Source organism: Varroa jacobsoni, unplaced genomic scaffold, assembly GCF_002532875.2.
Source record: "Varroa jacobsoni isolate VJ856 unplaced genomic scaffold, vjacob_1.0 scaffold_1454, whole genome shotgun sequence".
NCBI classification, from domain to species: Eukaryota; Metazoa; Arthropoda; class Arachnida; order Mesostigmata; family Varroidae; genus Varroa; species Varroa jacobsoni.
This window is the reverse complement of record NW_019214356.1, coordinates 67026-133827: the sequence shown is the minus strand read 5'-3', so window position 1 is coordinate 133827 and position 66802 is coordinate 67026. Positions and strand designations below refer to the sequence as shown.

At 41.7% G+C, this 66802-nt stretch overlaps 1 protein-coding gene and 2 long non-coding RNA genes across 3 annotated transcripts; 2 read left to right on the top strand and 1 right to left on the bottom strand.

Annotated features, from left to right (window-relative positions):
- Positions 1 to 1019: 1019 nt before the first annotated feature.
- On the bottom strand, positions 1020 to 4473 carry LOC147752153 (uncharacterized). Its single transcript, XR_015314887.1, has 2 exons — positions 3742 to 4473; positions 1020 to 2837 (listed from the first exon to the last, which is right to left on the bottom strand). It is a non-coding gene; the product is annotated as an uncharacterized LOC147752153 (long non-coding RNA).
- Positions 4474 to 12517: 8044 nt separating this feature from the next.
- LOC111270188 (cytochrome P450 4c3) lies at positions 12518 to 63995 on the top strand. The gene is made up of 8 exons (XM_022850256.2): positions 12518 to 15752; positions 55454 to 55843; positions 56127 to 56323; positions 57801 to 58017; positions 58344 to 58495; positions 58717 to 58783; positions 61388 to 61567; positions 61885 to 63995. Exons 1-8 carry the CDS (start codon positions 15272 to 15274, stop codon positions 62166 to 62168), a joined length of 1968 nt encoding a protein of 655 aa, XP_022705991.1. The 5' UTR covers positions 12518 to 15271; the 3' UTR covers positions 62169 to 63995.
- Positions 36038 to 39155, top strand: LOC111270189 (uncharacterized). The gene is made up of 2 exons (XR_002686196.2): positions 36038 to 37424; positions 37904 to 39155. It is a non-coding gene; the product is annotated as an uncharacterized LOC111270189 (long non-coding RNA).
- Positions 63996 to 66802: the final 2807 nt, after the last annotated feature.

Genomic DNA, 66802 nt, shown 5'->3' with positions numbered 1-66802 from the left:
GGTGCCTCATATCTAATATATATAATAACATACACGCAATGTTGAAGACGTTATTCTAGGTAAATGGTTTAATAAAATCCACTTGTTCTTTTTAGAAGTTATTTAGATTTCCTTTTTTAAGGTACTTTAACTGACGCTATATGTATATCCGCGATAAATGTTCATTCTTATGCGAAGATCTAAAATGTTTGCGTGGTATAAGCTAATTGCCCTCTGAAGAAGATTCGCATAAATCGGTACGCAAATGCTGCATAAAATATTACCTAATTCGAAATGATCCCTTGGTTGTGAAAATATAGGAGGATGCTTGTCAAAGATATGAAGTCAAGAGTATTTTTCGTGGGACTTCTCTCTAAAACAATCCTGAGGAAAATAGAAAAAATTGTCTCCGGTTGAAACAACGAGGCTACGGTTTTTGCGCTACTACGGAAAAGTGACGTACAACAGCGATAAAAGTTGTTTTGATTGTCAGACAGCTCAACAACCTGGAATAAAGCATAAGAAGAATAACTTATATTAGCTATACTTTATTCAATAATTACAATATTTTTTATTTATTAAGCAATAAATATTAAGTTTACAAATAATAATAATAACAACAACCACAATAACTTTAGACAGGAAAAAATCTCAATGAAATTTTGATAACGATGAATACATATGTCCGTAAGAAACGTCCCTGTTGGCAAGTACTACGAAATACTACTAAAATAAATAACATAAATTCTATGCCAATTTCAACTCTGCGTGTACGTATTATAAACTGTTCACATCATTGTATCAGTTACACGATTGTATAAAATCTAAATAATATACCATTATATCGTAGTGGGCGCTCAACTCCGCTGAGTCAAAAGCTAGAAATAAACAATTAGCGTTATTATAAGGTTAAGGCGTCAGTCCATAGCGTCATATCAGACAGTAATTCGCCTACTGGCTGGATGGCCTACTGGAAAGGCTGGATGTTTACCTAGCCCCCAGGCAAAGACCATAAGAAGTGTGAAGGCCACTACGGCCTTTTATGGCTTGAAGGTAATATTTATTAAACAGAAGAGTTGATCCATATTTTAATCATCTGATCGATTGGACAGTCATAAAGTTCTTGGCGAAGATAGCTTAAAGAGCTGATAATTGAATTATGGGCTTTTCTCGGTGCTGGAGTGTGATGTGCTTATTTATATAAAGATGAATACTCTCCTCGTACTTTGATCCCATAAAGCAGTTGCCTCTTCTAGTGCTTAGAGCAGACATTCTAAGAAATGCTTTACCTTTCCAACAGCCACAAGATGCCAGCTTTTTTGATTGTTTACGACAATTTTCTTGTTTCAACTCGCGTTCGTGAACCTACGACGATCTGCTGAGATCGTGTAGTTGTATTTGGATCCAGTCTAGGTAAGTGACAATCTCCTTAGACGAGTACGAGAATCGGCCTTCATTGCCGAAGTTCCAGCTTGTTTGTTGTCTAGGTACTTTTTCACAGCTTAACTTAAGGAGCATTAAAGGTCTGCTGCCTAAAAATGAAGTATGCATTCAGCAATCGCAGACATGGCCAGGTCTGCAACAGCTGCTTGCTTTGTCCGCCGTTAGGTAAAACAAATGTTTCAGTGTCTCTTAAGATACTCTGTTCTCACTCCTGTCGTAGTGACTTTCAGTCTTTCTAATATGAACTTTTCTCATTTTTAAATAACGTATTTTTCTCAAAACACGCTATAGTCACGATTATCGGTAACCTTTAAATGTGTTCTTTTTACAGAATATAGAGTTTCAGATCTTCCATTGTTACCATCATGCTTTTAGCCTCTACTTTCGTGATAGCAAAGCGCCGTAAAATTATAAGGTGCAATACATTTCCTGGGGAGGGAAATCTGTACACTCGCATATAAACCGAAAAAGTCTTGCGGGTTTCGACCCTGTTTCCAGGTGCTGTATCTACGTACGCCAAAAGCCTGGCTCATTTTCCAAACAGCATTAGTAAAACGGTTCTTAGAACGGAAAACGGGCTTGCTAAGGTATTTAATATCGACACATACGTTTCAACGTCACTATCTATTTACAGATGTGTATTTCATCAGAAACAAGTGAGCACTGTCAGAAGTACCAAGATACCTTATTTTCCAATTAACTGCTGTACAATAAATTACGACAAGCAGGTGCGAGTGCCTTCGACTTCAGGTATCTAGTAAACCTAGAATATTACATTTACCATATTCTAAAATAAGAACGTTTTGAAGAAAAGATAAGCGTTTCGAATTGCTTTAGACTACCTTCAATGCGCGATTTCTATACCTTGGTTACAATCACTTAGAAGTTAGCATTGTTGTCCATAATTTAGTATACGGCTAAATCGAACGTCGCAAATCAAGCCTTTCAAAGCCGACACTTCTTGTTGCACCTAAACGCCTGTTGACGGTCAGCCCACATCGAAGACAATCAGATCAGTTGCAGGTAGTAAAGACTCAGATTTGACTGTGAATCCACTGTCTGAGCCGCGAAGACGCCTCAGTCAAGTTTGATCTGGTTATATAGATATTTTTCGTTAATCTTAATTTACAGAATTCTTTCTTTTCAGGCCGGAAGCGTGAGTACATTAGTGACAAGGTCGGTATGGGAGCCAGTACAAGCATATTCGTCAATGCTCAGGTAGGTCATTCATGATAAGAGCCCTCGCGGAGAGTCACAGCGCCGATACCTTCTGACTTCAACCAACTCTAAACAGACTAGAAAAGCACGAAGAACTCGCGTGATGCTTGTTGGATATTCCTTCAGTTCAATTGCCGTATCGTATCAGGGATATTGTATTGTACCCATGACTTGCTCTCGCAATCATTTTGTTCCTCCTGTAACATTCGTTTGTATTTTAGTCTAGTATCGTCAAAATTAGATATCTTGCATTTCGTTGTTTACTGCAGTGGAGTCCGTGTCGCCATTGATCGATCGACTCTCTTAACTTGGTACAGAGCCAAATCAGGCGGAGTAAGTCACATATGCGCGGCAAAACTCGACCTGACTTTTTGCTAGTATTGTCTAAATCCTACAATTTTCACTTCTTTATGAAAACGTGCATTACATTTTTCTACAAAATTATTTTTTTTTCTGGATAGTGAAATCTTTTCGTGAATCATCGTTAGTACCTGACTGGATTAGAGAAGATCATTGATAGACTCTGTTCGCCTGGTATGGGAGCACGAATATCAGCAAGGCGATGGCTAGAGAAGCGTTACTGTTTCTAGTTATCCTGCTTGACCAGCTGCCAATTAGGCTTGGAAGCTCATAAAAAATTAGCTGAAGGATTACATACAACAGCCAACAATTCGAGATATATTATATATGCATATAAGATCTTCCCAAAGTCTTCTTGTCCATAGAACGACGCATGGAGTAATCATATGAATTTAACGATGAGAAGTCCACCACAAAATGATATGGGTTCGCTCGAATATCTGATTTTTTTTTCATCCTTAATTGGATAATGAATGCAGTTACTATTAGGATAAATTATCTCGTATATATGTATGTACTTTATTCATAGCTTTTTATTACTTAGGCGTGGGTATTTATTTATCGTCCATTTCTTTGTTTAGCGAGCTCGCTTATATTTATTTACCTAGATAGATAAATGTGACATCATTTAACGTTCACAGTCCAATGCATCTACAATAGCTAAATATATAGTTCATTATGGTACACACTTAGTGTTTTGAATCAGGATCGGCCGGTATTTCTCGTAAAACTTCACTTTACCTCAGAATATTACTTCAGAGCTTCAAATGAAGCATCGTGAGTGTACCAATCTAGCTATCACCATGGCAAATTTCAAACGTTCTATCTGGCAGCATCACTGTTTTGCGTAATCAAAAAGCAGCTATCAAAAGCAGCAATTCTTGTTAACGCGGGATCACGGGTGCGTCAGTCACTGGATTCGTACGATATCACGCGTCGTTATTCAGTCCAGTTTGCGGATTAACTCTCCTTCGAAATATCCTCGAACAGGTAAAAAAAGTACCAAATCACTTTGCTGGTGTCTACCATAACATCGGTGATAAACCTAAACGCTACCAATAATAGGAGGTACCACATCAGCTCAAGAAAGTTCCGATCATATCCGATAGTATCCGAAGCAAATGAACTGAATCTTTGTGGACCCTATAACTACGGTGACGGCTTTCATAAACCAGTGTAGTTAGTTCCTAAACGCCTCGACCTTAACATAGAGCGAAACCGGAAGCGATGACATGTAACTGGCCATAAACAATCCAAGTTCAAAAACAAGTTCAACTACAGTTTTCGTAGAAAAAAAGTCACACTAGAAATAGGTGCAAGAATAGCAAGGGCCTATGTTAAACCGAAGCAAAAGATGCAGAAATAGGTGCCACCACAACGGCGACAATCACGGAAATCATTTGCGTAACGGCAACGATCGCAGGAGCAATTGGCATGGCGGTCTGAACTAAACCAAATGCCAGTTGGTGGTAACGTTTGACAGGTACTGACACTCTTAGTACGACATACCTAACAATACTTTATTCGGCCATGCTTAAAAAATCATCAATACCTAATTAATTTTCCTTAATAGAGAAATGATCACAGAACCGATTAGATAAAAATAGCAGGCTAGATCGAGCTCTGCCTTAGACCATACACCTTCTATGCAAAATCTAGAACTTCTAGAATCGACAAGAAACATGTGTCTTAAGCACAGCAGGCCTTAACAGACACCAATCTATTCATCTTCAACATATATTTTTCTCTGTAAAAAGGCGGGAGGATTAGTCATCTGAATATACTGAAGCAGTTCCAACATTCCCAAATGACGGCCTCTGGCCTGAAAGGTGATTTGTTAAGAGGAACATTAATAAATCGATGAGTAGGATTCTTAATATTTATCCCCTTGCTAGCGTAGATTTGTATGTAACCAATGTTATTAGTTTTATTTCTGTACCTACATGAGCCTCCTTTTATCATAATCAACAGTTCGCTTTATGTAATACTTATGCCGGCTTTTTCTTAATACAAAAACGGTAAGTTTAGGCTATTCTATCGTATTTAGAACGGGCTAAAGCCTGCTGTTCTTCAAAACTAACATGAAAGTTTTCCTAGCAAGAGCTTTTTCGAGCTTAAATAACAAAATAATTTTTTGAGATGATTATCCTTCTATTCTGTTTAACAGATTGCCAATGGTGAATGGTATTTTTGTCAAGAGTCTTTCCACTCAAGAGTGTTCCAGGACGAGACATCACTTGGGACAAGGTATCCGCTTGAGACTGTCTCGAGCTCTCCGACTTTACGTAGTTCATGTTTAAGGCTGGCTTGAAATCGACGAAAACCGCGTATACCGGACTGCACGGCACCGCCAGCGCTCTATTAATGTTGACCATCAGAATCCTGTGTGTCGTCTCCGTGTAACTTTCTTTTCATAAGCGATATTATTCTGTTGCTTTTTAAACAGCTGACCAGTAATGAGCAAATTGGAGAAGAGTTTATAACGAACGCTTTTCTTCGCTGTTTCTTGCCATGATAACGGGACCTTTACATTTCTATCTCCTCTAACGATAACTAACAAAGTAACATCTCTACACTGGGCTGGAAGTATAGAAGCAGTGATTAAATAGTGCCAGAACGACAGCGCATTTAAGCTGCCCACCGTTGCAACTTGTCTCTGGACCGGTAGCCTTTTCGCTACTTAGGCTTCCGAAATCCAACATTGGCTCCAGTACCGTGTAATCTTGTTGCAGGACATCGCGCTGTACTACGAGCCCTTGTTCCCACGCTGCAGCGAAAAAGCGCATCGCGCGTGGTATCGTATGTTTGACGTAAGCAGCTCTGCAAAGTGATTTACTAGAGCTGAGGGGCTGATCGGGTGGGTCAATGAGTTATGTTAGCCATCTGTATAGTCGGCGTTCTACATCGGCGATCCCACGGGTCTCCCGCCATACAAGATGTTTGTGCCTTCGTGACGCCTGTGTTTTGCGACGGATCGTTTTAAAAATGGAGGACAAAGCGTAGAACTCCGGCTATACTTCGGCCAAGTGCGCGAAGCCCACTTGCACTACAAGGTTGCAGGTACAGTTGAAGAGTAAGAACCTAGGTCATCGTATTGAGTTCTTTGTAACGGAAATTTTCAAGACCAGCCTTAGGAACTGGGAGCGAAGAGACTCGAATATTGACGGGGATCTCTTTGCTGTAAATACTAATGATTAACAGTGATGAACTAATGACTAACAGTGATGAGCAAGAAAGGAACTAACTGGTTAAACGGATCTGTCGCCACTCGCCTTGCCTCCTACGTGTTCCACCATAGATGCCACCGGAAACTTGGTTTCCACAAGCCTAACGAAACAGATACGAAGAAAGTTGATATAAGTAACCTAAAACGAACACCATCCTTGAGATATCCAGCAAATCTTTAAAAAATCTTAAATGAATTCCATAAGCCCACCGAGATTCATATGGTTTACCTGACGCAAAGTGGTTAAAATGATCCTACATATGCTTCCTAATATTAGCATATTATGTTATTGAACTGATTGATTACTACCAACAAAGATGAATTTGATTGACTGAATACGAGCGTGACGGCTAGACAGACGGCGAGTTGGTAGAGGCTGTACTGATTCTCCATAGCATATCAGCTTCTAGCATTTGTGAATTTAAACGCGATATATGCGGCGATCTTCTACAAAATCCGAGTGAATAGAAAAGCAATTGGAAAGTTGGATTGTTTGATACGAAGCAGAGATCTGCCCTATTTCCTCATAACCATTTAGATTCATTGCAAAAAGAACTTATTAAATTTATCAAAGTTTGATTGTACTGATTACGGTTGTGTCTACAATAGCCTTTGCTCCATATGGAAGAAACGAGCTGGAATCGAAGCGATTGTGTCTCACCATCCATTATGTTTTTTTAATTTTTTTTTAGAAGAGTGGGCATCCTGATCATTAGACTTCAAAAAATTTGAATAACTTACATTTAAGTTGGATCTAGAAAAGTGCATTCATTATTTCATACCAGTTAGAACAAATATAATTATAATGAATAGAAATATGATTAAATCCTCCACACGATAAATCCACGATACATATTTTTTTTTCTTGTTCCCATTGTGCACTTTACCACTATAATTTTATATAAGAGTCGCTCTCCAATATCGTTGAATAGCTAGTAAAAATCAAATTTAACGGACTTTGCATCATACTCTGATATTTTTCTTATGGATATTTTATAAGTATTATAAAACCACAAAGCCAGCCAGCTTTATTTTCATCTAACACCAGAATTGCGAATTATTCAACGACGTATTCTCTCTGTCTATTGTAACGTTTGTCTTAGCGACACCTGAAGCAGAAGTATGTAACTATAAACTTATATTTTTGCAACGTTTAGCTAACTTAGCATACCATTCCACGGACCAAATCGAGCTCCTTTTGAAAATTTCCTGCCAAAAAGCGATCCAATGTTGACTGCATGGCTCGACCAAAATGGCTGGTTAAAGCTTATCACAATAACAACACTGGTCCAGCTCACCGTTACTGATTGACCGTCTCTCTGTTTCGTGCGACCATAATTATTATGCGAAACTACTGCGTTTTTATTACTCCAATTTCTACTATAAGCTCAGGGAATATTTCCTAATTCTACTCGAATTAAACATAGACAAAGCATGATTTCACTTTCAACGAAACCGAACATTGAATATATGTATTTACTTGCTATATAGAAATCAGGCGATCTGCCATCAATGCTCTCCATGCTTGACGCTCGGTCACACTACCGTGGTCGCGAAGTAGGACTGACAAGGAAGACAAGCCGGTAGTGACAAGATTAGCGGTCAGAACATCTTCCTTGGAAGAACTGAAAAAGGCGGTAAGAACACGTCAAGTTTAGAGCTTCCCTAAATCAATAAAGGTAGGGCAATTCATTGAGCGTCACGATTTTTTCCTCACTTGACTGAGTGAGGCATCCGCTAGGTTACGCGAACACCGTTGCTGTCCGTGATCAATAAGCGGCGGCAGTTGGCCTAGAAGACTGAGAATGAAGCTCGAACCAAAAAGAATACGGAATTTAAGGTTTCGGACATTTTTATCGAACGTCAGCGCTCTTCTTTGTTTCTTTCTTTCTTTCTTTTTGATAGGGCATTCAATACCTTCAATTGAATGGAATGCTAATTTTTATCGCCATGAGCCTCTCTTTCATATTACAATCATACCCCAGAAATAATAGGGCATAACATTCACAAAAACAGGGCCTTAGCAGTTCGTCGTCGAGTGCACACAGGCTCAGTTTCAGACTTTAGCTAAAGATGTAATGATGCTTGCCATGGCGCCATCCCCATGTTTTCCCCATATTTTATCAGCGTGACTATTTACATGAATGATACGACTGTTATTACGACTGCGAATGTTACGACATCTATTGTACGTTTGGGGAAGTTATTGGTTATTTGTTGCAGTTTTCTTTATATATGGGTAATATTGCCCTGAACTTCACACTGGCATTACTTGTAGCAGGTGTATCTTTTCTATGAGATGCGATAATCGAGTAGGAAATGACGCGTAATTACAATAATAGAACTTCGACGTTAGTGGAAGTTTATTTATATAGGTTTTGAAAAAAAGAAAAAAAAAAGTTAATCGAAAAGAACAAAAAACCGTTTGTGTATTGTTGAATTCATCGTAAGCTATCTTGCTGAAAAACGTATACCAACAAGCAGAGCTTTCTACTATCGTTATTGATCAAAGTAGTATAAACGGAAAGTTCTCGTCAGATATCTATTCGAGCTGAACAACAATAACAGTATTCTAATAACTGATATAGACTGTTGCTAAATATATCTGTGTACTACCTTATCGATAGCTTCAACATCGTCATATGTGTGGACGCCTTTCGGTCGTCCTGTTCGTTGGCGAATTGTTCCGATAAAGAGAAGCAGGCCAGTCCTAACTTAAATATAGGAAGATGCATCTCGCCTATTCAATTGTGCAAAGCATCCATTAACATAACAGTACGTCGGCTATATATACGTTTGATTACGTAAAGCGTAAGTTCAACACTACGAGAGGCTAACTGCCTATCCCTGACGTAATGATCCGCTTCACTTGTATCGATTTAATATTTTTCATTCATACCCTATGCACTAATTGCTCGATTTAATTAAAACTAAAAAAATCAATATCCTCTTGCTAAGTATAAAAAACATGTACATGCAATACAAGATTTTGCAGCAGCTAAAGTACACGGGTCACAGCACCACGTATATATACATAATAATTTTTGCTACGGACCAATAGTCGGCACGAATAATTCTTGTATAGAAAATACGTGATGCTCACTCCTGCCTATTCTCTCTTGTTAAAGATTATAAATGAGACTTTTTCACAAACAAATAACGATAGCTAAAAATAAAAACTGTACCTTTATTTATATGTATATTTTTGACGGTTTTCTTCGTGCCTGTGTGATTCTGGATGGACGCATAAAAAAGGCGTTGTATTTGCGGTTCGAACTTTCAAGATGTGTCATCGTGCCGCTATATAGGTGGCAGCTTTTTGTCACTGGCAAAAGCTGCTGATGGGGCTAAACTGTGTTCGCTTCGGGTTTTAGCGACGAAAACCAATATATACATCATCTCAAAATTCAACGTTGACACTGTAGTAGACCCTGATACGGCATTCCACATTAAAAAGCCGCTTGTGTGTTCTCCATCAAGGGGCAGTATTTGCGTAAACAATGTTTATATGAATTAGATCTGCGTGTGTAGTACTTTTGTACGTATCAAGGTCGAAGCCCAATGGCTGGACCAGCAACTACTTTATTAACCAATGTCCCTCCATGGGGGCCGTTTGTTTGATCGCAGCCCAAGGTCTGATCGATCATAACCACAGTAATTTCAATGCTTGAGCAAATCATGCATATCATATTGCTATTCTGCGGCGTGCCCATTGCTAGAAATATTTCAAGGTACTATTAATAACAAATCGACCAATGGTAAACGATGTTTCAAACACTCTGTCATCCCCACTTCATCAGGAAAAAGAGATAATGCCAAATGCTGCTCATTAATGATTGAGCGGTAAAGGATTTTTCCATTTCGCAACAAAAACGCACTTCTACATTTTCGTCTTTCAACGTTTGCGTTCAATCAAGAGGGGGGTGGTGGTGCTGGCGGGGGTTTGTGGAGAAGCTATCGGGCAATCAGAACAGCCAGCGTTTAACGTTGTCATCGCGCTGGACTAGACCTAACCTAGGAGATTCGAACCTCCGCGTTAGTTGAATGATCGCTGTCCTGACGTAGCGAGCAGCCCGACAGAGCAAAAGTCGCACCTTGCCAGGGGCTGTGGCCCGCCGTCATTGTCGCCGCAATCGTCTGGCATTGGCTTCGGTATCACACCGTTAGCCAGGACGCCCTAAACTGTCGAGGGTCGAGGGAAGCCACCAGGGCATATGTACATCGTATAGCGTCGCTGACGCGATAATGAGGCACGAGTCAGAGCATTGCTACCATCGTCTGGGCCATTCCGGCTGCGCATCACATTGAGCAGCAGAATCAGTTGCTACGTTTGCAGAAGCACCAACAGGCTTAGTGTACAGCATGCGAAACGGATAAGCGGCAGCATTAAACCGCAATGGGACCTGTGGCTTCGCCGCGGTAGTGTGACTTAGTAATGATAACCTTTTCGTTGATTGGTGTGGCGTGGGTGATGGTGAACGTATGACTCAGTACTATCCAACCGACATGGCGTAGTACAACAAGCTCTTGCCATTGTCCTCCTTTGGCTAGCGAAGATTACCCCGAGATGAACATAAAACCAAATTGATTTTTGCAACAACGAAAAAACGAGGAGAAAATGGCGACGGCTGCCGTCGCAGTGATAACATTGATTATGAGCCATGATTCTATGGAAACTGCCGCACGACGCGTATTACATCTAACAAAAGCACCGAAAAGCGAATGAAAGGTGCCACGTGAAACATATCCTGTATAGCTGATTACCTCTGCACGCGTCATTGGACCAGTGTAAAGGGCAGGTGGGAAACAAACCGTCCCCGAGGGGTCGAATACACGAGAGTTTTTCTTAATCAGGTTTTATACGGCAACTAACAACATAGAGAGAAGTTGCTTACCTAACTTCAACCTGCTGTCGCAGCTGTCCATCGCAGATGAACCGGAGTTTCACATTATCGGGCAGAACTGACATGGGACGTCCGCCTCCACCTGCCACATTGTTATTAATAGCTATGCTGCGGTTGCCCGTGCTCGAACTGATGTTACTCAATTTTCATTGATGATGAACAAGCTTCGCATCGTAGCCATCTAATCCGAACACCTAAATCCTAATCGTGGTCGCTGTCGTAGGCGATGATGGCTGCAGGAACGGTACCACGAATAGTTGAAATCTACCAGCTTCGCTTGTGTTACATTGAACAGCATCAAGAAGAAGGCGGCCTTGCGGATTTAGTTCAACAGCAGCATCAGATGTAACAGCAATCGCTGTCTTCACTGTCGCAGACGTCAGTTAACGACTGACAGATGTCAGCGCTCGTCCGTGATGTGTCGACGATGAGAATTATAGCCTTGCTACGAGGAGACAACAGCAGCAGCTGTTGCTGCTACAGCTGGAGCTGTCAAGCTGCTGCTAGCCACTGACTGCTAAAATTCTCAAAGCCTTAGCATTATATCTCATCAATGAATACAGATTGCCTGTGCCTAACCACGACATGCTGCGGGTTCTACGGAAAAGGCTACGCCCGTCCGTTGGCCCGCCTGTTAGTTCGTGAGTTATTTATATGTTAGTCTAGTAAAAAGGACCATTTTCATATTTTTCAGGTTCTTGGTCGCTGCACTTGGGATTGCCGTTGCTATAGTCAGCATCACGGGACATCCAAGCTCAGTCGATCCATGTCGCGACATGGGTTATTGGTCTTTTGGAAATTTATGGGTTTTTGTATCAGGGGTTCTAGCCCTCGTGTATTCAATATAAATATAACACCTACTTTTTATTTTATCTTCTATCTGCAAGGAATAACTGGCAATAAACTTATTAAAGTGGGAACTAATAAACATCACCAGATAGGGAGATAAGAATCGAGCAATTAATTCCGAGATAACCCCGTACGGTTTGTCGATAACCCTGGCATACTTTTTGCGCGTGCAGAAAATGTACTTACAGAACAATGCAATTCAGTCTATATGAACAAGACCCTAACTGAGCTGAACGCGTGATTAGCTACTTGTCAATGAGATCGTGACTGTAAAAAGCTAAGTGCTTTTGAAGATTACGTTGTCTGGCTTGTTCTTCCTCTAAGCCTTCGTCTATGCGATAGCTAGCACGATTCAAGGACAAAAAACATGATTTAATCAAACTTCCTCTGTGTAGTTGTACTTGGGTTAAATCTCATGTTATAACTGCCCTTCGGTGGTGTCATCTGTAGTGCTTGAAAACTATTTACGAAAATAGGAGTCAAAAAATGGAACCTGTTTTTTTTTATAACATTAAAATACCGAGAGCGGTAACGAGGACGAGACAGCAAAAGCTTTACCCATTGAACATTAAACTTCAATAACATTATTGAGGTGCTCGCTTTGTATGTTTGTCTATTTTGTTATTGTATCCCTCTATACTAGATATGCTTATCAAATACTATCAAACGCATTCTCCGTTTCCATTATTATTATTCTCTCGGGTATTTCCATATTACAACAGCTTCGAAAGATTAATTTCAAAATAAGTTTATTCGATTACCTTACTCTTGGAAGTTTAAATCCGCAGAAGTATCTAGAAACCGACCACAGATATTATATATGCGAATGATTTCCCCTAACCAACGTATAATTGTTCATCTGGAGACCTTTTCTATAGCCAATTATTTCTTCACGAGTCGATAAATCATTTCAATAGCTATAACGTCCAATTGGATCGGGGCGCATGGACCAATTGTGCTTAGCGCTTTGTGTTCGCTCACAGTTTTTCTCCATTGTCTTCGTACTAGTTCATCATCTTTCTCATCCACTCCGTTTTGGCGATCTTGTCTGCCTCGCATCCTTCTTCACTCTGCTGTTTGTCTTGCAGAAGCTGATTTTTCGAAGGTGAAATCGGCGTTCATCGTTGCCACCGCTTCCGTCGCTCCTGCTAATGATGATCATCAGATCGGAGTGAATGCCATCCGGTCCAGTTCAGTGTCAGATGAACAGATCTACGAAGAGACACAACGTCATACGGCAACAGTGTTGAAGCAGTCGAAGACAAAACAGTTTGCATTATTACGGTATGATGGTGGTAACTATGCTGGGCACCGGTGCAGACTCGAGGCGGCGTATTGCCCCGGCCTAATCGAAATCTGCTTCCAAATTTTGATGGCCACACAGCGACGGTTGTTGACTGCTGCTTCAGCTGCAGCCGTTGCCCTTTGCAGCAGTGGGACCACCGTGGCGGTAGCAGCAAGCGAAGAACGGCTGTGTGTCATTGTCCCTCCTATGATGTGTGCATGTGCTCATGCCTGCCGTTGTCGTTGTCGTGTGTGTTTATGTGTCCGGCTGTGTGTTCTCACTCGCTCAGTCGTAAGTGACACGTCAGCTCCAATGTGAGCCGGGCGAATGGCATCAGGGGCAAAAAAGAAGAAGAAGAAATTGAGAACGCCGCCGCTGCCAAGAAGGCAAGGCAAAGCGAAAGGAGGCAAAAGCAACGCACCAGCGTTGGTGGTGGCCGCGGCGGCAGGGGCGAAGGGGCAACGTAACGGGACCTACACGCGCAGCAGCAGGGGCCCCCGGGGCCGTTGTCGGAGCTGAAACCAACAGCGGATGGTGGCAGTTGCCGAGCGAAGCTGAGGGCCCCCGAAGCAACCGTGAGGGTGAACGGTTAGCGCGCAGCGCTCTCGCCAGGGCAGGCGCGCCACGTTCACTTCCGCCCGGGCGTCCGCCGCAGCCGCTGCTCTGACGTCGCCGCCGCCGCCGCCCGTAAGCCCCGACGTCCCGCGCTGGCGAACAGCACAGCGCCCGGCAGAGGAACAACAAGCGAACGAACGAAAAACTGAACGACTAGCGAACCAATCAACGACTCAAGCTACTACGTCCATTATCAACACGGTCACTATTAGCGAACGCTCCAATCCATCTAAAAGGCAACGAACTACTGCTGGTGCTGCTGTGAAATTGCAGTCCCCGGGCCACTATCTTGCGTTTGTCATAGGCTAACAATACACTGTTGGCCATTCAGTTAGACGTCTGGACCACTGGAAGAATACACCAAAAAAAAGATTTTCTAGTGCCAGGTTTTTGAGAAGCGTCTTCTACCATATTTAATCTGCAAGCGGTTGTTGCTGTTCGTGTTGCTTGTGTGATGTGCCGAGGATACTGAAACCGTCGGATTGTTTGCCGGGCAGGCAAACACCTGCAGAGATACGGTCATCGGAGGTGTGGCAATGTTCTCTGAGCGTGAAGTAGTTGAAGTGCATGTTTTGGTCGATCAGACATCAGAAAAAAAGGAATAGTGGTGCCAATCTGGAGTGAGGAAAATAGTAAAAAAAAAAAAAGGAAAAGCAAAGACGCAAAGAGTATACTAGTCAATGCTGGTCTCGCGCGCCTCAGACCTGAGGCCGTCGCTTAGAACCTTTCCTTTTCCCTAAGGTCCGTTATTTCTCTACGTTACCCCTCGTATCCCATAAATATCGTGGTAACCTCTGGATGTTTCTCATTTTTACGGATGTAAGTAACAACGAATAGATATTTCGGCGGTTGCGAGGCAGAACATCAGTAACAGGGGTGCACGGCCAACGTTTCCAGCACCATTTGAATACGTTACATACAGTGAGATGATCAACGATTTCACAAAGGGCTACCCAGTCTGTTCTCCTACTGTAGTTCGACCTGCAACATTTGTGCCGTTACCGACTAGTGTAATCTGTGCATAATAACTCAAATGTTTACCAAGTGCCATATACATCGTGATTAGCTTAGGCTTGACGGAATTGAGCAGTGCAGCGCAAGCCAAGCCCGGCAATTGGATATCTCTTGGTTTTCCTGGTGTTGGATCAACGCTATCATCATCATCGTCTGTCGAATCGCGCACTCAATCGCTCATTCCGATCAGCTGGAGCGGTACCCAGCCCTCCACTTGAAGTGCCACTCTTTCTTCCGTGTTACCAGCTAGTTTAGCCACCTGCCAGTTGTCTAGCTACTCATTATCATTTCTACAATCATTGATTTAAACGTCTCTTTGCTCAAAGGGGTGTATCAGTGAAGCTCGCATATGACCGCTCGGTACAGCCAGCAACGGCTATGACTCTGGCCGGGGGCTTTTTGACCTCCCTGGCGTCAATGCCTGTACGCCTGCTGCCGCTCCCGTTGGTATCCCGAACGTACCCCGACCCCCTGGGTAGCGGCCCGGGCCTGGGAGGGTCCCGGTACAACAGGGCGACCATGAGAAATGGGCCCCTGCAATCGGGCCTTGTCGGTCTCGGGGTTCTGGCGTTCGCGGTTGGCCAGACTTCGGCACAACTGGCAGTCGACACGGTACCCGAGCTTGGCCTTTCAAGCCGATTCTCCGGTGGCTGGTGGCTAAGTGGTTCACGGACTTTGTGGCTTCTTACGCTCGTGTTATCGTGCATCATACCCCTCGCATTAGCCTTAATGCGTCGGAGACGGATAGCAGAGCTAATTATGAAAATACCTGGACCGCACGTCACGCATCCAGTGCTCGGAAACCTCGACGTGCTCTTCGAGCTGAACAAGTATCGCCATCTGTTATCGCCTCACATCTGTAAGTTATCATTAAGACGAACTTCTTCTCATAGATCGTTTCAACTTGCATGCTGCTGTTGCAGTGTGTTGTTTTACACACTGGTGCCACTTTCTCAAGAGTCAAAGACGTACAACTTGGTATATACAGACTGCACAGCTTTTTTAGGTTCTCAAACATGAGTGCTGTGATAGCAAACCTCAATAGATAATATGCTATGATAATGCTAGATTCTGCTTTATTCAGTCCGTTACAATAGTACCATTCTTCAAAATGATTATACAGACAGCGGTAATAATATCCCATGCTAATGCAGATGGTAGGTGGCGCTTGTCTCGTTTGCCCCGGCAGCAAACCATCGTCCACACTAGGCGCTGTAGTGCCTGGGGCTATCGAACAAGCAGTTCGTTGTCTGCGGTTAACGGCGTTTGGTGCAAAAGAACTGGCTGAATAGCTTATTTATCGCTAGAAACCGCCAATATAAAGCTCACGTAATGTCAATGTATCGGCGTTCATCGTAGTGCCACTCTGCCTTATGAACGTAAACGATCCTGGTCTAAGGACATCCACCAGCTCCAATGTCATCAATATCCCGTAACTGCTGGGTTCACTTGAAACAAGCTGGGTAAAAAAATCGAGTGGGGTGTGTAAGCTGTCGCGTTAAACTAATTTCAGACTCATCCTCTACTTACTCTTCTTTAGTTCATGGTCTGCCCCAAACAAATAAGGCTAACGTTCTACCTGTTGGAAACGGTGACTCCACAATGGTCCGTCACTTCGCTGAACTATTAAATTCGATCTGTGGACGGTATTGTTCGATGCGGGGTAATTAAAAAGTACAGTTTTCAACACTATTTCGAATGACGTTCCGTGTCTTGCTGCAAACAGATTAATCTCAAAGTGATCGTCTTCTATTATTAGATTAGAAGTTTCTTTTCCAAGAAATATAGTAATTCTTTGTCGAAATGCATTATAACCTTGCTTAACTTCAAGCTTGAGAGGATTATAATTTTCAATACATTCAAGGTCAAAGCAGACGTTCAAAAGAGTGATCCTTATTTTGTTCATAGGTTTACGGTAACTGTATATATATACATACGTTTGTATATATCTGCGCGGTTAAGTGACTAGCGTGTAATGAAACATTTCGTACTTAGTTATCGGGCGGCAGTAGGGTGCAAACGCAACTAGCGCCACTGGATAGGCATTTTTCCGTGACCACCAAGGTAACTGTGCTGTCTGTTGCCGTTGCTTCTATTGCTGCCCACTACTATTCTAATGGCGCTGTTCGTTGATGCCGCTCATGACGGTGGCATCGATGGTAGCGCCGTCACTGTGCACTGGCTCGTAACAACGTGAAGCTCTTTGTCTAGAGATATATTTATACATATAAATGTTCCAGACAATAACATCATGTTTCCCCTTATTCCCTAGCACTGCAGCGTCCTATCGTCGTCGCTATTAGAACTTCTTCTTCTTCTTTAGTTCCACCATTTCATTTCATTCCACTGAACGACGACGAACGAGAAAAACAACACTCGCAATAGCACTTGTAGCCGCAGTAGTAGAAGCAGTATATTCAGTCGTTATTGTGCTACTGGTATATATATAGGCTGTAGTAGTAGTGTACTTCCGCTTATGGTCCTACTGATAGCTGGTACCACCGCTGCCGCTGACGATGGCGCTGCCGTCTTTCCAGTAGCCGTTGGAGCTATTGCAGACAATTAGCTGTTCAGTTCAGTCACGAGTCAACGATTGGGTAGTCTATGACGTCGTCGCCGTTGTCACCGTAGCAGTAGTAACAGCAGTCAGAAGCAATATACGCGGATACACGATGGTTGCCGGCAACCGCAGTCACAGCAACCTCAGCTGCCATGGCGGCGGCCGCCGCCGCGACGACAACAGCAGGAAACGATGATGCTGGTGATTTTGCTGCGACGGTTGGCGTTGACGCTGTGTGTAATTGTGGGTGCAGGGTTATTCCTATGGCCATTGTCACCCCCTGCCCGTCATGCGCGCGGCCTGATAACAACAACAACTGCAGCTTCTTGTTATTGTTATTTTGCTGCTTCTGCCATTTCAGCTTTTATTAGTAGAATCGTCATGACCATGTTTGTCACTAATACCGCTAGTACCATCTGTTGCTGGCCGAATTATTGCGCTAGTATCTGTCAGCAGCTCGGAGTTACTTCAACGATGACGTCGTCATCTTGCGACCACTTTGTAACATCAATCAAAAAAATTTAGCCGCTTTGATAAATCATGATAAAAACCATATTAACGGTTATAGTAACAATGTGATGACAACACTGGGCTGAAATGAGGTAAATAAAAAAAAAGAAAGAAAGACAAAGTTCTCCGAGGGGAATTCCTGAACGGATAAAAATCGATTCATTCCGATTACTCTGTTTCGCATAGCTGACATAATATGTAATCTCCCGTCTCCAATCATTTCTTAGCGGTGATAACAGTGTCCGCTCGTACGACTAGGTCGCATGAAAATATAGGATCCTAAAGTTTACTCTAGGCCCCGGTTTTTTCGAACAGTGTTTAACAACGTTCGACGTTCGATGCGTAAAATGGAAGGAATGCGACGTACGTATACGTAATAGTTAGGTTCCGTGCATGCAAAGCTGAGATAGATATCTCAGCCTGCAATGTGGTTCAGTTAAAATGAAAGGACCAAAGATAGGTCGTCCTACCAACAGTTATCCTTTGTCGTCTGTTTACTTGACCAATGAGAGAATCACAATCTTCCAGTGTGAAGTTATAGTATATATAATGATGATGATAATAATAGATCAAGGACGACTGGTCGCCACCTATAAAGTTTATCGGCCGTGTTTTTCTCCAGACTGGGTCAGTAAATTCGTTGCCTGATATGGTTAGGTCAAAATCGGTTAGCTGCGCCACATTGCGGCATCATATAATCGAGATTCAATACAATTCAATGAGACTACCGATTGTAGAAGGTTTCCCTGATAGTACAGTGGCTGATGTTAACTATTTAAGTTTACTACAAAAGAATCTGTTTTACTACGCGTTCGGGAATTCGTTTTAGGGAAGGTTTTTAATTGCTTAACAGAATGGAAAACCTGCACAGTACGGTCGTGAAGTATTCGGATATATCCTGTATTCCTCTTGCACACAGATAAGTCGAACTAATGGGCTCCATGGAATGCCCGCCAGTTCCCCTGAGTTGACACCAATGGATTTTTTCTTCATCTCAAAAATGAAATAGTCAGAAAAGCGAAAAGAAAAAAAAAAAAGACATTTTTTTTTGAAGTTTATGAATCTTTTCTCCGTTATGAGTCTACCGTTATGAGCAATATATTGACTCGAATGGCAATTTTGAGTATCCGCGGCGGAAGGGAAAACCTTGTAGATTTTAGCCATATTCTTTTTCAATTTAAATATTAATTATATGTAAACAAAGATCGAAGTTATAGTCGTTCAAAACAGGAACATCATATATTATAGAATATTAGTACAACCACACATGTTTAACAGTCGTAGATACTAAGAGATCAGGGTTCTACGAAACTAGAATTTATCAGGGTTACACAAGACCTATCAAACGAAGTTTTGTCTGGACTGTTGGACCCAAGCCTTCTACTCTACTCCTCAATTAGATTTTGTTTTATGCTTTATAATAGTAACGAAGGATCAGCAAACAGTGAATTATATTCAATGAAAAGGGCAAACCGGCCTACGGTCGATTGATTAGACAGGCCAAACCAGACCGCGGCCTATTCATGCCTTATGCAGCAATGTACTTTCTTTTTGAAATTCGCCATGCAGCTGACCCTGTCCACTATAACTGGCAAGAAAAGAAAGTAAAGAAAAGAAAAGAAAGGAAAAAAGCCAGCCCAAGTGAAATATTCACCATAGATATTGATTATTATTATATGACATTAGTTACGTCTGCTGCAGCTTTCGACTGAGTAGTAGAGGCTCAGGACTGCCTACATTACCGAGTAGTTTATGAATAGTAAAACCAGAGCTACGGGTGCTTTACTTCAGCTCACATCCTGCTGGTGTTGACTGTGCACCGATTGCTTTGGGTTCAAAATCAAAGCCAGGTTCGCCAACTAAAAGCCTTAAATTAATGAAATAATGCTCGCGTGACAATTTAATGTAAGGACGATCGCCATATACACTAAATGGTGTTATAGCAAACACTATATACAACAAGAACAAATGGTATTATAACAAAATTTGCGGTTCTTCCAGATCAAACATGCCCACTGAGTTGACCGGAAATTCATTTGCAGAAAGTGATGGTGTACTTAAGCTTGAAGGATATACGGTAGTCTGGGTGCGATGCTAAGCCTTGATCCATTTCGTGTTATACCGTAAGTCAGCACGTTTGGAAGATTGTCTAACTGGAAACGTTTAGCTTCTGTAGACAAACGCGCTATCATCGCGGGGACTCCTGACATAAAGCTAAAGTAATGAAAAAGCCTGATTTCTTGTCAAGGTCTAATCCAAACACAGCATATGGAAAATTTTCGGAGAGTACAAGATTGAGTCAGCTGAAAAAAGAAGAACTTCCCGTAAAAATGTACTACACAGAGTAGCAAAAGAACTATGTTACTCGACGATCATGCAGATAGTTTATTATGGAAAAGATGGACTCATCCTATCAAACATATTATCGAGTGAAATAGAGATCAGAAACGTTGTTGGCGAAAGAACCACGATATAAAAGCCTGCTTGTAAAAACATGCACATCTTCCTATCTTGGATCGCTGACTATTGGACAGATGTCAGCAGCATCTATCTAGTGCAAATATCCTGGGCACCTAGTTTTTGCTCCGGGTAACTCGTGTTTTAACTGGCAGATATTATACAGGCGCGAATAATAGGACCAAATAAAATTTGTACACAATTCGTAATAAAAAAAAAAACAATGATAACAATATTGGATAATAGTCAACGAAATTACAGTTTACAGCTAGGTTTAAGTAACTGAATTAAAAATTTTCACGTGCGCGTGAGATCGTTTCCACTGAAGAACTCTAGGTCTCAATAATTCGTGTTTGCAAACAAATCGGGATCAAAATTGGTCGCCGTTCGACATTTTTTCATCTTCTATCGCTAACGCAGCTTGTTTGCATTCGTTCGGCTAACCCCGTAAATTAAACCTGTTGCGTCGGGGAACATTTACTGTAGACTAGTAGTATAAAAAAAATAATATAAAAATTGCAAATCGTGCCGACTAGCCTCGTCACTTCTCTGACCGTTGGGGTCCGTGTCTTTGATGATCTTGTAATGTAAAGTAATTACAGTGGGATTAACGTATTTCCTATTTTTCGCCTACAAAAGGTATAGTTTTATGGAGTGGAAAATTTGGCATATCCTTGTGAAAGCTAGATACTTTGTTGTCTTTCCCAGCTCTTGTTTCCCTTCTATTTTCAGCCTAATCAAGCGAGAGTCAACACTCGTTCCCAACTAGCTGCAACATGTTTCTTCTGTATATATGTAGAAATGAATGGACTTTGCTGAGGCTGACAAATCGTCGATTCGATCGATAGCCCCACTTCAAAGTGCTGTTACTTTTCATTGGAAAATTTGTTTTAGGCACAGGCAAGATCTAACTATCAGCCTGTTACAGTCCATCGTGTTTTCCCCGACATGCTATTGGTTACTGTAGTTTAGGGGAATACGTAAAGGTGAGTCACCTATACGATGGTCTATTATCTGCATTTTTACGCAATTTTTTTGCTATATCATTTTGCTTTTCTAGATTTTCGTTTGCTGATGGAATGGTTCAGAATTATTTTATCATCTACGCCGTGGGAAGAATCTTCTTTTGTCTTGTGAGCCTATTGTCAATGCCCTTTTTTTTTTACATAGAGAGTAATAAATCAAAACGATCTGAAGGTTAAATAAATTGTTTGGATCCCTTATTTTTATTGTTGGTTTGTATTTTATTAGTGGCATTTAACCTTGCGTTTGCTATTCTATAGACGTTCTAAAGGTTTTCCTTTTTTTTTCCCAATAAATCTCAGTGTCTTTTCTAGGACTAGTTTTTTTTTATACGACTTCTAGTAGTTATTTTACCTTTTAGTAGGTTCAGATTTGCTACATTATGCTGTTATGGCTATTAATTTTATATGTAGTTTGCAGCTTGTAAAACATTGTAATTATTGGCTTTTGAGGACAGTACCTTTAGCTCTCAAGCTAGAAGTTAAAATAAAGCTTTGCGACCTGAACAAAAAACGGTAGCCACGTGTCACTCACACCCCAGACAAAAAATCTGCTTCAGCAATAGAAAAATTAATAAACGGAAGCAATAGAGCAAAATATCAAGAATGTGTACATCAATTTACTATTACTTAACGATCATCGTTATTCCTATTCTTATACTGACCGTTAAGGCGGCAACGTCACCGTGGGCCATTCAAGTTTGAGTTGCTATCAGCATCGACGCCGCTAGCAACGTTTGGCCAAACTACGAAAAAGTGTATTTTAGCAAAAGGGCGGGGGGATGGGGTGGGAAGGTTATAAGTTAGTTCTAGTAGCTCAAACTGCCATTTCATTTGTGCTATAGCTGCTTTACCTGGTATTGGTCAAGAGCTGCCGCTTCTGCCGCCACAGTTGCTGGTGCTGCCGTTGTAGATATTAAGCGTTCCAATCGTCCCCCAACACATCCCAAGCCAACCCCCCAGCCACACGTTGGTATATGGCTGTGGACCAACTGTTAATTCTTTAGAGTGTTATGCTGGCTTTGCAGCTGTTCTTGTTTTTGCTGTGGAGATTCTTTATGTAGTAGCGATGGCAGAAGCTGCGATAGAAACGATCGGCAGTTGCCGCTGCTGCGGCGGTGGCGGTTCCCCTTACGCTGGAGGCAGCAAGGCCTCAATGGACACAGCATCCAAACGCAGATATCCACATGGATGGGGCGGCTGTCAGTGACTGTGTTTGTGTGTGTGTAAGCACGTTTGTCTGCCTGTTTGTTCTTTGGATGGATGGCGCGAAGGCCACGGACTTTCCCTTTTGATCCTTCGCCATAGTCGCTGCTTTCATTTCGCTGATGCTGCGACCATCGCTACTGGGATTGCTGACGTCGGCGATAATAATGATGGCGGTGTGGCGACAAGACGTTACCCTGCGGATCGCTCAAGTCAGCGCCGAACAAGCAACAAACGAATGAAGGGACGAATCGACGGCCAATTGAAGGGCCGCTTGAGCACCCGACGACGCATCAAAGAAACCAAGCAGGAGGAAAACCGCTGCCAAAGAGGCAGGTCTATCGTTGCTTTTATTGTCGTTGTTCCTGCCGCTGCTGCCCCCAAAGCGTGATGTAATACGCGAACGCATGAAGCTGCCTGCCCGGCTTTACCGTAGCCCCATCCCAATGAACTGCACCAAAACCATAACTGTACACAAATACACGCACAGACACTGGCATACGTGCGTTCTCACATAACATCACCGCCGCGATGTCTGTCACTGTCTGTGCTGTAGTTGCTAACAGAGAGCTCTGACGAACGAAGACCCAAAAGACTTCGCCACGTTGTTGAATTCCAGCTCACAGGGGGCGCGGATGTGGCGTCTGCAATCAGTACCACTACGAGCGTCAGCTGGATTGCTCGACATTGGCTGTCGCTCCATTGGTGTCTTCCAAGCGGCCTTAGCAAGCAATGCCGAGCGTAGCGTCGGCCAAGCGACACTGACTTGCTCTGGCCTGCTGCCTTCGCTTTCCTTCGTCCGCTGTCTTCAGCTCCAGCAACGGCAGTTCATCCCTACGCAGCTATCCGCTTTCACCCCCCTCCCCTGGGATCGGCGTTTGCCAGGACTTCGCCATCGTCTTCGCGTCTGTTCGGAACTTTGCTGTTGTTGTTATGCCTCCACTCCCGTGGTTACCTTTACCGCTACCGTCATTGATACTGCCTCAACACCTCCCCTAGTCCAGCATCATTACGACTAGAATCGCTAAAGATAGACCGTCGCTTTTTGTGACCTTGCATCTATTGCAGCAAATGTTGAAGTTGTTGTTGCCGTGCATGCGCTGACTGCTAACTGCATAAGTGCGCTTCAAGTAATAGCTGTTACGTTGCGCCGTTGGGGCCGGGAGTGAGCAGCGAAGAAGCGAGGCCCAACACCGAACGAGTGAGTAGTCGCTATGGACAACAAACCAAAAAGCAATTGCCAGCAAAGTAACTAATAGACCAATAAACCCTGAGCAACCGACGCTCAAGCTGTAGCAGCGATTAGTCGTACCAATGGTGTGATAGTCATAGTATTCCTACTATTACTTTTATAGCGGCAGTCGTGATGATGGAATCAGCAGTGATCGTTGCGAGTAAAAGTAGAGCTACAAGAATGAGAATCCTTAGTGTTATTAGCCCTTATGACGGCTGTGATGGCTCTGTCTAGCTGCCAAGAGAGACAAACCGACATCACCAATGGTGTATTGGTTCTCGACCGAACCTGCCGCTGATTCACGAGGCTGTGGGCCGGACGGACGAATGGGCATGTGTTTACGCTGAATGAATCGAAAAATCTCATACGATGCTGGCAGCAGCTCATCTGTTTATCATCATCCATAGCTCGCTTGCTATGGCATCTGCGCAAGTCAATGTCGACGAAGTCTATGAGGGATGATGGCAGTTGTTGCTATAACGAGTTGATAGCAAAGATAGCCGCGGCTAATGTACTGGTTAGCCTGGTGACTCTGATGTTGACAAAAGTCTAAGATGAATGCAACTACTGAACGTCAGGCCAACTGCTGGTGCATTGCGATACAAGCTCAACAAAATAAAAGGCAATGGCCGTCGTATGGCTAAAATGAATGGGGCTAAAAAGGGATGAGGTGCAAAGCTTCATCCATCCATCCATCCGCAGGGGCGAAAACGACGACTAAACAGTGATGTCGTCTAACATCATCAGCACCTTCATAGCTGCCGTTCGCAGCAAACAACGGGTGATATATTAGCTATCGACACTGAATCCGCTTAGCGTTGCCTGATAGTTGCTAGTATGTTTAGGCAAATTCATCGCCAGCTAACAGCGAGCCCACATCCCACAAAGAACATAACATATAGAATTGCTTAAGCAATCCACGGGCAGAACACCTTCGTCAGAATAGGTCCAAGCATCAGCCAAAAGCTACACGTGGGCGAGCCTTGAGGGGCCTTGACAGTTGTCGAGCGTTTTGCTAAGGGGAGGGAACCCATTTCGGGCAGGCGGGAAGTTTGTCAGGGACATTCCAGGATACGTCGGACTGACATTCGTTGTAAAGCTCAAAAAAAAAGGTTGCAGATCAGCAGAAATAGTAGAACGGTAAATAAGTTACCTAGAATTATCCAGTAGATATGCTAAACATGAGTAAATATGTATGACGCAAGGTCACTACCTTGCGTCATACATCTTAGTCTGTAAAAACTGCAAAGATTGATTAGCAGAAGTTTAAATAGGATTTTTTTTCTTTTTTTTTTTTTAGAATATGAGGAAAGCCAGAATACACTATAAGATAATCGAATAAACAACACATCAGCTTGCAGAGTCTGAGTAGTACATCCACACTGAAGCTGAGGTACACTGGATACACTACCAATCGAAAATAGTTGATAAATTAAGCCACAATTAGGTTACAGAAGTAGCAGAATGGTCTGCCTTTGCCTTTAGGCACGGGAAACATATCTAGACTCGATATATATACATAAATGTGTTATGGATTCAGGTTTTTTAAGAAAAAATAAAAATAGGGTTAGCTATGTTGACAACAGCGTTCAGTCGCGTGTCAACCAAAAAGGCGATGCTCCCTTTCATTCGTCTTATACCATTTTGGCAGTATCGTTTCCGGCCCGACAAGATCCACTGCGGTTACTACGAGCCGTATAACATGTAAATGGTTCTTGTTTGCAATGCCCTGTGGGAAAGCCACTTGCAGGACTGGCAAAATAGGTGGACTCATTAGTAAACATTCACAGTCAAACGACGGCTAAATCAACCGTACGAGATCCGAAACGCAACTACCTAGTAATATAAACGTAGCATACAATCCTTAGCCGTTCTCAAACTGGCTAATGTAGCGTTGTTTCGTCCCTGTTTTTCAAACGCAGGAAGAAACACTCCTCGTCGTTCGTCTAACAACTCGCTAAAATGATATACACAGTTGTTGTGAGGCAGAGCGACAATACTTTGACTTGATTGTAACATATTAACGAATAATCAACGGAGATCCATAAATGTCACGACAATCTATTCGCCTTTACTTGGCCTCTTCTTCAATAGGGCCTAGCGTTTGTTGCAACTAATAGCACGGAACGCAGTGTGCCTATTAGTTCGCATATATTTTTATGTCGTTACCTGTATTTAACGTTACAGCGATGGTCGTAGTAGCATTTTGTAGGCTTTTTTGTCAGGGCAAAAAAGCCGCTTGCTCCTCCATTAGGCCATTGCCGCCGACGGACGAAAGGACTATTTTTCACAACGCTGCTGAAGCCATCTTCGCAGTGGCTATGTGTGTAACATTATGTAATGCTTGATTTGCCATAAGACAGCGTCTGACCCCCAACAGTCGAGCGGATAGTTCAACGAGCGTGACTGATAGAAACAGCCTCTTTGAATACTACTATTTCAACTTGCGCTGCTCCTGCTGTTGCTGCGGCCAGCACCGCTTCACCCATAATCGAACCTGATCGAAGATATCCTTCAACATCTCGTTTCTCTATGGGCATCCGTTATAGTCGGAATTTCAGAGCTGGTCTTCGGCATTACCCAGCCTCCCTCGAAATACGCAAGCACAATACAGCATCGGTACAACAAAGTACGCGTGACAAATAAGTGTCATATCAGCCAAGAAAAAATCTCGCTTGGAAATACTCGATGTTTAATGATGAGCAGGCCCTTTGCAGAAGAAATTAGCACATAAATTCATATGAAACGTGTGGAAAAATACCTACAATGAGAATTTTCATACGATTCCATTGGCGTTTTCCTCATATTGAGCGTGACTGATGATTTGAAACGCTTAGAAACGGATTTGTTTGTTAACTTATTTATTATAAACGAAACTTACTCTTTGAGAGTTTGCGCATTTTTCGTTTGGTAGTTACGTATTATTTACTTAGTTCATAATATCTATGATTTCATATGTGATCTTCCTCGGGAGTCGCTCTTACTAATACGATAGCTGTTGCATACCATCAGATAATTTCATGATCAGAGTCTGTTCAGGAACGAACCGGACAGTCAAGTGTTTAAACTTGTAAACAGACTCACGGCACGCTTGCGCATGTAAAGATCACACATTATTGCCATGGAATTGGTCTTTGATGAAATTATTATCCTGTTTAGAGCGTCATTAGTTATTATATTATATGTATTATTATTATATATTATATATATATTATTTTATCACCAATGAACGCTTAGTAGATCTATCTAAATAACTACAAAAAATGTTCTTAAATGTTACTAGGTGACAAACTGTAGTATAGTCTGCTCGAAACATCTATATTCTAAAATGTTTTTTCAAAGAATTTCTGTTTTGAGGAAACGACTCATATTAGGCCACTTCTGGTCAACAATATTGCGTATGTAGGCCTGTGTATACAATATACCTGACCGTACGCTTGCTCTTTTGTATCTGCTCGGCATCATTTTAACGTTGTCCATCAGTACATGATTGAGTAAGTACGCCAGTAAAGCCTGATCTTCATTGATTGACATTGACCTTGTTTGCCTTCTGGCAATTCATGTTCCTTTCACATGATAAGAGGGAAGCTCCTGTCACAACCACGCCTGCCGGGCTTAGATATGCTTCGTTGTTGCTCTCTGACACAAGGACATGATCATTAACGGCACTAGTAACGGCTTCGGTGGCAGCTGCGTTACGCCAGCAGAAACGACAGTTCGAGCTTTAGCGATAGGAACAAATTCTGCAGTTGTTCAAGACCACTGTAACCCATACCCACTGCTACAACTATTTTGATTGTCGTAGCGGTACATTAGAGCCCTTCTCGAACCAAATACGGGAGATTTCCACTGAATTTCTTCTGCAAGTAATTTTAGGACTTTGTAGGAAGCGTCAACCGAGGAAAACGAATGTCACAATAGACGACCTATTCGTCTGTACGCCACGCTCCCCAGCCTGTAAACCTGGGCATTCTGACCTCAGTTTATGCCTGTAATACAATCCAATGGAAACTGCATTTGAGGTTATGTGGTAAGTGAATTTGTTTGTGCTTGTAATTAATTGATCTAGATTATAAACGTTCACCCGTCGCTAGTTGAACAGAGCCGTATTTGCGTAGAAAAAAAACTATTTTGAATTTTCTGTCCTCCAGTCAAAAATTTTATAAATACACAAAATGATGGGATATGCTTGAAATTCAAATACCTTTGCATATCGTTCCATATAGAGTAGATGGACAATCAGAAATTTTGGCGAGGGTCCCTAACGGAAAAAAGCTCCATCTAAAGGATCTCAATTAAACCTAAACAAGTTTGATAGAGGACGAAGTTAAAAAGTAACTCGAACTTGAATGGGAATGGTCACGTGCATGATCGACTGCATGTGAGTCAATACAAGAATAAAAATCCGCAGAGTTGCTTTAACATATCCAAGCAAAGCTTTCTTGCTCTCTTATATAAAACAAGCAAAGCTTGTTTTATATAACCAAATAACGGTTTCTCGAGGAATTACAGAACTTAGGATTACAGAAAACGTCTGAGTGCAATGTCGGTATGAACGCTTTTCCTTCAAAAAAACGTATATCTAATGAGAAGGACACATCGGTAAAAAGCAAACCCACCCGCGCTAATTATAATACCGATCCAGAAGAGTACTTCATTTTTTATTTGATGGAAGGTATCTCAAGGCGAGACGCCAAGTTCGAGTTTCGATGGCGGAAGCAGATCGTTAGATGCACCTATCATCTCCTGAGCTTACTTCAAAACATCGCACCACCCACAGACCTAAAGCTTGGTAGTTCCCGTTTTAAGACAAGAGATAGGAATTTGCGTAGAACAGTTTCATTGCATGGAGTGGGTTCGATTCGCGCTCGATCCAACGAGATCTTCCGTGTAAAAATTTTCTCAGGTTCTTGTCCCGCCTTGTGCTGTAGTAACGGCGACCGCAGCCGGGTGCAAACAGTACCAACTTACACGCGTAAAGCGTGACACTCATGTGCAATAGCGTTGGCAGTCAGCATAACAACAAGGCGCGTGTAGAAGCGGTTGATGCCGCGAAGCTATCCGTGTTCGTCCATAAATGGCACAGGTATCACGGATCCATATATCATTGGTGCAACGCGTCGACTAGTCAATAACTAATAAAGAGAAACATATAGTGTATAGAACTTCGCATCGGAATCGACAGGCCTGAGTTAATCCTGCTTATCGCAACTTTTGGCGGGAGATCGAAATATACCCAGCTATGGCCTCCTCCTTTGTGACCCCCCACAGTCGTATCTTGAATATATAAAAGTGAAAAAACTAAGAAACAACCGTAAGTTAAAAAAAAGCCTAAGAATGCGCCGGGAAAAAAACTATTATGAGCCGAGTTATCATATTTTCTGTCACAGCTACCGTTAAACAGCTGGCTAGTTCCCTTTTAAAAGGTTACTAACTAGGAATACTGCTAATAGATGCTCCTTACATATACATCTAGTTTAAAAGTTAATAAAACCGTATTCTTTAGAAATACGGTTTTTTCGGTGTTCTGCGCCACCTCTACGCCCTTAAATATAATAATCGGTTGCTGATACAGCATTTTTTGTATTCAAGATTTATCCCCGATATATAGCGTAAATTCAACACACGTTCGGATAAATAGCAACTCTATAAACAAAACGGTATTAGCATCAAAGCTGACAGCTGACGTTGACACTGAGAAGTGCTGGTCAAACGAGGTCGAGCCAGTACGTGCAGTGATTACATCGACGACCTCATAATACAATGCTAAGGGCACCACTCGTGAGAGTCTTTTAATTTATGTCAGGCACTGTTGTTAATTGCTTGATTGATCCATTCATTTGCAACCCTTCGACGCCGCAGATAGCTTTAAATTAAGAAAAAAATTAAACAGAAAAGGCCTTTTCACAGTAAATAAGAAGATGAAAGAGGCATCTTTATATGATTCGAATAACATGAACGGTTTTTTTTTAAACCTAGTTTTAAGTCTTTAGAGCGATAAGCGTGATGGCCATCTTATCGCAGATCGATATTCGCGTGTGCTTACTAGGTAAGCGTACCGATTAGGAAATATTTCGACCTGTTGCGCTCCTGTCTCTACCTTTGCGAGGTATGTTAGGTTATCAGTAATCCTATCGTCCCACAGATGATAGACTGAAGAACCCCCGCAAAGGCAATGAAATATAAACTGGAATCTTTTGCCTCAAGTAATATTAATGGCAGCGCAAAATAAGCCGTGCATAGTAATCGTCGAACTCTGATCCGGAGGCTCTACTAGACGGCACTGAGTTGAACGCTGTAACATTTCCTTTTAACAAACGTCTATGTTGAATCTGTCCATAGAGCTACATTAAGCCACTAATCGATCCATTTCCAGGCTTCCATAACTTTAAAGCTATTTGCGAGATAAGCCTTGTTTGTTCCACGGACGGACACGAACATTTGGTATCAGTTATTGATCACTTCAGATATTAAATTAGTGCTGTCCGTCCTAAGTAGCAGGTAAGTGATTTCCCAGTCTGCCTTGCATTAGGCCATACAAAAGGATTCCTCGTTGGCTTTGCTGCTGACGCTGTTACAGTTAGTAGACGATGTAACAACGGGCCTCAAGGTTAGAAAGTTAGCCCCGTGGATGCTGTAATCTGCTTCGAAAGACCAGCAGCCGCCGCTGGTCCATTGACCAGGGCCAGTTGGGGCTACAGACCCGGGCCCGAGCTGCGCCGTGGTGGCGGTCGTTAAATACGCCGCCCGACGGGCGCCGCACGAAAACAGCGAGGGACTTGTCGCGCTGTGCCAGCGAGGTCGTTCTCGATCATTCGCTGCTTTGTCGTTTACTGTTAGAACAGCCTGAGCCAAATTTTAAAACTTGCGTATTATTATACATGATTGTAACACCCTAAAACGCGCACCATTAGATAAGGTCCACGTGTACAGAGAGAGAACTCAGACGTACTTTGTACAAGGTGAAGTACGTATAAGATTCGTTCTGGGGTGTTTAGTGTAAATTGTCGCTTGACGTAATCTGTATACGTCAACCGAGCTTAATTTAATTGAAATCAATGCAGTGTCTTGTTCATAGCTCTGGTAAGTACCGTATGACAGGCTGGTGTCTGTTCGTTTAGCGTGAACTGTTCCAAATATAGAAGTCGGTATCGTCGGGCTGCCGAATGAACTACAGTAGTTCGCTGGTTTGTTTGGGTTTAGCTGTCAACGTTAAGGCTGGTCGCCGGCTTGCTATTGTATTGTAATTGGCTGAATGATCGACGAGGCCATCGATGACGATGGTGGTGGTCAAGGTAAAACATTTTAAATAGCTTCAAGCGTGCTGCGACGACGAAGTTTGTCCCTGGTCATTGCCGTCGGCCGAGCGACGCTTCGCATGAATTGTCTAACGTTCGTTACTATAGAACGAATACGTAAAGACGCTAGATAATCGGAAGCGTCTGCAATAGCGATACTAGTTCATACGATGCATGACGGACCCTTACGAATCCATGAGATAACTTACGAAATAATATTATTTAAACTACATTTAGTTCAGAAATGGTAGGTTATTGCGCGAAATAATTTCATCGCAGCTAACTATACTCTATTTACATTCAGTTTCATTTTGTGGTAAGTTGACAAAACTTGAATCTGCTGTGGAGCTGTACATTCATGTTTGAAAGCTTTCGATGTCGAACGAGAGATAGAAAATTATCGTTGGGAACCATTAAAGATACTTATCCATGATATAATAGCGGCTCGTGCAACTGACTTTATGGTTCTTATATGTTGCTACAACGTTGGCCACATGACACATTGTATCGGTATTGTGCGTCAACATGGTATTATTCCCATATACAAAACACATATCAAAGGCATACATTCACATAACATTTCTCACACTGCTAAGTCGTTGTTCAATTGTACTACTCAAAACAAAGGGAGGGGTTCGCATGAAGGGCCACTTTCAGTACTAATCAAGACTGGGTCAAAAGGCCCAATCGAGCATCGAAGCTAAAGTAGAATTTTTAATCAGGACCGCCTCGGCCGAGTCGTTGACTCTGGCTTCAGGTTTCGAGCCCTGTTCGCTCCTGACGAGCTGGTTTGTAGAGATTACGTATGCATACAACAAGGCTTCTATCAAAGCCGTGGAGTGTGCGTATCCATAGATAGTAGCGACGTGTGTTTTTAGCAGAAACAAAGAAGATTTTATTCTAAATATTTAGTTGTTGCCCTGAGATAACAAATGGTTTTAGAAGTAGGGCCAGTGCAAGATCATTCAAAAAGCTTATGTCGTACTGCGGTTTACTTGGGTGTGATTCGTATCACAAGGCGGGCCTAGAGTTTTTCAAGCGAAAGCATTACTCTTTATCCATTTGCAACATCAATATATATTTAATAAACGGTAGAGGACCGTCTTCCTCGGTCTAACAATTAAATGCAATGGAATTGTTGAGGAAAATCTAAAAGTTACCCTTAAAAAAATTAGCAGCAACAAACGTCAGCTTAAGCACTTTCTGTAGTACTAAAGCGATTAAACTGGGTTTCTTTCAAGATAGTCATTGCAATCCAATGCGATTTATTTTATCTATCGCACTGGTTTTCGATCTGGCCGCGATTACTAGAAACCTAGCCGACTGTTTTTTTTATTACCGTTTAACCCGGTGGATAATTGCTTCATTCGATGTTCTATTTAATTTATCCGCTGTATCTATTAGACCGTTTTTACATAGAAATTCAACCAGGCATTTAAAGAAATCAGTACTGCTACTAAGTATTTTAACTGTAACATACCTCACAGAACGAGATATGACTCTAAAGACAACGGAAACTTTCGAAGTTCCATTGAAGAGCTTCAACCAGCAGGTCCCACCAGTACTAGTACATGAAGTACAAAATGAAAACGATGATACAATTCGGTCATCATCACAATTGCAATTCATTAACAGTCAACTTGGGTCATACCCATAGTGAGGTTGCGCCTTTTTTCATGCCCTATCCTCTATCTGTAACCTCTTAACAGATAACAGATAACAGAAAAAAACAATTGACATCGCGAGATGATCGAAACAGAACCTTGACTGAGGATAGCTCAGTTTTTACGTACAATATCATAGGCACAGTACGTACTAGATGGCGGGTTCATTTTAGCTTGAGGGCTGCTGGCTCATCCGCTGGTTAAAGTTGTTCGTAGACATGTCACCCGGCAACAATAGTATCCTACCATTTGGCACAATTCATACACGCCAATAGCCATAACAACTAAAAGCGTGGTACCGTCGTTCCAGCTGCGGCTTCATAGCGGGAACTTTTCATCGCAAGTAAAACGAAAAGAGGTAATACTTTTTATTAAGCACTTAATACATGTATGCGTCTTGATAAGTGCCAAACTTTTCACAAACATTACAAAAATATGGCAAATATAAAATTGACCAATGAAAATGAGGCCATGTGGTCTGCCCACGCTGTCTCATGATGAACTTGCCCAGATCCACTTCTCCGGTGAGATAAGTACCGTCTTTTTAGATTTTTCTATCCCTAACAGTTAATGTCGCGATTGGTAAGCATTCTTTCGTTGACCCCTCGAATAATAACCGCAAATAATCAAAGTTTCGTACGTTGGCATAGGGCTGCGGTTGATAGTCGTGCGCGAAAGATAAGCTCATTGTGTGGTAAAATGGTCTAGCCTTGAGATAAATAGGAAGCCTATTTATGATTACATTATAATTAAATTAAAGGAAAAAGTCGTGGCCTATTTCTATCTATTGCATGGTATTATTCCGGTGGGTCGAGTGAATGTGTCGCTAGGTGCGCATCAAGAGAGCTTAGAAAAGCTTTGCAAAACAGCTGAAGAGAGCAGTAAGTCTTTGAACTAGTACGCCAATATTGGAATGCATAAAAGGGAGATAAGGTCATTATTACTATTATGGTAAATTACAACCCGGAATTGGGTCGTTATTATAACGTTTTCGATCGGTCTATTGTGTAGCTTCGCGGTTTGTACCGCAACATCTATGCTGGTTATGTCTATCTGAAGCTTGAACGTGTGTAAAAAGTAGCCTCAAATTCTCTCTGTGCCAGCCAAATTTTTTTACCACACAAAAAAAGGAACCTTTATAATGTCATAAATCACAATAATCGAGACTGGTTAAAGTTGCTTTGAAAACAAATTGTCCTTTTTATAATAAGTTTTCAGGCGCACTGGATTCCTTAATAGCTTATATAGCCTAGTTGACAACCGCAGCAGAGCAGGGATGAAACGCAATTTTGCGTTGCCCTCTTCAGTATTTGGTGGCTTTTCAGTAATTCTGTAAAATGATGCAGTTCTTCGTCTTTTTCACGTACACATGTGTATACGCGTCGCCTACATAACAGCCGACGTTACTTTCGGCTTCCTGATGCCCGCTACCAAGGAACGAACGTGCACACGTTCATCATGTTTTCTTGTACATTCGTTCGACATGCTTGCAAGAGCGTCTATGGCTTTCCAATAATAATTAATGATATGAGACATGAATACGTATCAGTCGTCCTGTAAATACCCTAAACTAAATTTCGTTAAGACAAATATCTACATACCAGATACGGCGGTCTGGACGGATAAACCTCTGCCTAAGAAGGCCAAAGTCGTTGTATACATATATATATATATATATACAGATGTGTTTCTTTTCGAGTATTATAGCGTACTTTGCATTTAAAGTAAGCATGGTGTCGGCCCAACGGGTCTACAGGACACCACACACTAGAGCGTTTTCTGTTCAAAAGTATACGACTCCAAATACTTACCAACTCATTAATAAATAGAACCGGTCGGCGAAAACATCCGATTATTTTCAAAAAATGACCGACCGTTCTACAAGCAAGCACATCCAAGTGTCTTCAAGTTCCTATGGCAACTTACATGCATATGCACAGCGTATCTGGGCTAGTTCAGAACAGAAAGCTTCGTTTTGAGGTCGAATTGAACAGAACTTTCCGTGAAGAATTCATTTAAACTCTATTTTCGTTATAATAAGCATGATAGGGCTACGTTTTAGGGACCCCTTCGGTCTTTCCTGTATACACGATATCGCTGCTTGATTTGATCTAGAGTCACTATAACTAAAGCCTAGAACTCGAAAACTACAACGAAGGAAGTCCTATGATTTAAGCATTGTATTACGTGCCTAGTGAGATAGATGACGAAAGTCCTAAACGGCTAAAAAGCTTGTCCGAAAAGTTAGAATTGATAACATCTATTCAAAGGCGTTATGTGTAAATGGATTCTGTAGCGCTGCTGGTAAATCAGATTTTCAATACGACTTGGTCCTAGCTATATAAGGTACATATCACTGTTTCGTTTCTCTTTGAGATATCAACGTGCCCGCTAAAGGTACATCTCCCATAACGAATAGAAGATTAATTCCTCTAACAACAACGCTTTCTTTTAAATTATAAACGTAAATGTCTTCTATAGACAGAGACACCACCGATGGCTGTTATAGCGGTAACTTAGTTGAAAAGTATTCGGATTAGTTTTTGCGAAACTCTTCTAAGAAACAATAGCCGTAAAGCATTATTTTGTTTTCATTTAAAAAGTCCCTATAGCAAAGGATACTGTATTCACTGTTATCTTTATGATCAAATATGTACCTCAATGCTATATTGAGATTATAGGTTCAGGCGGTTTTCGCTTTCTGAAACATCATTATAATTATTCTGGGCTTCATGAATCTGAAACAAATATGTCGATCTCGTCGAGCCATACATATTGATGGGCAATCGTCGATCGACAAGTGCGTCCCGGCAAATAGGGAACATTGTGATAGCACACAGCGTAACGAGGCAGCAACTATATTGCCTCGTATACATCAAGGTCTCTTCAAGCTCTTCTATATTCGTTTTCGTGCCCGCGCGTTTTTCAGAATTACTAGTGCTGCGTGCCATATTGTGGAGTTGAGCTTCCGCTACTGGTGGCGCCGATGATACCTTTTGCGTCGCTGTGTGGTAGCTACAAGCTTCTAGCGTGGTTGCGTACATGTGTGTTTTTGTATGCACAATTTGGCCATTGCCGTCTCGCTGTTCCATCGGTTCTCCTTTCGCTAGCATATACCTTTGCGAACGGCGTTCGCCCGTTCGATGCGACGTGTCTCTCCCAATGTGTGCCTGGCCGCGTTTCTTTCTCTCTGTCTGCGTGCGTATTCGTGGCGGTCCTTTGACGGAATAGCAACGTCTGCTACTTTCTTTACGTTTCTTTTACTGCCTGAGCGAGTGACATGCGAAGCAGCAGCATCGAAGTTGCGATCAAGGCATAGGGGCCGCCTGCTGCCACAGCAGTTTTCGATGTTGAAGCTGCATTCCTCTGCATAACAGAGGGTGTTAAAGGCACTACGCGGCAGAGACACGTATTCGGACGCATCCAATGGCGCCTCATTGCGGCGTTGCTGATCCAGCTGAAGCTGACGTTGAACCTAGCGCCGTGGAAACACTCCTTCTGCTGCTGCCGCTACCGCTACTGCGCCGCCGTTCCTGCTACCGACGGCTATTTCGTGACGGCAAAGTCCTTGACCAAATTCCAATCGCAGCTGCGGGGGCTCTCGTCGCAGTGGCTAGCGCCTGCTGATTATTCGTCGTTGTGGCTGGTTGTCCGAAACGTCCGAAGGGACGAATATTCGGGGTTGCTATAGGCGGTATCGCTTCACGGATTATCTGCTCTGTTGTGCCTTGTCAGCTGGAACGGCGAGAGTGAGCATAGTCCGGTAGATCTGTACACTTACGACTCAGTTTATACGGACGATGCCACACTTCGGCGCTGTAGGGCGTCAGAGGCATATGGACTTACATTTGAGGTCCAGCGACTGAAAATCTGGCGACACCTCGCCAAAGTCCTTGATAATTCTTGTCTCTGGCCTGCTTGGCTGACTGACTGCCTCTTTGCGGTGTTTACATTTGTCTTGCCTCATTAATGATTTGCGGTGTAAAAAAAACCTGAAAACTAGACAAAAAGAAGCTGTGGGAGGTACCATCATAATACACAGGCGCGGTTGAAGATAATGGCCGGAGCAGTGGTGGCACACAGCAAATCGAATCTATGGAAATATCGTCGCAGATGACGCTTTCGGCATGTTCGCCGAGAAGGACGCACCTACAGGGTGAAGACGGAGACGCATATGGTCCTAACCTTCCATTCGGAAACTACCTACTTATAGTCAGCAAGATTTAAGTAGTCCAAAAAAATATTATATATACATGTGACATCTGAAATGTGGCAAATGCGCAAACAACCAGGATGCCAAAACGTACCTAGATAGCCGTTGATGACAAAAAATACAACTGTAATAATAACAGTAAAGAAAAAGGAGAACGAACTCTTCGAAGAAACATTACTATTGAATTTGCCCTTGCGTTCAAAACGGTATCAAACGAAGATCAGGGCAAGATGATTAACCAAGGACCGGTTGATAGTTGATGTGTGTTATTCGAACGCCCACTTCAATATAATAGTCTAACAGCATTTACGTCTGTCATGTCTGCACATAGGAGAGGTGTCTACAGTTGTACTGCTGCTGCCGTAAGGTCAGTCTAGGCTTTGGTTCTATAATAGCTTAAATGGCCACTGTTATTATAGATGCCCCTGAAATAATCAGCCAGCAACTTAGTTACTTTCGCATATAAAAACCATTCATCGAATTCTATTAATGCAGGGTCACCGAGACGATAATAAGAAGTCTTGATAACAGATTTAAGACGACAAAAACAATTAGCTACAGAAGTACGTTATTAAATCAAGGTCAAGGGTGTCGCTATTTAGACTAGCAATTATTAACAATAAACAGAAAATCATGTAAAATCCTTAAAAACCAGTACAGCTGAGTGATGAAAACGTTGTTTAGGCTACGTATCTTTGTCATTTTAGTAAGCAACTATTTGTGTGTCATGCGCCCACGAGGGCTACCTTAAAAGTAATCGAATATAAATAGATACTGAGTTGTAAATTCCAAATCAAAAAGAAAAAAAGAACTACACTAAATATTGCGGACACTGTTTTTCTTTAGATGTTCACCTCAGCGGAGTGCCCCTCCCTACAACCTTCACGGACTGCTGATACGCTTTTATAGTGGCATCAAGGCTTGCAAGCAAAGGCTCATAACTAGCGATCACTAGACGACAAGCCTGATGTTCATCCCGAGCCCACAACTTTATTGAAGTTGTCATAGGCAAATAGCTCTTGAAGCGCGTGACAAAACTATGTCCATAAATCTCATAAACAACGGCCAAGTGATGGCGTCACGTCCTCCTTAGCAGCGTATTCGATAACGTCGCATTAGTCAACGCTGGCAATCGATCCCTCAACTACCGATGTCACTATAATGTCAATTAATTGAAATTACTCACAAAATGCCCAAGTTGATTGATAAGCAATAACAGCTGTGCGCTTTCAATACGACAGCGAGAATTCTAATATTGACAAGTAGTTTCGATAAACCCAACTGTCCTGTATGAGAATTGTGTGTAATTATTTTCTTTGGATACGTTCACAAAAGCTGAAAATAGAATTAATGATGGCAGCAATCGAAGTGCGCCAATGTTGGAGATCTTCAACGTAGGAAGACTTCGTTCCTGCGTTAAGGCAACAAAATGTGGCCGACTAGCCCATTGTCCATCCGCCCCCATCTAAATGAATACCCCTACGCCGAGAGCTATAGCATGCAAATAATGTAACAGGGTCGTTATCTAGATAAACGCGTCTGGGCCAATATGTATCTTGAGCAAGGTCAACAGACGTTATAGAATCGACAGCGCGCTGATATTTAGGCTTCTAGTTTTATGCAGAGTAACACCTAATTACCCTGCAATAATTAAATTATTGCACACTCTTTCTTCAGTAGGAAGTACGTGTTTCTATATTGTTTTGTTAAGTGTAATTTGTGTTTGCGCCAGTGAATTTATCAATGATAGAACTTGAAGTATGAGATTCGTGTATGGATAATGAAGAGGTTTGTATCAATATTATAAAACGCTGGAAAACTCCCTCGATGAGCGTCTTCGCCTGAGCCTAACAGGAGCCCTGTTTGAGAACATCCAACCTGTCGAAAATTACTATTCAAATAATCAACAAAGTTCATCGTAGAAACGTAGATTCGTTACGCCTTCTTTCACAAGTTACCCTTGTAGCTTATAAATATTAGCTAAGTTAGCTAGATTCATGTTCAATAACATTAGTATTTATGGAACCGATCCGTACATTCTGAGTTGATCATTAAGCTAAATATATTATCAAATGCAAATAAAGACAGAGGCAACACAGATCCGAAATTTTGCCTTTATGAAAAATGGTTATCAACGCTACCTACGCGAAGGGGTAAGTGGTCATTCCAGTATCCAACAACATTAACTAAACATTACCTTAATAAAGGCCGATTGAACTTGTTCGAAAGCTTTCCTTAACTTTACATGATCGTGCACGTTGTGCCAGTCATGCCGTTGCGTACTTGCCTGCCGCCTGCGGTTTTTAACGAGCTAACACCTCATTCGCGGTGACCCTACTACAGTGCATCAGTTCCATTTGACACGGCAAAAATCCCGCTGTGATTATCCCTTTACATTTCTACTCGCAAGACGTCAACCAGGCAGATCGGCAGAAAGCACGAGGGAACTAGCCGATTTAGCAAGACTTCATTTTAAACATTTCTACCTGTTTCTGTTTCTTTTACTCGTACTTGGTTGGTTGAATTAGTTTAGAGCTATTGACGCTCCTAAATAGACTGGGTCTGGTCGTTCTTCTTTAAACCGGAATAGGACGTTCCTAGCGAACGGACGGTGATCTTTTGGCCGGCGATTCACGTTACCCTATTCGTGGTCACTGGTATGACTTGGTCCAATTGTTTACTGATAGTTTGGTTTGTTTATGCAGCGACGGACGGTCGATTTATCTGCTGGAACTGGAACCCTCCTAAAAATAATAGTGTCCAATACGATAGGAGAAATTTAACCGTATGTTATGTATAAAAGAATAATGCCTCGGTGTCAATCAGATATAGCAGTATCGTACGCATTGTTTCATTTGGATATTAAGAATACGACGAAATTGGCAACAGTATACGCAATCGCCGAGATCCAGTACCGATGCGATTCATGTTAGGTTAAAAACTTACTGAGACACAAATGTCTGCAAACATTTTGTCTATACACGACGTGTCGAAATAAGTAAAAAAAAAAACGCATATATTAAACAACGGTGTGCACGATACTTAAATTAGAGCTGGAATAGATGAATCTGATGTAGTACGATAGTGAGCTATATCAGAATCCATTGCAACACATTGACCAGCTACCTACTTACACAATTCGGTTCATGAAGTCAACTAATGCGGTAACCGTTCGTTAAGCCAATACGGGTTCATAGAGCACTAGATCCCTTTTACATGATTAATTTTGGAAAAGCTTCCACTTTTCTTAGCGGGTACAATTCTGGTATCTCTTGATTTAGGAAAGATCTCGACAAACTACTGAAATACATTACGACACGGGGCCATATCACAAAATGACTGATTTTAAAAAACAGCTTTAATTACGATTTACTGTACTCCTTTCGATTTAAACAAATACAGTGCTGCCAAGTCAAAGTCCCTGCAAAGAAGCTCGCACTCTGTTTATCTCCAAGGGTATATTTTTCGACGGCGAAGGTAAACAGGTAGGTAGAAGTTTGCGAGCTCGTCGGCTAGTCTAGAATTCTGCAATACAACAGACTCTCGCGGTGTGTACAACTTAATGCATATTCAGAGTCATTTCTCAAATGTAACCGTTAGATATAAAAGAGCCTCCGCAATGGCTTTATATGCGCTCAAATTCTCCCGATAGGTGCTGGACTTTTTTCCCGTCGCATGAGCCTGCCCTTTCGAGTACTATATACTGTTTAACGTCGTTGCATGATACAGAAATCTTTCTTGAGCCTTCCCACTAGTCAGGGGAATTGACTAATGTCGCTATCGAACGGCTACCCCGAAAAGCTAGCACCGTAGAACCCGACGCATTTCAATGATGTATATATCCATCGATTCCAAAGCTAACAATTTATAGCTTTCTACCCCATCGAATATTCTATCTCATCTGCAGTCCACTAAAGAATAATGTAATAATGCATTGCCTACGTTACATAATCACCATATGGTGGACATGGCATTTTATCTGGCGAAACAAAAGAAATCATTCCATTTTAACGATTCCATGATATTCTCGCGTGTTAAGTAACTATTCTCGTGCTTCCCGCGGAGAAAACCAGGGGAACAGAATGCACCGGGCTACTTCAATATGGCCATATCGCTATCAGCGCAGACGTTGTTGATCTCAGCGTACTATATCAGATGGAAGTATTTCCCGTAATGATGCTAGCCCGACCACCTCTACTGTTCGAGAGTATAGCATAGGGAATATAACGGCATTATTCTAGAAGGCACCGTACCAAGAGCACTGTATAAATGAGCGGTGCTGGTTCTTTTTAGAAAATCAATAGCTCGACAACTAAAATGTCGCTTTCCGAAAGGGGCAATTATACTAGATGCCTGTCTTCTAGCTACGGGTACAAGTAAGAGAAAAACGCATGGCCGTATAAATAGTTCAGTGCATGTATGGTTATTGTTGTCCATTGAGCTATCGAGTAATTTGTTTGTTATGTTTTTATACAAACAAAATACCTAGATAGCCGTTATGCTTAAGTATTAGACGAAGAAATAGTAGATAAACCTTAATATAGTATACTACATTGCCGTTGCATCTCGACGTTCCAAATCGATTACAAAATTGCGACGCAGGATATAAACCCTATGTTATTAACAGATCGTTGATAGCTTTACTGTTCAAGGAGTCGAATTGCAGAAGAGCCGATTGTGCAATTTTTATAGCCTATATGTTAATTTTTTATTGTTTAGACAATGTCTGCCGTTGTTTTGCACACACATTTATACGTACTTGTACAGCTTTAAGTTTTCGTATCCGTTCAGTTATTTTTTTCGTCCAGTATACTTTCTCTCAGAAGACTATCGACGCGTACGTGAGATAACTCAGAACAAACGTACAGCTTGTTTGCTTAGTCTCTAATAGGGAATTGAGTTTGTCTCTAAACTCCTACTTTGGGACGTCTCAGCGACGCTCAGAATTCGGGTCAGCCGAGGTAGTATGTTCCCAGACGTCCTAAGAACAGAGTCAACACTCTTGCGGAAAAAAAGAGACGAAAACGGCAGCCGTTTTCTTGTTTAGATAGAACCGAATCCTTGTTTAGATAAATTAGTTTCACCCGCCGAGGCCTGAGAATGTACGCGATGAAGTCAATCGTCCATCATTCTGATTGAGGGAAACAGCGGCGCGGATGGAGTCGTCCTTTGACCTATATCTCAATGACGTTAGTGGCTCGTGTCGGCTTAGCCCGCGACAGGAAACACTTCATAACTTTGTGGGTGGCACTTTTAAGTGCTGCGGGTCAAACCAATTCTCCGAAATGACTATGCATTTGCTGGCCACCATGTGCAATATGGTGACCGTAAATCAATGGCGACATTGGCCCTTAGACGCCTGCACCCGACGCCATTATGCTATGCGACATACTATTAGCGGTTCCCCTAACGAATGCTAATTGGTACGTAATCAGTAGATGGCGCTACTGGTGCCTTGTCACACAACTGAGCACGCATGGCAAAATGGATAGCACGATCAGACTGTACATTTACCAACATGCTGTACAAGGAAAACGCTCTCATATAATATTCATATAGTGTACGCGCGACCCGGTTAAATGTCCAACAGCAGCACAAATGGATGCTGATGCAAATTGAATGAGCCAACTTTAATCGTTCCGAGGAAACTCTATTAAAAAGCTTTTTATTTGAAAAAAGGTTGCACATGTAGGTAATATTATACATAGTTTTCAATTCAAAGTGTATCTTCTTGTGCGAAATAGGTTACGAAATTTATGCATCCAGTGAATCGTTGAAGTTCGACGATGGCTCCGTATTAAAGGGCCTTCGGGGATGGAATATCAGTAACGTACCATTTTGGCAGATGGAGTTATATGTCGTGTATTGCAAAAACGAAATAAAACCTTACATCATTGTAGCAAACAGAATTAGCTCGACAGGAGATCAACGGACATCATGGTTGCGATAGTAACATAACTTGAATAAAAACGACAGTGTCTAGGGTCTGAACAATGCTATCAGCTCTTACGCTCGTTCTGATATTTCGACAGGTTTATGTGTAAATATAATATTTTAAATAATTTCTGTGTTTATCTGACTGAACATTTATTTTGCATGATATTATAAGCACTATATTAGTTCCATACTGAACATGGTAAACGTCGAACGTTATGTTAGCACTACTGTAACAGATATCCAGTAGTTCGTAGCGAACTTATTGATCTCTGTAGGATTGTCCCTAACTTGAAATTTTATTTCTTGAGCAATCTGTTCGGAAATGTATTTGTTCAACTTATTTCCATGCATGCAATATGAGAGCAGACATATAAATCTAATAGATTTATATGTCTGCTCTCACGACTGAGATTATTTTTACTATCACCGTTCGCAGATCAACACGATGGCAGACGATACACGCTGGCATAGAAATAATCTTCACGTATTAAAAGATTACGCTTCTTCTAGAAGAGCATCTCTTCTTCAGCAGTTGAAGCTACCCGCTATCTCTGGGTGCACACTCGTATTTGCCGTGCTTACCAAGTAACCATGGAAATCCATATACTATTAAGTTACTCCAAGATGAACTAGTGTTAAAATTAAATGCGATAGGTCTATCGTACTTAGGATGCACCTCTGCTCCTTCGCTAGTAAAGTCACAAAAGTTTTAGCAATGGTGTACTATATATATATATATATATATATATATATATATATATAGTAAAGTGGAGTAATTTCGCTTTATCCTATGAATGTTTATGAAGACAAGGAACAAGCGTAGTTTTTTGCAGGAGATCGTCAAAAGATGAATAGGCCAACAAAAAAAAAGTGGTAAACGCTTATATTGAATTTTGCTTTCTTCACCTTCAAAAAGTTGCCTTGTGAAAAAGAACAGAACTTTACCGGTCATTCATTGAACTTCTATTCTTTCCTCGTGGACTTCACGATGAGAGAAAGCTAGCTTTGCCTCTAGTGAGGTAGAGACTATCTATCTTCATCTTTCATCACTATATCTTTGAAACTGTTTTGTTCTGAAATACCCGGTTTGGTAACTATCTTGACACACATAATAAAAACATTGATTAAAATGGGTTGAACATGACCCATATTGAGGTACTTAGGTCAGCAGCACAGAATATCTCACAATGGAGTCTACCTATTTTCACATAGAACCGGTAGATGGCTCGGTGCAGACCAGACTTCGCTATAACTAGAGTAAATGTGTGAAGCTAATCCTACGTCGAAATTTCCTATACTAGATCTCCTAATAGCTGATCACTGATTATTGAGCTAAATTCTCTCTATAAAAGAAAAGTCAAATTTCTTAAACAGTAGATATTAGTCCATGTGACAGGATAAGCCTAACGTCGCAATACAAAACTTCGATCCTGCAGATCCCTAACAAGGCCTTGCAAAAGTAAATCAATGTAATCTTTATGTTTAACGCCTTTGGCTATTTGATATAAACGATATTACCTCTTCAGTACAGTATTAAGGACTCTCGCCCACTAGAATCTACTCGAAATGAATCCTTTCGTGTTTAAGGTGCGAACAAGTCTATCAAGCGTTCCCTGCTTTTATCAACATGTGTTTGAAAATTTCAGACATTCAATTAGGCCATAATTTTTTGTTAAACGTACACAAAACATACTGAATTAGACTAACTTTCTTAATGAGACTGATTGAGAAAACGCTAACATGCACCCGGAAACCGGACGGCGTCAGACATTATCCGACACGACTCTGTCTTTAGGTTGGAAGACGAAGCTAACTTCAAGGGGTTCATTCTTCCTCGCCGGTATCTGACACTGTGGCCTGCAACCGCACCGCTAAATACCTTTGAGACCGCTACTTAGCACAACCGCCGATCGGCATCTTCCGGAAACTAGATTCATTTAGACAATAAGATAAAAGTCTTAATTTAGTGCTGCATAAGGGAGGGTAGCAATAAATGTTATAAACAACAACCAGCCACTGAGAGGGGAAGCATTTCTGATCAGACCATCTTATTGACTTGTCTTTGTAACATAATTACGCTAATCCCGCCGACTGTCAATTATTTTAACTTCCATTTGTATTTATGCCTTTGACAGACAGAGAAGGTGCCAAATCTCAGTTACCCATAACTTATTTGTGAGAGAAAGTCGCCGTCAATGAAAAACATTATATAACAGTATCGATAAACATTACATCTGCTTGTAGCGTAACGGCGCCACCACCTGCCGTAATGCCAGATCAGGACTGCGGTCGATATCGTTACACATTACGAATAGCTAGACCCCTGGCCGTCTATGTGTCGATTGAATTGGCGAATAGGAAGCCATCATCCCCCTGCATTTAGAGACAGAGACGCTTTGGTGACTAGTCGAAGTACAATCGCTTCCACGGTGACTAAAACAACCAATGTGGAACTACTGTAGCAATAGGAAAGTGTTATACACAGTCAAAGTTTCTGGATTCCGGAAGGTGACAGGAAAATATTGTTTTTTTACGGTGATGATCTTGACGGCGGCCCGGTGCGCTTCTATAGCTACTACAGTTGTTGTACTGCCTCAGTCGGTCATTAAAAATATTACCATCACTGCCACTGCTACTCAAGTGAAAGTTTATACGCTTGCGCTGATCTCAAACCAGCGTAGTACTAAGCTCAACAAACAACAAAACATACAGATGATATATGAAGTTACTGAATAATTGCAGTTCGTAAGTTTGTACGCAGCGAACAAACGTAAGGTGGCAATATCGACGATGCTGGCGACATGTTTTCTCAACAACGGCAGTGACGCAAACAAGAAAAAGGGACCGTTCGATTCTTTCTTTTCTGTCGCACAATGGTGAGTAGACCGAGAGGAGGATTAGGACTAGCTAGGCAAGCGGGTTGAAAACCATCTATCCTATCTTTACAGAAGTAGTAGTAGTGATACCGTTGCGGCAGTGAATACAATCTAAGTAACATAACAGGGGCGCGTCAAGGACCTGTTTAGCCTTCCTGATGTGAGGTGGTGATCACATAAAATGCACAACCGCGATGAAAAATCACTTAATGAGTTGTTGGCAGTTATGCGATCGTGATCACGTTATAGGTACATGACAGCCCTAGGCGCACTGACAAAACAAAATATATTGCTATTGATAGTGTTGGCTATGCGTCATGGGCTGCACGGGTCCTCTGACTTGACAGGCCGTGAAATACGGATTGCCACTATGTCATTGAAGTGCTACATACAACTGGCACAAAGTGGTTTCGGTCTAACCTTTTTACACCAGAATATAATGGAGACAAAGGAAATGACCTACTCAAAAATCATTGTACCTTAAAAAAAGCTTTGTTTGACAACGTCGTGGATCGGCGTGGTCTGGGTTAAACTAATCAAATAGCAATCTTTTTTTTGCTGGAAACATCCGTTAAGGGTATGGTTCAAATACGCAAGAAAGAAATATGGGGCTAATTTGAATCAATACTATTACCCGGGTTTTCCTGTGGTGCTTTCAGCTGGAACTTTTCATACGTCTTACTAACAATTCTTTGAGGTGGTTCAGAAACAAATTAATTTGGCGTAAACGGGACATTATTTATTATTGCGGTCAGATACATTTTCCCTGATCATTGCTCCTTTTGTTAGCACTAATAATCTTCACGAATTATCGGTGTACCTTTTTCGTTCGCGTCTAGCTATAGCTACGGCAGATACACACAACAGATCACACATCGCGAATAAACGTATTTGAATTCTGGAATTGACGCTACGTTCGGATGAAACAGTTTCATCCAAACGGCTAATTCACATTGAAGTTCAATGCTAATCGTGACCTTTCGTATTTTGGAATTCGGCAGCGGCCGCGGGGGACCGGCGATAAATACGACCTATCGCCTAGAAAATCAACAATCGCAGCAATAAGCGCTTATGCAGGCGCGGAGCAACAGCTGCAGCGATGGGCCGTTCAATAGGTAGGATCGAAAGGCTCACAGTCAATGGTTGTACGCGCTGGCACCGATGACGACGCTTGCTTTTGACCATTGGAAACAAGTCGGGAGATACACGGAAGAGGCACATGGTGGAATAATGGTGCCATACATTCATTGATGGTGCTAGTTGTGATTACCATACTGGACCATCTGAGGAGAGCTTGAAAATCCTCATCCTAGCCGCTAGCAGTGGACATCATTGAATGACTCACATCATATAGCTTTTATTGCCATGCCACGGCTACGACAACGATTTCCATTAAGGCTAGTACTGTTGCTGCTATAGCGAACAATAACCATGTTCCTGCAACAATGGCATCCTTTTTTGGTGCAGCGCCCTCTTTTAGATTACTTCCACCCTACCGTATCTACTACTGATCCAATATATATTAGGCAGATACTAGCCCCCCTTACGCCGTGAAGTAGCAGCGTTAAGAAATTAATCATATTGGCTTGCCACTCCGATGCTGCATTATCATCGAACAACGTTTTTCGCCGTCCGCGAAAATTAGTTTCGTTCAGGTTCCCTGGTGGAAGTGTCGCCTTTGCCTATTGTTCCTACTGTTAACACCGTTATGTGATAATAGTGCTGAGTTCGCAGGTATCCAGGTAGCTGTCCAGTATCACCGTCGAAGGGTAACTGCATCGTCAATCGATGACTGGGTCCGTGAGCCCTAGCACTAGCACTAGCACTTGGCTACATACGTTTTTGAGTGCCCATTTCTCTGGCTTGACAAGCAAAATGCGCCGGTCGTCTGACCGCCGTCCTGCGAACGTTTCGTTAACGATCGGTTTTAGTAGCTGCCAAGTATGACGACGTCAACGAGGACGACAACAACACGGCCAATGTTTGAAAACGAGGAGATACTAAAATACCAATACGATCGCGTTGTTAGCCGCCGTCGCAATCGTAAGCGGCAAAATACGTCGCGCATATATTCCGAATGTGTCTCTGTCTGTTTACTCGTGTGTGTGTGCAAAGCTACTGACCAATAACATTGTGCCCCAATATTTCGTAATGCGTCGTCTTCCGTTAGAGCTATCTTTGGTTACCTTCAATTTACTACTATGTTTGCCTTTTCCCTTTTCCTTACTACTGATTTCAACGTCATCTCCATTTGCTCTTAACCAACACAGAGGCATTATCGAAAGACAGTGCGATACCGAACGTTGACCGATGTGCGTGGATCACGAGGAACAATATGAATAATAATGATAAGCGGATGATGAAAATCCCAACAAGCCAGTGTTTGTCAGGCCTATTCCGGTGTTTGATGTATATTTTTTTAGGTTATTGTCGTTGCGCGTTTGGACACCTTCCGTCAACAGTTTTGTTTCGCATTAGGTTATCCGTAGAGCGATTTCTGCCCATTTTCGGGAGGCGTCTGCTAATCCAAGCAGCCGTTCATTTTGAGTGAAGACCGCCGATGCATCGGTGTTTCTCGCTTGAGTCTTTAGAAGTCCTGCAGAGCGATATATCCTGCCGCTGCCAACGGTGCTGTTGTCGCTGCTGTCCACGATTCGCAGGTTCTCCTCTCAACTTAGCTTTCCTGCCAACCACCTAATAGTAACAACTGTAATGTGAATAGACCGACGCTAGTGAGACTGATACGACGGCGTTTGCCAATGTTATACGTTCAACGAATGAACGAAGGTAGCGACCATCGCTGCCGCAGCAACGGTGAAAAGAGTAAGCTTTCAAGCAGTCCTGAAACCTTGAACCACAGGGTCTCAAGTTAAGCTATTGAACGACAGCGACTCGTTCGGCCGAAACGAGAAGCATTTGTCGTCCTCCTCCTCGCTCTGACTGTCCATTAACGACCATCATTCGTCAGAACATCATATCGCCGTTGCTCCTCAGATCTCAGCAACTTCAGTAGCTTCAGGCAGCAGCTCGAAGTTGACATATGTTCGCAAACAACATTGACAGCAGTAACAACTGTATACGCAATAGCAGCTAATGCAGCGATAGGAATCAGCTTCGTATCATAGTCGCCGTTGTGCGTCCACAGGCCGCTATCACTGCCACTGCCCCGCTGCCACCCCTGGTCCCATCACCACTCTGCCTCAACTGCGTGTGACATCTGCGGGCGTCGGATGTTCGTTTGCTTGGCTAGACTGTGTCGGTATAAGCGGCCGCGTATTGTTGCTTGGACCTGCGCTGCGTGCACATGTCTCCTGCTGTTTTTTTTTTTGTTTCATTGGAAAACCATTGTCATGAGATGGAGTACTGCTACTAAACGACTCTAGGCTAAGGTACGACAGCTGATTGCGGACGCACGCATGCTTATACGGGCGTATCTGGTGCAACTAGACCCAAAGGTTTGCACGGTAAGAGGTATAAGAATGCAGTTACTCATCAACTTACTGGCACACACATGCAAATAAACACACGCGAAGACACAATTATAATCATACTGTGTAACTCGAAGGATTGGAGAAATTGAAGGACGAGGGGGGATATCTGCTCGCCACTGGAAAGCTACTAGGTATAGTGATGTAACAATAGTCATCACGCTACTTGCTGTCGCTTCTAGGCTTAACTTGTCAGTTTAAAGTGGTGTTCATGATTCGTGAAAGATTCGTAAGAACTTTAGAAGGTGGTGGCGGCGACAACAACGCTGCTGATGGTGTTGCCAACGACGGACTGCAAAGCTATTGCTGCTGGCACCGCAATGTTACAACTATTACAGCCAGTAACCTCCCGAGATAGTAATCGGCGATGGCACTTGAATCAGTAACAAGCGGTGGCTTTTACTGCTGCCGCTGGGGCCAAAAAACCGTCGCACCACAGTTGACAATTGAGCTTACATAGAGAAAGATGCACGGTATAGCTCGCGCGACGGGCGCTTCATAACGAAGATGAAAAGAAAGCGGAAGAAATCCGCAACAACAATACTTGCTAGCAACGTCATCATTGCAAATGATCCGCGTAGTTTTAGTCCTAGCAGTCATCATCATTGTAAAACCTGCATCGGCAACAGTTGTCGTACTGGTACCACGCTTGGCCCACAAGACCTCGGCGGTGGCTGAAAGGAAAATTCCGAAACCGAGCTACCTTCCTTCCGTCTGTCTTCGACCCCATCTGCTATACAGGGTGCACCGAAATTCGAGGTGAACCCTTTCAGCAGACAAAGCATTTTATTCAATGAAAACACAAAGCGTCTATATATCATTTTTCGAACTATAGGTTGAACTTTTTGAAAAAGCAACTCGAAAGCTATTACTTAGACAAACGTGTGATTGTGTGAGTAAAATTGTCTCCATTGAGAGTATGTGGACAGGTGCGGGTAAACGAAAGGCTGCCAGTTCGCCTATTGCCGTTGTCAGGTCAACTGATTTAAAATTAACAAAGAACTATAACTAAGGTATTGTTGGTTGATTGCAACGATTATCCGGCCTAGCATGTGTATGTTTTTTTTTTTATAAGCATAAATAGAGACTCTAAACGTCGTCTAAAAAATCATCCACGTCATCATAAACGTTGCTCTTGACAAGAACCGTTTTTGCTGAAATACAATTAATTGCCCGGAAATATTCCATAGCTTTAAGGAAATGTACATTTTTTTCTCATTGTTGTTAGACGTCTTTTGTAGTTAGTTAGCGGGCACTATCTTGACCATTCAATATGGTATCTAACTTACTACTATATATAACTTATTACTTTTAAAGTACTCAAGTGGCAAAAAAAGGTACGTAATAACGTTCTGCATTTGTCTCACCATTTTCATAGTGCTATTGGCTCTCAGATAGCGTCATAGACGCAGACACTCCTAGGTCATCAGCCATCTTCAGCGATAAGATATTTCTAAGCTTTAGTCCCATTTAAAACCTTAAAAATATTGATTATGTTACCGATTATTACTAACCATTTCTAATTTACTAATTTGAATGTAAATACTTTCCTCAACGTACACGTTTTCATGTTGCTTGTCGGGCCAGTAACGTTCATATAATTTCACAAGTTCTCCTAAAACATATCTGTCGAGCTACCTTAAAAACGAATTTTAGCGTCTGGCTGTGAAAAATAGATAGGAATATGATCTAAAATGGAGAAAGTTCAATTTGATAACGGATCGATGTGTTTAGGACTTCGGAACATCCTGTCATCTAATGAATATATAGACTATAAATGAGTAGATAGTTCAGTGAGACGTTCCATATGCGAGCCGCAACTTTTTCACGCACCAGCCACAATCAACTATAACTTAAAACAAATTGAGCAATTAACTAAACTTCGAAACTGAGAATAAACATTGGCTGAGAATTGATTGACGTCGGTCTACTGTTTGTGGGCTTGTCAACACGAAACGAGTTGCCGTATCAGAGCGACCAGCTTCGTCCAGCGTCAGCCCTACGAATGGTGGCCAGTGACTTAACGACTGGAGGAGTGGCAAAAGCGTTCGTTTCAGAATAGAAATAACAAACCGATTTCACATAGATATCATTATGAATGAGCTAGCCTAGGCGTATCGTTCGCATAGCCGTACGTAACATACGGTATCTGCTACTATTAAGTTACTATTTGCCATTAGAGGTGCCGTAGCAGAATCAAGAACGGTGTGCTATCAGGTCCAAACGCAGCCCTAAAGGAACTCAACGTACCCTTGCACGTAGCGCAAAGCAAAAAGTGCAACGCTTGAAGGAATGCAAAGATCTACTCGTTTGTCTCATTGTCGGTAAGGACTTCGTCAATTATTGGCAGTCACGCAACAGCTTTAGGCTGTATTTCAAAAAAGTTCTGCCAAATTGCGCCATAGTAAAGACTGAGGGCCTTTCGTGCCTCTAGTAAAAACGAATGATATGTGAAGAAGTTGCCCCGGTAATACACATAGCAGATTTTGAGATCATAGAATGCTTCGAACCGTGAAGCCGTCAGTAAGCAGGCGACTATATTCAGTTAAGATAAAATGTCTAGGGAGATCGATGCGGTTGGATCACATCGCGCATTAAATGCATTTATCAGTATATGTAATGGTGGAAGAATCTGCCTAGTAATGGCAGGCGCCATACTGTGTGTACAGGATTTTTTTTTTGGAAGTATTCTCTGATTTCTGTCGTAGAAATAACTTCTAAAGCTGTAGGCAATTGACCTCATTAACATATTTCATCTGCAAAATGTACAAAACAAACAGAGTCCGTAGGGCCCTATGGACCGTAGTCTGTTTGTTGTATCTTGCTGGCATGTATAGTGTCCAAACGTATGTGGCGGTAGGTATCTTCGCTATTTTAGGTATGAGATCATACACACTTACGCTAATTTACGGCAGCAAACCGTTTAGGTCCAATCTGCGTAAAAATCACTGGACCTTCAATGACTGGGGCAGATACAGAGCTGTTCCAACTGCCATTATCACGTAACTACGTCACATAGAGAAATAGTAAGGTAGGCGCTTATTTTCTTTCCATACAAATTACATAAAATATGCTGCTTTTAGCCATTCGTTCTACGATTTCATTTAGCATTAGTACTGCTATAAGAATCTATGTCTATCAAAAGTTGTGCCCTATACAGAAGTACGTCTATTTCACATTATGCAATTGCAGATGCCAAACTCGTCATAATCGTCAATATTGCCAGGTCCGATGTAAAACAACTACAGAAATAGGATTTTCTCTTTGTCCTCTTGGGTCTTCGTGCCGTCCACTATTGTTGGTCGGCCCCGCACGAACTGCGCGACGGCCATGTTGCGTTTGTGATGGTGAAAATTCGTTCACTCTATAGTGAATTCTTTTAGATCTGGCACACCGTCGTCTCAAATCGCTGAATGCCATTAGATTGCGTCAGCTATGTTGGTTCACGATTTTCCTAAATCATGAAGCATTTTTCGGTGATTGCCAATGGTTCTGCAATATACACCCAATTAAGCTGTATTTGGAATAAGAACGAAATCAGCGCAAAGGCACTGACTGTTGAAACGGATCGCTATAGAACAGCTTAAAACTTTATGTGACCATGTGTTCGTCAATAACCCATCTGACAACTTCGAAAACCGACGAAGTAACGGAAGTACGCCTTGCAAATACTGGAAATTCTAGCCATTTTTGACAATGAACTGTAGAAACATTGTAGTTCTTGCGTTAGATCTGGTAGAACGGTGGCGCTGGTGGAGGTCGTATCCCCGCCGTTCGAGCGGATAGGTGAGACAATGCGGGAAATCAGGCTTGATTTGTTTAGACAAAGCCTCTGAAGTGCCGGCGTTTGTTTGAAATTAACGTTGTTTTGGTTCTCTGTAGCTTGAACATAACTGTGTCTTGATAAGTCAGTCATCACAAATAGGCGTATTTTGTGTATATGGTTAGGTTTTGAATAGAGCATCCGCTAACTTTAGAATCGTGCGACAGATCACTAAACGTAATTTTTACTCTGTGTAGAAGAATCTATACTTCTATGCTTTTCATGTTTGTGTGTCTATAGTTGTGCATTTGGAGCGTATTCATTTGGCAAGATAGGTTCAGCTGGGCGTGGCTTTGATATATATATATATATATATATATATATATATATATATTGTTTTCACAAAAAGTAACGGACGGGACAACGATTTAAGCTTAACACACGTAGCCATATGATAGGAACTGGCTAGTAAAACGTGGTTGGCTGAAAGTGTGTATCTAATTTTGTCCACTTCATCTTCGGTTGGGCAATGTCGACGCGGCCAGATTTAACCGTTTCACAGCTATTGGGACCTGACTAATCAAATAATATACATGTATAAATATATAGAAGTTATATTTTCGGATATATATTGCAGGATTTTCCCATTCGCGTCGTTGAACATTATTGTGTTTTTAGCAGAATACCGTTGATAGTAAGGTTTTACGGGTCGAAACAATGACCATTTACTTCAGATGACCTTGTTCCGCCTATGCGCGTCCAAGGATCTGTTGTGGCTTGAATGATTTGTTCCCTGTTGTAAAGCTACTGAGCTGGCCAGAAACCAAGGTTTACTGTTGATCTTGTTTTCTGTAAACGTGGCGCAGCGAGACCGCAGAGAATCGATAGTTATCCAGCAAATAGCTATAGGCTTGCGTAGACAGTGCCATACGCTACGCCGAGAAACAAACAGGTCACTGTGTAAAAAGCTATATTGACAAGTATACGATCTGTATAGAATTCCATAAGATGGGGTTTTTATTTTTATTTGTTTACTCTCTTACAAATTACCACGAGGGAGTCCGCTTTATTCAGGCAACATTTATTGCTATCAAAGTCATCCTGGTAAAGTCGGCGCGTTGACATGACAAATCTTCACGACGGTGGCTTCACGAAGCTATTTCTAGTATTCGACTTGCTTTCTCACCTAACCCGCTCATTGCGCATTGGCCACAGGCGGACAGCACTGCCTTCGTGGCCGAACAGTCCTCAACAAAGATGCCTTGCTGCATTTGGACATTTGAGGGAACGGAATGGAAGGGACGAAGAGGGGGAGAGCACCTGGGAAGAAGGAAAGTTCAGCAAAAAGAGTGCGCAGCTGGAGCTGTCATTGGCGCCTGCTGAGGATTCGAGTTTTGTTAACCTTCAAATATGGGCAACGGAGGCATTGACATCGTCAGTTAGTCAGTCAGTGACAAAACCAGTCGTTTAACCAAGAAGTAGCAACCAATTGCACTATCTGCTTTATATACAATAATGTCACTGATTAAACTGACGTTAATAATAATATAATTAGGCTGATTTTTCCGTCCGGGTTTGAGCTGACCGTGGACCGACAGACGCTATTTTGTAAACGACGCCTAAGTGAGTCGAATTCGTTCTCGGCATCCATTAAATAGGCGTTCGGGCACAGACAAATGACACCGTGAAGTGAGAGTACTTCACTAAGGCTCTATAGAAAGAAAAGGGATTATATAAATGCGACCCAGAAAATTGCTATCATTTTTGTTGCCTAGAACGAAACGTATAGCGTAGCTATATTGTCCTGTCTGCATAAACTAAAAAGGAAACCATCAATTTGTTACAAGCATTGTCATATTTCTAACTTTTTCATTTTTCTGGTTACCTACAACCCTTCATAAAACTAACGCGATGTATTATAGGAACAGTATGGGCATATGAGCGTAAAATGTCACATGACATACATAAATGATCACAATTGAAATAATTATATATATATATATATATAAAGGCAGAGCAGGAAATAGTGCCCCAGACGGGCGATTAGACGTTGTGGCTTAGTGGGTTTTGCTTGCGAAACCCGAAATCATTAGCTTGAATCGTCCTGCTGCACATGTGATTATCACAATAATATATCACTATAAGTACGCATTAAAGTAAAGTTCAACGTTCTGATTGATAACAAGGTGTCTCGAAGTGTACACAGGACGATGACTATAGTTGCTCAGAGCCTATATTTGGTTAAGTTATGGGGAATAATACGCTGTGGCGGCAGAGCCCTATGACGATAATGCTAAGATGATATTTTCCCATTCCATTTGGTCGATTTCAGTGCTATTGCAGACGATGTGCGGCTTGGCGGAGATCTACGATTCGGAACGTATCTTTCGATTTTGGCTGGGCTTCCGTCCCGTAGTGGCGTTTTTTAAGGCCGAGAGCGTCGAGGTCATCCTGAGCAGTAATACGGTTATAGATAAATCGTTCGACTACACGCTGTTACATCCCTGGCTTGGCACAGGTCTACTAACTAGCTGGGGCGGAAAATGGCGCCTTCGTCGAAAAATGCTTACGCCAGCCTTCCATTTTCGCATTCTGGAAGACTTTGTACCGATCTTCAACGAACAGGCCCAGATTTTTGCATCTCTACTACAACCCCATGCAGACAAAAGGACAGTAGACATCGTCCCGTACATTACGATGTGCACGCTCGACATTATCTGTGGTAAGTATAACGCAGAAATTAATTGAGAGCTATACAACTAGATGTAAATACAAACAACTATTCTGTTACTTTATGTGAAGGGAGACTGGAGAGAAAATTGTAAAGTTACATATAAGTAAATTTCCAAATGGATAAAAGGATACATATGGGCGCTTGTGTGTTATTGTACTTGTGCATAATCGAAACTTAACTGTGCGCTCGCAGAAACGATACACATTTCAAATATCTGGCATACAATACCTAATCAGATCCCAACGTTTGCACTATTCTGATCAATTTTCAGAAACGGCAATGGGTGTCAAAGTGGGCGCTCAACAAGATTCGAATTCTCGTTACGTGCGTGCTCTGTATGAAGTGGGCGAAACGTTTATGGCACGCATAATGCGACCATGGTTATGGCCAACCAAGCTGTTCTTTATGTCAGCACGTGGACGACGCTTTCAGGAGAACCTTAGTCATTTGCACAATTTCACAAGAAAGGTACAATGGATTACCATATGCAGTAATGAATATCGATATATATATCAACATCGAGTATTTGAGCTGTTCTCTATCCTATAGCGGCACTATTTTTGCCAAATTTGAAATATTTTTATTTTATCGCCTCTGGTCGTCCGAAGCATAAAAAATGTCACACACGCATATTTTATTCTCGTACTATATACATATATTAGGCTGTTACAAGCGGATCCGGTAGACTCTAAAACTGAATGAATTTTAAACTAGTTGGGCTAAAATAATGTTTTCAATATGGGTTAGAGTACTCTCTTTCGTTTTTTTATTACACATTGGTCTCAGCACTCTGCCAGCTTCTAGACTGCCGCATCTCTATTACTTGCATTCCTTATTTATGGCTTCTTGAATTAAATAGATAGCGGGATAGGTGTGCCCATTAATCACCTTTTTTAGGACAACTGATTGTTTGAATTGCCTGACTTACATCAAAAGAATGACCTGGCTGAAGCCAACGTTGGATACTCCTTTGCTCAGTTCAAAAAGTAATTAAGGCATAGTAATGTGGTCTGACGTTATCATCAGGCCATCAGATTACGTGCTTTCCGTTGCCGTTAAGAATATATAAGCCTCTAAAAGAACTCGCGATAGAGGCTGCATTCATCTTCAACAAGTATCTGACAGTAACAGATACCCATTGCGTGTACTACCATGATCTTACATCGCAGACCTATTCGACACGGCCACCCATTTTTCTAAGGAACGACGTTATTCTCTTACCTGGTTCCACTCCGGCTGGCGGTGATATTGAATCTTGCCTCATCTATGGTGATCCTATGCTCCCATATTGGTTAAGGCTTTGCAAATTGCACATAGAATACACCACGCGTAGTTCCAACAGGTCCAGAGATGATTCGTGGGGAACCCCTTTTTCTAGTCATTTTCCACATGTTCAATATTTGGCTCACAAGTAACGTTGTAACACGTTACTTGTCAAATGCTGGCTTCGGCCAACAGAGATTTTAGACTCAATGCTTTTCTTTCGTGAAGCCTTTCGATTGTCGCAACACGTTCTCGTTGTTCGGGCCTCGATATTTGGTCACTCTTTCGCTTTTCGAAATGTTTGCACCACGATGTATTGTGTTTTCGCTCAAGGCCTTTTTGCCTAATATCTTTACCACCCTAATTAATTTTCATGGCGCTGTGACCTTCGAGGAGTAAAAATTCAACCATTTAGCGTCGATTTTTTGAGGCTAATTTTCTTTCGAATTGGAAAAGACCCAATCGGTTTTCGATCGCCAATTCAGAAAGCTGGAATATTTCCCAGCTTAGTTTCGTCTGTTAACGGCGAGTTTAAAACATACAAATTCAAAATTTGCCGAATTCGCTTGCTACACCCTTCCATATTATAACTATATGAGTCTGAAATGATCCCTAAAATTATAGGATGAATTTACTTTATTTATTTTGTTTATTTATTATTATTATTTTGTGCTCATTCCAGGTAATTCAAGACCGCAAGGCAGAATTGCTTAAAGAAAAGAATGGCGAGCTCGAGATAACCCAAAATCAACCAGATCAACACATGGGGGTAAAACGGCGCAAGGCGTTTCTTGATCTTCTGCTAGGACATCATCTGCAGAACAACGCTTTGTCTCTAGAGGACATTCGAGAGGAGGTGGATACGTTTATGTTTGAGGGGCATGACACAACTGCAATGGGTAAGATAACATGTGACACAGTAAGGGTTCCAGCTTTCTTAATTTGTCTCGAAGACAAAGTATAGTTGTTTAAATTTAGATCAGTCGAAACATAACACTGTAGGCGTACAGAGCTGTACTCAATGAGTAAAGAAAATAGATTGTTTAGTTTCTTGTATTAATCATTGCTTCATTTTCTACCCATACCAACGAGTCATTTGTCGCTCGTTGTTGATGTGGGCTAGTATCCACCAGAAAACAGGTTATTAAAAGGCCAATCACCGCAACGAACGAAACTAATAGGCTTTGGGATTAATAAGCTTTATCTATTATAAACCAATCCTTAGGCATCGCGTGGTCAATGTACCTGATCGGCCTTCATGAGGACGCACAGAAAAAGATCCAAGAGGAGTTAGATTCAATATTCGGGGACGATCGTGAGCGACATATTACCACAGACGACCTCAAACGGATGAAGTATCTTGAATGCGCTATTAAGGTAATGGATTAGATTTCTTATACTGTGATTAGTTCATCAAACGAACAATAGGTTTTACTCAGAGTTCATTGCAAAGTGAATTTTTTTTCTTTTGAGGAAAGGTTTTCGGCTTTTACTATAATCTTACTGTGGGTCAAGAATTTACCGGTCCAGACGTTTCCTTTTCATCGGCACCATAAGATTAAGGCTCTAAAGACCATATTTTCTTAATCTTGTTTCAGGAGGCACAGCGTCTATTCCCTTCAGTGCCATTTATCGGTCGGGAACTTATGGAGGACGTCGTTGTCAGTACGTATAGCACGGGAGTGCGAAATGTGCGGGGCGGGGGGGCAGAAAAAGGTCCATCTATTTTTGCGGACAGTACCTTTAAGCCATGTGCTTACTATGCACCGTTTAGCGATAGTATTTTACCTCATTAGCATAGATTTGAGATCACGGTAGTACGAAAGATTGGTAGCCACGATCTTGGTAGCCAAGATACGTGTAATAAATGATAAGCGTCCGTCCGCAATTCTCTTTCTCAACTAATAACATTTCTATTTTTCAAAGGCGCTCATGTTTCGCGCTCTCGAATCATATATTCATTACCGATTCTAATAACATAATTTAACCATTTCTGGACTTCTATTTGACTATCTCAGCTGTTCGGCATCTCTATTGCATGGCACGCGCTCAGCAAAACCAACTATTTGAAGCTAACTATAAAGACGTTTTACTCGTTATCTTCCCTTTTTTTACAGTGATTGAATGTTTTTTGAAGGTTGACACTACAAGCGATTATGCTTTGATAATGAGATTATTTTTTTCCCTAGAAGAAGTAGCCGGCCGGCACAGTGAGGTCATCACCACTGAATGCAGTACACCTTGCATGCGTTTCTTTAGCACACAAAAGAAAAACCTCAGTAGCTAAACTTCTGTATATATATATATATATGTATATATATACACAGAGAGATACATACATGGAGCCAAAGACCCTTTATTTATACAAATTCATCTTCTCCAATGATGATAAATCGATAATTCGAGCTTCAAACATGTTATCGCTAAACATGACAAGCGTACTTGCTTAAATCCTCCTCCGTATCATTAGCGGTTCTATATTCTATCTATCGTTACAAAATTATCTAAAATATGAAACGTTTCCAAAAATGACTGATTAGAGCAAAGAAGCAAGTGATTACTATGGTACGTTTGCTACGTTACACCTATAAGAATACTCTGGTAGGTAGCGAGACACCATTAGATAAAAACGAGTAATATTAATCGAAACGTATCTCGGATGTATCGCGATACGACCTTGCTTTTCATCTGGCGGTGAGTTGTTTTTACACAGACGAATTTATTGTTGTTTCTTGTACCTATTTCGTGTTCGTCAACGGTTGTGGGGGATCCGTAGTTGGCGTCTTATTGTATTGTATCTGTGGTTTTGCTTCATTATATATTATCATTTGAATTGCTTACGTAATAGCTACTGCTGTCCTTATTGGTAGATTGTGGGATGCTGTCCCGTGTCAAGCGAAAGCAATTCTATTACATTTTGATTAGGCCATACATTCGAGCGACCTCAAACTATATGATTGTTGCATCGTTGCCCGTCAAATATCTCTAAGCTTAATCCCCTCCGTGCCGTCATTTTCCTGCCCAGTGTATCTATCTAACCGTCTCGTGATACGGACCAGGCTTTTCCACTATCAACCAAACACTTGTCGTACATCTTCATGCAGCTGACAGCCATTACGTAATACCTAAATCGTTGGTATTGTGTAAATGAGCTAAGCATTGTGAAGTAGTTTGTGTACACATACATGTGCGGGCGCCTCTGTTTGTCCTGTAGATGCGGGAATACCTGTTGAATGATCTTCGCTTTTCGTTCTTTAGATGGGACTTTAGATAGGGTTAAGGGTTGTTAGGTATCGTCGTGTAGAGGCTGTGTGACGCTTAAATAATGATTCTACCGGACGTTGCAACAGCGCTTTGTAAGTACTCATGGAAACAAGCAGCAACGTTCTCCTCTAAAGAATACTTAGTAGACGCCTGAATACTCACTGTAAACGGTCCACATAATACATACAGGGATAGTATTATGAAGTCGTTTGAATTCTGAAGTTAACATAGATTTGTATGAACATTATAGTGAACTCAGCAGCACATATCGATGCCGAAATGTCCTATCCAGACGTTGTTAATATGTTTGCCTCAAAAGAAATCTAAACATTTTTTACTTTCTTAATAAAATTGGTTGACGAAGGCCGAGCCTAAAGCTTTGTGACAACAATGTTTCGAACAAGCATGCTTCGTCAAGCTTCATCTTGATCTTCACGCAAACTTTAGTTTCAACGCTGAAATTTTAGTTAGCAGCCAACAACAATTGCTTGCTTGGTCTATTCGCCTCGTCATTACTATTGCTATTGTGGGTGCAAAAGGATCCAATATGTCAGCGATTGCATAACGTTACACAACTATTTGTTATAGCTTTTGCATGACACGGTGTATGCGCCTCATTTACGCTGTTTCTTGTTCTCGAAATTGAGATTCGAAGTGTTCGCAAATGTGGTCCTTGCTCGCCTGTAATATAATTATGTCTACTGTTTCTTGTCCTGACTTATGAATTAATATTGGTTGCGGTCAATGTTATATGTTTTTCGTCAGACGTGGCAGCTGCCTTCTGTGTAGAGGCTATTGATTGCATCTATCTAGTCACACTTTCAGTAGCCATTGTACGATCAGTTCAACACGTTTGTCGTAGACAGAGTCGTACGTCTGTTCAATATCTAAGGTTTTCTTAGCCCCGTTCCAGTACTACTAGAATACCTTTATGCCAGTTGCAGGCAGCTGCCACAGAAACTAGTATGCTTCGAAACGATTTACTAATATATGCCTTTTTTTTAGATGGATACACGGTTCCTCGCGGCACGACGTGCTTTGTCTTCACGTACATGCTACATCGAGACAAGCAGATTTTCCCCAATCCGGAAGCGTTTATACCTGAGAGATTCCTGCCTGAGAACTCAATAGGACGCCATCCGTTTTCCTACGTACCTTTCTCGGCAGGGCCAAGAAATTGTATCGGTACGTTATATATTCTAAGATAGCCCAGTTTTTGGGGTAATTGAGTTAATTAATAGATACATTTTATTCCACCGTATCTGCTTGCTAGAGCTTCGTCAGCGAGTCTCCGTAACTTTATGAACCACAGTGAGGACAATCATCGCATTATATCTAGCATTATAACTGTTCGACGCAGACTGTAAGCGTTTTGATAATAGTCAATTTATGTGTTCCCACGTTCTGCCTATCTGCAATCTCATGCCTCAGAGTCTACTTGATTAGTTAGCTGTTCATTAAGGTTTTGCGTTGTTTGTGCCGTCGAATGTTGGATGTTTCAGGGCAAAAGTTTGCCCTTATGGAAGAGAAGGTTGTTTGCGCTACCCTTCTGCGTCGATATCAGATCCAGTCGGTACATCATCGAGACAAAATCCATTTGTTGGCTGAATTGGTCATACGATCGAAGCAAGGCTTGAGAGTTCGCTTCAGGGAAAGACCACCTTCGCACAACGTTGGCCACAACAACAGTCTGAGGTGGTCGTGTCCGGCCGGACCTGCTCGTCAACACTGGCTCAGCGAAAATAGCAGACTGTTCGACGATGACATGCGATTGCACTCCATCTAGCAAAAAAAAATAGCTAATGCTGCCATTCAGCTAATAGCTCCTTAAGCTTAGTCTCATGTAGACGCCTGACTTGTTATACCTGCATTGCGTCTGAGGGATAAGAAAGCGTGTTTCTAAGTAGATATAAATAGAAAAAGAGGAAACAGATTAATTAATGGGGACTTGGTGGGAACTTCGTTGTATGCAAATTAATGCAGGTTGTTCACGCTGCAGGCACAAGCGTCGGCGTTTGTCATGTAGTCAGGTACCTTCCGCCTCGGTAGAAGGACCTTAGTCCTAACGGAGGACGTTGGCGGTACTTCACATAGTGAGATGTGTTGATACTCGTTGTCTTCGATGGCTATCGACAGCCATCTATCTGATGCCAACGATGTTAACCAGTACGGCCTCATTAGGGCCAATCTACCCTGCCCTTGACATTTCTTGTCATGCGGCGGGAACTGTGTCCATGGCGGCTTGCGTCCTCCAAAGGTTGTACAGCTTAACGAATTGGTGATGTCTGCTCTATATGTTATTTAAGAAAACGTACGCGCCCCACAGAGTGATGGAAGGGCATCACTTCCAGTGGAGGCATCCCTTGTAAATAGTCTTATAACCACAGACGATGTCTGCATATTGAAGATGGTCGCAGGCCAAAGGTGTGACAAGTAAAGGGTTTTTGGGTCTCTGCCAACAACACATCGGCCAGTCAATAACAGTACAGTCATTCAAACAGTCACATACACACAGACATGCGGCACAAATGCATGCCTTCTGGTCTCCTGAAGACAGTTCACGACCACCATAACCCACGACTTGAACCGGTCTGCCTGGTATATCGCAAGGTTCTTTGAAGCCGAAGATGTTCTTCGACTTTCATCTCTAAGGGCATAAACAAAACGAAGATCACGCGAGTAACACAAATGATCGATCACACAATTACTAATCATGATGACGATTGTGGTAATGATTACGATGACAAGACATTACTCAAAACGTGGACAATGTCATACTTTCTCCTACATATTGCGATGCAGAATTTCGACGACGGACGAATCTATTTAGAAATGGCGCAGGCGCTAGAATTCCCCTAATTATATTTTAAAGCAAAATATAATTTTGACATTTGCGCAAACAGTAATCATGAAAAAATAGTTCAACTTTCTGGCCACGTCATCTTGTAATATAGAATTTAGACACTAACATAATAAATAAGATTAATAGTAGAATCAGCTCTAGCCGGAATAAGGTCGGCATTACTCCAAACACGTAATGGACGGATCAAAATCCATTGACCGGGAAATCGCAAAATGCAGAAGGACATAACCGTTGATTTTTCCAATGGCCTAGTTGCTACCGTAAGAATAAGCGAAGTTATTAATTATATCTAGGTATACCCCGTTCAAACAATGCTCAGCTAGTCGAAAAGCTCACAGAGTAGCCGACCCGCCATTGTTGTCGCATGGCACATCTAAGATAAACAATGTTCCTAGGTTGGAACGACAATTGTTAATATTAATAATAAAATATTAATCTGAGTTATTATATTCTAATAATAACAACAACAACAACAACAACAACAACAACCAAGAGTGGTATCGATTGAAGAGCTCTAATCAGCAATTGATTAATGGTACCGATAATAGGGCGCCAAACTGGGCAGAGGACAAGGCGAGATCGACCCAATCTTAAATATCTAGATCGTCCAGCACAAAATAAGAGTCGCTTATACGAAAATAATAAAGAAATCGGTGTCATCAATATAAATCGAATTCTTCAACAAAGGTTAGGTACACAAGAAATATGCAAAAGGGGAGATCAATAAACAAATGGAAATGATGTAACGTACGGAACGACTGTTTTCACTCATATCACTATTACTAAAAATTGAGAACATAAAACGATTTGGAACTTTCTATTCTAGAGGCCCCTTAAGCAAACACAGTGAAGTTAATCGAAGTTGAAAAATTTACACTTGACATTACCACTTAATAGTTAATAATAAATATTAATAGTTGAAAAATACTGATATCTGAATCCAGGCTGTCATGCTTTACTACCGTGGTAAGGTATTTTTTCGGTTATAGGTGGCATTCGTCCATTTGCCTAAGGATTTACGAAATTATGTTCTCCGCCTGTTACTTTATATATTCTGCTAGCGGGGCAAAGAGCTGTTAACGAAGACGAGTGCAGGTCACGAGCATCTCTCGTCGGTGGGCATACGTGCGAAAGCAATATATGCACGAGACAGTGGACAAACTGTTACCAAATGAGGAGCGTTACTTTCTAATCCTCTGCTCTATCTGTACCATGCTTTATTTCGATTGTCATATCAGGAAAAGATGAAAAGGTCTTTTCACTACTCACACAGCTGTATGAAAGTGTGCATTCTAGCTTGGGTAAAAAAACAATTATCAATTCAAATAGTATTGGATTTAGTATTATGTGTGGTTGTAAGTAGTACTTAATAAAATTTATACAAGAGCAGGACAACTCTCGATTTATTATCGGTTACTATTGCGGCTTGCCGATCAGAATTAGCTATGAATTTGACTTCGTTTTGTTATAGTTGAACTTAACTCATAACGATACTTTTACTCCAAAGTAAAAAATAGAACCTATCCATACTTGTCCAATATCTCGGTCAAAATAACTTTCTCTAGTGCCTCGATCACGTTCCCTATGAATGTTGCGTAACCTAATCAGTCGCCAGGCTAGTAACTTAGAACTTTTTTCCTTGAAGATCAAAAGTCAAGCAAGTTCGAACTTCCAATACGACTTGGACACCTTTTCCTTCTGGTTAACAGGTAGTGATACATCTACCCGTAGTCAATAGAGTAACTCACGTAGAGATTTTGTAGAAATTGTCAAACTGAGAGATTTTATAATGCGATGAACGTTGCTATCACACCACACCGGCCCTACAGTCTGTTCGCAGCAGCTAGACAGACAGAAGCTATCTTCTTACGATATCATTGGAATCAATCCCTTTCTGGCCTTCTCAAACTGGACTAGGAAGCTCGTTGCCCACGAGAACATGTTAGGGACCGGTAAGAACAATTCTCATTCGTTCATACTCAGATTCTGTTTGTTGCGGAAAGATGAAAGTTCAATTTTTCGAAATTCGGGGATAGATCCAGAGGTTTTTGTATAATCAACTATAGTCAAAAACAATTCCACAATATATTACCTTACAAAAGTATTTCCCATATGCATTTATCGATCACTTTTATATACATATATATAATCCTTTCTCTATGCTATTAAATGTTATAGATGTCTCTTGATGATGTCTATTGATGAACAAACTTGATGCGTTTTACGGACCAACACACAATTCTAGCCCGAGAGTAAAAGTAATGGTAGTTTTTCGAAGCGGATGGCTTTAAAAGCACGCATCTTGGGCAACATGAGTTGAGATCTGACAATGCTATGTTTTGAATACTAAAACAGGAAAAAAATCAAGCGGCTTGAGTAAAGGTGAAATTTCTGAAAAAATCTGCTATGTTTTACTACTTTATGACAGTAAGGGTGCGAACGCCACCCAGGCCTATAAAAAAAAAAAAAGTGTTTATGGTCTAGGTGCGTTATCGGAAAAAGTGGCCCAAAGATGGTTTTAATGCTTTCGGTCTGGAAATTTCTATATGAACGGTTCTCTTCAAATTAGTTTACCAATTACGAAACAAAAAAAGTTGATGAAGCTTGTTGCAAGACTGATACGCAAGTGGCCATTGAATCGCCAGGGAACGAAACGTCTACCACTAAATAATCTTATGCTATGTGAAGGAAGCGTTTTTTGTAAAGAAAAAAAAAAAAAATTGACGTTTAGGTGCCGTACGGATTAACATTAAACTATTGTCTCGATCGCGTCATCTCCAAACTCCACAGAAATACGACGCAATTAAACCGCTTTTAAAGTGGTTGATCACGGGCGATGAAAGTAAATAACATTAAACAAGAATGGAATCCCCTGGACATCGATTGATTAGGACCTGTATAATATATAAGGCTGCCAAAAATTAACGGGACTGCAAGAAATCGACCTAGACTAGTGCGTGAAAGTAACGTTGTGCGCAATCAGACTACATACATTTTTATCCAGCCGGCTGAAATTCAAAGAACTTGGACAGAACTTTTAATACAGCCGCCGTATAATCCGGATTTTGCACTCTCAAGCTATCATCTGCCTTCGTTTCTACAGAAGTTTCTTAGCGGTTCAATTTTAAATCGTAAATGTAAAAAAAAAAAATGTAAAAATCGTTCGTTACAATTTTTCGTCCAGAAATTACAGTGATGGTATCCGGAAAGTGGCAGACGGTAATCGATAAAAATGGTATATATTCAGTTTAATGTATTAAAAAAAAAACAAAATGCTTCAATTTCGGTTTAAAAATGAGTAGTACTTTCTAACTGGTCGATAATTATATTGACCCATTGCTAACTAGTCGCTTGTTTTTAGTAAATTACTAGATCTTCCTTTTGCGCCCGGAGACGCCAATTCTAGTCAACTTAATTACTAAATGCTATCGTGTCCGTTTAGGCGCAGGAAAAGGAAATGTCTGTATAACTGACACAGGCATGAATAAACCAAATCAATGTCCGTATAGGGTTGACGTGCTCCTTGACGTGAGAATCTTGCCGCCCTAATATAATGG

Coding starts and splice junctions, on each gene's coding strand:
- LOC111270188 (XM_022850256.2), top strand. CDS start 15,272: ATGACTCTGGCCGGGGGCTTTTTGACCTCCCTGGCGTCAATGCCTGTA. Junction 55,844..56,126: donor CACGCTCGACATTATCTGTG/GTAAGTATAACG, acceptor ATCAATTTTCAG/AAACGGCAATGGGTGTCAAA. Junction 61,568..61,884: donor AGGGCCAAGAAATTGTATCG/GTACGTTATATA, acceptor TGGATGTTTCAG/GGCAAAAGTTTGCCCTTATG.